This window comes from Miniopterus schreibersii, assembly GCF_964146895.1.
Source record: "Miniopterus schreibersii genome assembly, chromosome: 14".
Classification (NCBI taxonomy): Eukaryota; Metazoa; Chordata; class Mammalia; order Chiroptera; family Miniopteridae; genus Miniopterus; species Miniopterus schreibersii.
Window position 1 is genome coordinate 8,542,435 of NC_138114.1, and position 71,491 is coordinate 8,613,925.

Sequence of the window (71,491 nt, forward strand, 5' to 3'; positions counted from 1 at the left end):
GTTGGAATAGAACGTGTATCCTGTTTATTATAGTAGATCAATTATATTAGTTGTATAATTCCAATCATCTAAATTCTTACACATTTGTTGTCATTTTTCTGGCAATTTTCTGAAAGATGTGCAAAAACACACATGATTAATGCATCTTAATGGGTGTTTTAACTTTTGCAATATGAACATTGGCCCCAATAATTATATATGTGTGTGTGTGTGTGTGTGTGTGTGTATACACACACACACACACACAATTGTGTATGGATGGATAAAAGGATAGAAAGATGAACAGGCATTTAATAAAGCAAGTAGAGCAAAATATTCATTGTAGGCTCTAGATGGTGTGTCTTCAGGTGTTCACTATAATTCTTTCAACTTTTCTGTTTGAATATTTTCACAGTAAAGTGTTCAAAAGAAAGAATATTTTAAAACCAACTTCATAGATGTGTGTTTTAAGAACACAAATCCAACTGAAGTCCTCAAAGCAAGTTAATTTTCTTCATCACCCACAGATATTTATGGAATGAAGGTGATGTAAGAAAATATAACTAACTGGTCTTGCACAGAAATGCTCAAATTTAAAATGTAGCTAAAGAGCCTGGCCGAGCGAGGCTCAGCGGTTGATCGTCGACCTGGGATCCAGGTGATCAGGGTTCGATTCCCGGTCAGGGCACATGCCTGGTTGTGGGCTTGATCAATGACTCTCTCATCATTGATGTTTCTGTCTATCTCTCTCCCTCTCCTTTCCTCTCTCTAAAATCAATAAAGATTTTTTTTTTTTTTTAAATAAATAAAATGTAGCTAGAGAGAGAGAGAAACAAGATGGCGGCGTAGGTAACCGCATACCCGCCGCCTCCCGCAACCACATCAGAATCACAACTAAAACACAGAACCACCATCACTCACAGCCTCCTGAAATCTGGCTGAACAAAAGCCCCACAACCAGGGACCTGAAGGAGCATCTAGAGCGGGAGGAGGGGCGGAGACGAGGGCGGGTCGGGGCTGGATCCTGGGGACTCGCTGCGGGCCCACACCCGGTGCTGCAGGTTAAACCCAGGAAGGAATCTCAGTGGCAGAGGTTTCCCAGAGGAGTGAGGGGTCCCAGCCCCACAGCAGGTCCCCAGCCCAGAGCTCCAGGGCCAGGAAGAGATGTCCCTACAACTTCAGGCTATAAAACCAGCGAGGACTGTCCCTGAGGGTCACAGAGGCTGCGAGAGCCCCAGGCTTTCCTCTTAAAGGGCCCGGCACGGACTCACTCGGACGCTCCCTCTGAGCCCAGCGCCGGGCAGCAGCCGGAAAGGACCCGGGACACTCGGGGGGGAACTAACCTGCCTGAGATCCGGGCGAGAGGTGGAGGGGCGGCTTCCTCCCAGGCAGAAGGGCTGGCGGAGGCCATGGCTCCTGTGGCGAGTCCTCCCTGCACAGCCGGCAGGCAGGCGCCATGTTTGAGTCGCCAGCACCTGACTCGCACCTTTGGCCCCGCCCCGTGATTCCCGGAGGCCCCGCCCCCACCACCACCTGCAGCTCATCCGGGCCATTTCCAGGGGCTTTTCGGTGCAAGTGGCCTCTTGAGCCTCATGCTTAGGACTTTCCTAAAATCTCTCAAACAAGCAGCAGCTGCCTCATACAGCTTAATAAGTAGCCCCAAGCCTGGCACTAGTGGCAGCCTGCATTGGCTCATAGCTTGGCCTCTCCTGGGCACCTCCAAGCCCCGCACAAGTAGCAGCCAACTACGGTTTGTTGAGTAGCTCATGCTGGGTGGCCCTGGGCAAGGCACTGGCAGAGGCTGACTTTGCATCTCCCGGGAGGCCCCAGAGACAGTGCTCTTGGTGGTCAGACTCAACCACGCTGGATTACAACCATACCACATCCACGAGGGACACTCAAGGGGCGCACTTGGTGAACACCAAAGCTCCACTGAAGTAAATCCTACTCCATAGGGGTGTCTCCAGCACAGCTGCTCTTTGGCTGTAGTTGCAGCTGGTCCTCACAGCTGATTGGCCTGGGGGTCAATTCCTCCCAGTGATGCCAACAGCAACCAAGGCTCAACTACAACAAGACAGTGCACACAGCCCACACAGGGGAGCACCTGGAAGGCCCAGCTCAGGTGACTGGGGAGGCTGAGCCACTGGACCCTACAGGACACCTACTACACAAAGCCACTCTACCAATTCCAGGAGACATAGCAGCTCTACCTAATACATAGAAACAAACACCTGGAAGCAGCCAAAATGAGAAGGCAAAGAAACATGTTACAAAGGAAAGAACAGAAGAAATCTCTAGAAGAGGAAATAAATGAAATAGATCCAAGCAAGCTAACAGATACAGAGTTCAGAATTTTGTTTATAAGCATACTATTAGGGAAATAACTGAGAAAAGTACCAATTTGAAATGAAGGCTACACGAACTGAAATGAAGAATAATTTACAAGGAATCAACAGTAGAGGACACTGAGAATCAAATCAGCAATTTGGAACGTGAGGAAACAAAAAACACCCAACCAGAAGAGCAAAAAGAAAAAAGAATCCACAAATATGAAGATAGTATAAGGAGCCTCTGGGACAACTTCAAGAGGCCCAACATTCGTATTGTTGGAGTGCCAGAAGGGGAGGAAAGAGACCAAGAAACTGAAAACCTATTTGAAAAAGTAATGACAGAAAACTTCCCCTACCTGGGGAAAGAAATAGACTTACATGTCCAAGAAGCACACAGGGTCCCAAACAAGAAAAACCCAAAAAGGCCCACAGCAAGACACATCATAATTAAAATGCCAAAGGTTAAATACAAAGAGAGAATCTTAAAAGCAGCAAGAGAAAAGCAGTTAGTTACCTACAAGGGAGCACCCATACAACTGTCAGCTGATTTCTCAATAGAAACCTTGCAGACCAGAAGGGAGTGGCAAGAAATATTCAAAGTGATGAAAAACATGGAACTATAACCAAGATTGCTCTACCCAGCAAAGCTATCATTTAGAACTGAAGGTCAGATAAAGAGCTTCCCAGATAAGAAAATGTTAAAGGAGTTCATCACCACCAGACCAGCACTACAGGAAATATTGAAGGGTCTTCTTTAACAAGAAGCTAATGAACAAAAGAATCTGATGAACTAAATAGACCCAGAGACATTGATACATTCAACAGACGATTTCAGAGGAAAGAGGGAAGGGGGGTGGAGGGTGGAAAGAGATTAACCAAAGAAGTTATATGCATATATACATAACCCATGGACACAGTCAATAATGGGATGAAGGCCTGGGGATGGGGTGGGAGTGAAGTGGAGGGGGTCAATTGGGGGGGGAGGGGAATAGGACACCTGTAATACTTTCAACAATAAAGATAAATAAATTTTTAAAAAATAAAATAAAATGTAGCTAGAGCCCAGATGGTGTGGCTCAGTGGTTAAGCATGGTCCCAAGCACTGAGAGGTTGCTGGTTTGATTCCCAGGCTCGGGTTGTTGGCTTGATCCCCAGAGGGGGGCGTGCAGGAGGCAGCTGATCGATGTTGATGTTTCTGTCTCTCTCTCTCTCTCTCTCAAAAATAAATAAATAAATAAAAATAAAAATATTTTTTAATCTAGTTAGAATAACAGCAATTAACTTATTAAATGTTTGCCCTATGCCAGAACACGTATTATCTCATTTTATCTTCACAACAGCCTTATGAGGTAATAGCTAATATCACCATTTAGCTAAATGCTGAGGTTTGCAAAAGTGAAGGGCTTTTCCCCAGGCCATACATTCTATCCACAGCAGTGTATCCAAGCTATAGAGCTAACACCCGTGCCAATACAGCACGGGTATTAACTACAGTGTCTGCTGAGCACTTGAAATGGAGTAAGCCTGAACTGAGATGTGTGCTCTGAGTTTAAAAGGCACACCAGATTTCTAAGACTTGGGACAGGAAAAAGAAAGCAAAATATTTCTGAACATTTTTTATATTATGTGTTTTAATATATTGGGTTAAATAAAATATATTTTTTAAATTAATTTTACCTACAACTGGAAATTTTTAAGTTATATAGGAGCACAGTGTGCCAGCCTGAACTTCAAGGAAGGTGGAAGGTGTTATATGAGGGGCTGTGCAGACACCTGAGCAGGTGATGTGCTTAGACAAGTGGGCAGGTGACATGGAAAGACTTGGGAGCTGTGTTTTAGCTCCAGGAGGGGCTCTCCTGTGAAGATCAAATGAGCAGCATACTCAAGGTGCCTCCCTCACTGCAAAGGATTGTCCAAGATTGGGGCGGCAGGTTACTGAATGCCTGGCACACACAAACCGCTCCACCCTGGCTGGGTTCACAGAGGCTTGCGGTTGTTCCCTGACATGGACTTTCCCTCCCTGCTCATCACAGCCTCCACCGCACTGCAGTGTGAAAAGAGGTCAGAGCAGAATCCTAGAGTGCGGAAGCTGAGGCCAGTGCCGGAGGGAAAGACAGGCGAAGGGAAGTAAGCCTTAGGTGTGCTGGTGCCCGATTATGGATTTCTTTGGAGTCTGCATTAAAGGGAAAGGGAAACCACTGAAGGTGCAACCAGAGGAAGCAAATTAACATCAGGTTAGCACAAGGGACTCGTTATGGAATTTAACTGAAAAAGACTGAAACGTTTGTTAGATTTCCCGGAGTGCACACTAAATGCGACACTTTAGCAGGAGGGGATGCCGCTGCAGGCAGCCCTAAAGGGGGTCGGATGAGACATCTAAATCCTTCTGCTGGATGCTGAATTTCACTCTGTACCCATTTCTAACGTCCTTCCATTTCCAAAATTCCCTGACCCTGCCATGCTGAAATGTCGTGACATGTTCATCTTTCCACATGTTTCTGAAGAAGACTAAGTCCTGGATATTTATTGATTAGATGCAAGCCACAGAATATGCACGCAATGTGAGCATGCACAGTTCCTATTTCAGTTTCAATTATCTTAGCTACATCCTGTCAGATGTAAAATAATATTACTTACATTCTGTTTGCCAAAGTAAATGAAATTGTCCAAAATATTGCAGTGGTCATGGCTGTCAAGCTAAACTAGATTGCTTCTAATGAAATAAACCGGCTGAGGGTGGAATGATGGGCCATCTCCTCTAATTCAGTCTTTGAATCATCCTCATGAAGTTGCCAAAGTAGTTTTGTCGTCTTGTAAGATTGTCATCTTTACCACAGTTCACTCACAACCACATTGGTGGTGGGGTATGAAGAGCTTTGCTGGGTGTCTTTCATACATGACCTTGAAGCCAGGCCCTCCTGTAAGCTGCACTGGAAGGGAGGCCCTTGCACCCTGCTCCCTCAGGTGCAGCCAGGCTGAGCATGGAGCTTCAAGGTCATGCTCACTGGAGCGTCAAGGTCATGCTTACCCTGGTTGTCTTTCTGCAGTGGCCCCAGCTCAGCAGTGAGTACTGTAAGTCAGACGTGCCAGATCTGGGCTCACAGTATAACTCACGGAGAAGCCCCACAGATTAGCATAAGGCACCTGTTCTTCACGACACTTTCCTGCCATCTACTGGAAAGTTGTTGTAATCAATAGATCTACCAGGACTATGTATTTGAATAGCATTTCCTCGGAGTTTTGCAGTGACCGTTTGCTCAATTTAAGCAGGGACCCTGGGTTCAGGAACTATAGAAGGGAAAGCAACTAACTCACAGGAGGACCAGAAGATGCCATGCAAATGGCAAAAAGATTTCTCTACCACGGCTTCCTAGAAGTAGGGGAAAGGGAGGCAGAAGGGAGAGGGAAGAAGGAAGGAAGGAGGGATGGAAGAGAGCTCATCGCCGTTCTTACCCAGGGTCTGGGCTAGCTTTGGTTCAAAGTGGTCATTTAAGATGAAATCTCCTGGGTGTAAACCAGGTGCTTTCCTTAAGCTACACTTTGATTCACCCAAGCACACTTGCCAGTATCCTTCTTGTTACAACTCGTCTCTGCCCTGCACTGAATTAGATTAGACTGGTGCTTTGCCCTCCACTGGAGGTGTTCTGCAAACAGAAAGCCTTCTAGGTAAGTGGGAGTCCCCTAATCTTGCCTCCACGGGACCCTGGAGAGACAGAGGGGAGCAGAGGCCATGGCATGACAGCCCTTCTAAGCTGCAGTTGGTCCGCACAGCACGGGGGTTCTATTAATTCTGAAAGGACTCCGAGCTGACAGCAAGAAGAACCTGAGTGAAGTGAAGTTTTTCCACAGACTGCGATCTTGGGCCAGCACCTGGTCTCCTCCCTTAGCTGCTCTGTCCCTTCGATGAGAACAACAGTGCAAGACGTTGCTACATCATAGAGGTTATGTGACAGTAGAATAAACACCCTTCCCACAACATGTGCAATCCTGTGACCAAAAGGCTGCAGTGAGAACAGGGCGTGAAAGGAAAAGGGCTGGCTCTACACATGTAAAGTGTAACAGAAAAACTACCAGACACAAGATCATCAATAACATGGCTCCAGCCGTTCAGGACCTGGCAATGAATCCCCACGTGTCCAAATAAAACAGGAGAAGGGTCAGAGACTGCGACCAAAGGATATTTGCAAAGACATAAGGTCAACCTTCTCTAATTTAAAACCAAAACCTTTCCTATTTACTCTAGGGAAGCAGGGAAGGAGGAAACAGGGGTGCCCTGTTTCACCCTGCCTGCTGCTGGACATTGCCAGCCCTCTCAGGCAGGTTGAAATCCAGGTCAAGAGCTCCCACAGCCAAACAGGCATGGGCACAGCGAAGGCTCAGGAAACCCAGTGTGTACATCAGCTGAACTCAGGGAAACTGGAGTACAGAGAGCCCCATCTCAGGCCTGCAGTGACGGGAAGGCACAAAATGCAAACATCAGACTCGGATCTGGTGGTAAAATTATCCAAGGCAGACCCAGCAGATCCCAGTCTTGTGACAGCTGCACAGGGGCAGCCAGGCACCAAGGATGCCTGTGTGGGGAGCACTGCATGGAGAGCGCTGAGTGTTATGACTCCCCAACGCTGTGTCTGCTATGAACTGAGAAGGCACTTGATCTAAGTTAATCTTTTTTTCTTTTTCTTTTTTTAATATATCTTTATTGACTTCAGGGAGAGGGGAGGAGAGGGAGAGAGAGAGATAGAAACATCAATGATGAGTCACTGATCGAGCCCGCAACCCGGGCATGCGCCCTGACCGGGAATCAAACCCCGATCGCCTGGATCTCAGGTCGACGCTCAACCGCTGAGCCACGCCCGGCCGGGCAATCTAAGTTAATCTTTATAAACTTAAAACCAGTGTCCAGTTCCCACATCCCATGACTAAACCTCCATGTTGAAGCTTCTATCTGGGAACGTGGGGTTTCTCTAGGCCTGGTGTGCTGTGAAGGGCACTTGGCATGATCCCAGCACACAGGACATAGGCCAATGTTCAAATCCACTCTGATCCAAATGAGGAAGATGGGCGCCCCCCACTCACCTGCCAGCACTCCCAGAACTATCTCAGGAGCATCGAGAGCGAGACCCTCAGCCTCTCCTCCTTCCTTTCTCGGTGCTCTCCATCTACCACTCTTCACCCCCAGCAGCCTGCCATCGGGCCGGAAGGACACAGCTCCTCCTGGCCTCCAAGCAGACATGAGTCTGCCCTCAGGGAGTGCATACTGTGCCCTGTGCTGTTCACCAAGCCATGGGCACAAAATCCTTCTTACCCTAACACCTCACCATAACCTGAGCTCACAATTTAACTTTTCATGGAAATTTCCTGAAGACCTAGGAATAAGCTAAGGGAAACATAACAGAATAACTTAGGAGTGGGCCACACACCTGTCCTAGAGGCCCCTGACCAATTGCTCCCCTCATTTCAAACAGCTTCCTTGTGGCCAGAGTGGTCACCACAACCACTAGCAAGGCCATGCTTTAGACCCCATCTGATACTCTTATGAGATATTTCTCAATTTGTTCAGAACTCAGACACTTGGGGATATATTTAGTCAATCTGCTCAGAGATCCCAAACCTCCCAAGTCCCAGGTCCTGACCTAGAATCCACCACTTCCCAGATGATTGACAGTAAAGGCCCATTTCCTTCCAGGGAAAACCCCTTCACTACAGGTGTGGTCAGGCCTTGGGCCTTGGCCTGACAATCCCCCAGGAGGTGCAGAGGATGGAGTGCAAATATGGACCATGACACCAGCAGCCCCCTCTACTCCAACAGGCTCCTTCTGGCCCCAGGGCCTTTCCCCTTCCCACACAGGTAGACAGACTCACCCAGTGCTTTGGGGGAAAGGAGTCACTGTGCAATCAGAAAATAAAGAAGATACATCCTTGCTTTTTTTATTTCAAAAAGTACCATCCAGTGTGAGATCAAAGGGTTTTTTTTAATTTTATTTTTTTAATCCTCACCTGAGGATATTTTTCCATTGCTTTTCAGAGAGAGTGGAAGGGAGAGAGAGATAGAAAGGAACACCGATGTGAGAGAGACACAATTGGTTGCCTCTCGACCAGGGCCAGGGATCAAGCCTGCAACCAAGGTACGTGCCCTTGGCTGAAATCAAACCTGGGACCCTTCAGTCCGCTGGCCAATGCTCTAGCCACTGAGCCAAACCGGCTAGGGCAAGACCAAAGATTTAAAAGGTAATAAAGTAGAAAAGTACAAGATTTGTTATCCACCCTCACTGCCACCCTCAGCTGCAGTGCATACATATATGTGAAAGGGAAGCTAAGGATGTATCTTCTTTGTATATAAAAAACATACATAATCTAGTTTGTATGTCTCTGTGTGTCAGTGTGTGTCTGTGAGTGTGAGTGTGTATGCACCCTCCAAGCTGGGCAGGGGAAGGAATTGTTGAGAGAGGAAGCATGAGCCTTAGGCCCAGTCCAACTCCACACTCTTGCCCCTTCCCTCCCTGGGCTGAGTGCAAGGGGGAGGGGTCAGTGAGTGATGGACAACAGTGGACTCTACCTTGAAGTCTGAGAGTCTGACCTAGAACTGGAACCAGACAATATCCTAGAAGACCTAGCAGCGAGACTCCTAGAGAGGCTTGTGTGGTTGGGCCTCAGGGGAGTAGTATGTATAGGTGTGTTTAAGCACCAGAGGACCCATAGCAAGCCCCATCTGTCCCCTACCTGAGAAACATGGGAGAATATCCCTAAGTTCCCAAGGACCCAGGTGGGATTTGGAAGTTAGTAACCCAAGTGGATCTACTCAGAGTCTTGAAACTGGCATGCAAGCAACTACATCAAAGGAACCTGCTTGGACAGCCTCCAGTGTGGCCAGGTGCAGATGTTGCTACTATCTCAGCATCTCTCTGTTCCAGGGAGCCAAGGAACCATGGACACCATTCCCGGAGCCCTGCCAGCCTTTCAGATGGCTCCAGAAGACATGAACCACACACTGGAGACAAGTGGGGGTCAGGAGAGACCCAGGAGAGAGGATGTCCCTAGGAGAGGCCACTGTCCCCATGGTACCAGGTGGGTGGCTGTGTCAAGCCCCGTGCTCTCTAGCTAGAATCAAGCCAAGGATAAAATAAGAAGGAGCCAGTGAGTTCTAAACCTAAAATGGCTGAGCAATCACTAAGTCATCAGAATTAACCAGGAAGTGGGTTGGTTTATGTCTATCAGTCACAAAAGAGAAAGAAACTAGACTAGAATTATGGAAAATACTGGGTTACATTTCTTTCATACCCATGTCTAACTGGGAGCTTTGAACCACTGCAAAGATATTTCTACAATCTGTGAACCAGTTTATACAGCACCCAAAGTCCCTACCAAGGGGCTGCACCAAGCAGAATCCACCTCCCCTGCCCCTTCCCGCAGGCCCATCCCCACTCAAGGTTAGGTTGTGACACCAGATGTCCAAAGTAAAGGGAGAAAACAAGTTCCATCAGATTGTGTACCCTGAGAGAAAAAAGAGAGAGAGAAAGAAAGAGAAACCTACTAAGAAGGGCTCCTGGTGACTAACTGGGCACAGATAAAAAAGCAAAGCCTAGCAGCCATTTCTGTACAGATGCCTCTCATGCAAACTGCACTTCACTAAGAATACACTGAAAGAAATAAACAGTGAGTTGGATAAAAGCAGAGAATCAAATCGGCAATTTGGGAGACAAAGTAGAAAAAACACCCAATCAGAGCGGCAAAAAGAATTTTAAAAAATGAGGATACTCTCCTGGAATGCAAGGATGGTTCAACATATGGAAACCAGTAAATGTGATACACCTCATCCACAAAATGAAGGATAAAACTATTGTTATACCTAGTTTTTGTGAGATTAATTCACACAGAGACTGAATTGAGCATTTGGAATTTATTCAGCCAGTGGCTGTGAGCAGGCTCATACCCTAAACAGACTTGCAGCCCCAAACAGTCTTCACAGGGAGAATATAAAGGCAAAAACCACATTCTATTTGGGTAGGGAGGGCAGGTGAGGGACTAGAAAAGCGATAGAAGCTAAGATAAGCATTAATTAACTTTCTTGGTTAACTATTCCCTGGAATTTACTCTCTGGAATTTTTACAGGCAGAAACCTTTTACAAAGTTTACAAAGAGCCAGGAGAAGGGGAAGAGGTCATTGTTTACCAAATTTTGTTGCTCTTGCTTATCTTCAAAGTAGCGGTTGTAAAGGCTGAAATAGGAGTCCTATACTTCACTATATCGTCATATAAATAGATACAGAATAAAGCATTTAAAAATTGGAGAGAGCCTGGCCGGGCGTGGCTCAGCGGTTGAGCGTTGACCTAGGATCCAGGCGATCAGGGTTCGATTCCCGGTCAGGGCACATGCCTGGGTTGTGGGCTCAATCAATGACTCTCTCATCATTGATGTTTCTATCTCTCTCTCTCCCTCTCCTTTCCTCTCTCTGAAATCAATAAAGATTTTTTTTTTTTTTTAAATTGGAGAGAAAAAAATGAGGATATTTTAAGCGACCTTTGGAACAACATAAAGCATAACAACATCCACATCATATGGGTACCAGAAGGGGAAGAAATAGTGCAAGGGATCAAGAGCCTATTTGAAAAAATAATGACTGAAAATTTCCCTAACCTGGTGAAGGAAAAAGACACACAAGTCCAGGAAGCACAGAGTCCCAAACAAGATGAACCCAAAAAGGCCCACACAAAGATACATCATAATTTAAATGGCAAAGGTTAAAGACAAAGAGAGAATCTTAAAAGCAGCAAGAGAAAGACAGTTACCTACAAGGGAACTCCCGTAAGACTGTCAGCTGACCCCCAGCTGGTTTGGCTCAGTGGTTAGAGAGTCGGCCTGCAGACTAAAGTGTCTTGGGTTCGATTCCAGTCAAGGGCACGTACCACAGTTGTAGGCTCAATCCCTGTCCCTGGCCGGGGTGCATGCAGGAGGCAACCAATCAATGTGTCTTTCTCACATCAATATTTCTCTCTTTCTCTCTGTCTCTCTCTCTCTGTCTCTCTCCCCCTTTCATTCTCTCTGGAAAGCAATGGAAAAAATATCCTCGGGTGAGGGTTTAAAAAAAAAAAAAAAGACTATCAGCTGATTCATCAACAGAAACATTTCAGGACAGAAGAGATTGGCATGAAATATTTAAAGTGATGGGTGACGTCAGAGCAATGGCAGTGTGAGAGATCCTCATGGTTTCTCCTCCTGAATTTTCAACAATTTGAACAGCTATAACTCAACAAAGGATTCCCTGCTCAACACACAAATATGCCTGAGAGAGCCATGCATTGAAACGTCTAAAGATGGGCAAATGGGGGGTGACGAGGGAGAAAAGCTGAAACAAGCCAGGGATGCAGCCCTATACCCAAGAGCTTGTGGCAGAGCTCAGCCTGGAGAGGGAAGAAATCAGGTTGTGGCTGGTATTCCCTTCAGTCAGGAGGAACAAAGAGATTTGGTGGAACATTTCTGCAGAAGTGGGCCGTATGATCTGCAGCTGAGCCCAGAGACCTGAGCGAGAACACGACGCAGAGGCTCAGCGGCAGTTATCAGGCAGTCCACATTTGAAACAAGGAAAAAAGCCACAGAGCAGGGCCACCCTGTAGCCTCCCAGAGCTCACCTCTGTTTGCCCATGGTGTCAGATTGCAGAGCAATTATCTGCAAACCTGAGAACTGGTACTACAGAATCACTTTTTCCCTGAGCAGAGGGCGCACTCTGACTGGCCCTTCAGTCAGGATGCAGGAGGGTGTCAGCAGAAATCCAAAGTCGCCATTGCCAGAGGGCAAAACAACAAAAACCCAGCCAGGTTCCTCCGGCCCACCCCACACTCCTTTGCTACACTGATGGTAGCACTGGGCTGTGGTGGACAGCATGGAGATTTCACACATTTGGAGCCCCATTGCCCACACATTTTCCTACAGGGTTGGTCCCCTGGGGTGACCAGAGCACAGGAGAGGAAACCACCTACGCAGGAAGTACAACCATGCAAAGATCTGAAAAGCCAGAAAAGTGTAAAAGAGCAAAAAAACTTGTGATTCAGTGTCACCTCCTGTAGAATAGAAAGACCTCTTCGTATTAATCTGCTAGAGAAATGCCTCCCATACATAGATCCCTAGACAGAGCAGGAATTCATCAAATACCATGAATAACCAAGGCAGCAAGGCAGCTCAAAAAGGAAATGAGAAATCTTGGAAAATACTGTTTTCTCTCCATAATTCATTGGGTATGTGTAGAACAATATTTTCTGGGTTCACTTGCATACCTGCTTTGCTCTGAGGGAGCAGGATAAGGGTCTCCTGGTCTGTACTCTAGCCCTCCCAAGAAGCCTTCATCTTGCCTCTGCCTTGTCACCCAACCCTATTCTGAGCTCCCTACCAGGTAAGAAGCCCATCCAGAGTCCCGCAGCTAGTCAGTGGTGGAGCCAGCATGTAAATCCAAGGCAAGTGCAATGCCTGCTCCTTACCTTTATCCAGTGTGTAAAAGGAACAGAAGCAAAGAGCTCTCTACCAGATTGAACTATCCTCCTCGCAGCCCCTCAAAATTCTTCTTTGGTGTTTCAAATTATCTTTTCCCACGGTCTCTGCTTGAAATATTTGCCCCTTGCTTCAGAGTCCTAATTACAGAGCACAGTCTGCTCACGCAGCTACGTATGGGAGGCATTTCTCTAGCAGATTAATAACAAGAGGTCTTTCTATTATGCTCCAGGAGGTGGCACTGAATCACAAGTTTTTTTGCTCTCTTACACTTTTCTGGCTTTTCAGATCTTTGCATGGTTGGATTTTCTGGGGTTCGCCACTTGGGGTGCTCTATTCAAGAAAAAGACACGGTTGTCACCTAGTAGTTTTATTTACTTAGAACAAGCAAAAGAGAGAGGATTCATATCCAAAGCTCTGAAGGAAGGCTTAGCCTTTAAAATTTAGCAAGAATAGCATGGACTAAGAACTGCCCAGACATTGAAACCTTTGTCCTACCGAACATGTTCCCGTGAGATTTTTCACTCCTCATCTGTGAGAGAATGGGGGCAAGGGTCATACTTTCGTAACTGCTTCCTGCTGAACATGGACGGAGTGAGTACATCTTTGAGTTGAAGGAGTGAAATTCTCTGGCTCCCTGACTTATGAAAGTCTTGAGGTCCCCTAGGTTCTGGGATTCCTGAGAACAGGAGTGCATAAAGACAGCACCACTCTAACAGGGGACATGTGCCATAAGAGGGGAGGCAGAAGCAGGGGGAAAGCCAAGGACACCGAGACCCTGCCACTCATAAACTCACATTCTGGTGGGGATCTAATGAGCAAGGTGGGCCAGAGTGACAGCCTCCCTAAGGACAAAGATGCCAGCAAGGGATGTCATAATGGAATCATCTTCCATATGACCCAGGACACCAAGCCATGATTTTTATTCAGGAATCACTTATTGAGCTGCTAGGTCTATCAGGACTTTGAAGGACAGGTAGGAACGAGGCAGAAAGTGACTGTGCAGAAAGGGGGAGCCCAGTGGACGAAGCACAGTAATCCCAGAGGGGGAAGGAATACCAGACATGACAGTTCTGCACAATATCCAGCCAGTGCCCCATGGTTTCTCAAGCACAGCGATGCTTGCCATGTGGCATAGTAAAGAGTTGCACCTTGGCCTGGGGAGGGAGAACAGCTTGGGAGAAAGTCCAGACAATGCCCTCTGCATCTGTTCTCTTGGACCCACCACACACACACCGCCCATCCCCATGATAGCAGGAGGCTAGGGAATACAAACGTGTGTGTGTGTGTGTGTGTGTGTGTGTGTGTGTGTGTGTGTGTGTGTGTGTACAGGAGGAGGGTAAGACCAAACATGTGAGGCCACCCTGTTCAGGCCCCAGCACAAGGCCCTCTATGATCAGACATCCTGTTAGACACCATCCCCTAGGTAGCTAGCTACACAGCTGTAGCTCTGAGAATAAAGCCTTCCTGAAAATCAGGATGCAGGGAGAAACCACCAGTCACACTCTACCTCTTTGTCCCACAGACCCACTGCCCAGTAGGCTCTGGGATGAGCCTTGAGATGAACAGATCACCTGAGGTCTATATAACCCACAGTTTCCGTCTTTCACAGACTGGCTCCTCAACCCTTTGTCCCCAATGTGGAAACATTAGGTGTTGAAGACTGAAAGTGAATAAAAGAAATAGCTGTGGGCACAAGTTGTATTCAAACAGGAGGGGAAAGTAAGGAGTCAGTGATGCCATGAGGGGCTGCTCACAGGAGGTACTGCCCAGCCTCACCTCTTCTCTCAGGCCCCAGACGCCCAAACTAGCAGAGTCACCTCCTACTGCAGTTACAGGACCCAGCTCCTCTCAGCCCTCGGGCTTCTGAACTCCCAGAGAAGATGGGCTGAGAAGGTATCCCAAGGCTTTCCCCGTCCCAGGCAGGTGGGGCTGTGAGAGGCAAAGGACAGGCCCAGCATGCCTGGTTTAACAGCCTGGCTCATATGCCACAGTTCAGACCCAATCTGCTATAAAGAAGGTTCTGGGTGGTGTGGCCTCCCTGTCTTCCTCCAGCTTACACCTCAGCAGTGCTGCATTCTGTTCCTAAACCTCTGTGGCTACCTCTGCCTGTGACAAAGCACTGGGCTGCTCCACCTTGCTGCTTCCACAGCAGGGTAAGGGCACAGGTCAGCCCAGTCCACTGCCAATTAGCAGACTCCCAAAGCCATAGGGGCCTGTGCCAAGACTGAGTGGGGGCCACTCCCCAAAGAGAAAACAGCTTAGAAGCACCTCCTCCTTCCTGCGGATGCAGAGAGCAAGTTCTCTCACCTCGACCTGCAGCACCCCCAGCCACTCCACAGCTTTGAATTGAAGAGAGGGAGCTAATGGGCTGCTGCTTAGGAAAGAAGCCGAAGTCTCAGGAGTCTTCTAGACTTGATTGGGATCTGACATAGGGAATGCATGACTGTGTACCTGCCCAGAGTTTGTGACCTCAAAACTATCCTGCAGACAAATGGACAGGGAACCAGTAAATTACTTCTTAAGACGACGCTAAAATCTTACTAAAATAATTCATTTCCCTGTGTCATTTCCACCTTCCTCCTGCACCATGTCACTAGGAAGCCCAACCTTTTGGCTTCTATTCTCAAAATACATACATGTGGTTGACTCAACCCGCTTCATTTTGCAAGTCCAGAACATTTACCTATAAGACAAACAAGGTCACACAAAGAATAAAATCCAGCTTTGCAGGACAGACACTCAGACAACCAGACCAGAGATTGTCACCTGAGAATGTCTTGGACTGCTCTGCAGGCAGTCCTCCACTCCCCCAGAGTTAGACCTCCGTTAGGCTCTGAATCTGGCCAGAGACAGTTCCTGCCCAACCAACCAGAAAACAAGCACACACCAGAACTGAAACCACCTTTCCAGCAACCCTATACCCAAAGGGGATATGCTAATTAAAGCGACCACTGGGGCTGACCTACCCGCCTCCCTTCAAAGCGCTGAATGAAAAGGTTCAGGTGGCCACTGCGCCTCGCTGTGGAGGCAGGGAGGCAGGCCAGGAAGCGTTTTGGTGTCAGCACCAAGCAGGAATCTCCCATAGAACAGATCCTCTGCCCAGTGGAGACGCAGGCAGGTAAGCCCCAGAGGAGCTGCACCTGCACCAAGCACCCACACCAGGCCAAGAGGGAGTCTTTTTTTTTTTTTTAATATATCTTTATTGATTTCAGAGAGAGGAAGGGAGAGGGAGAGAGAGATAGAAACATCAATGATGAGAGAGTCGTCATTGATTGGCTGCCTTGAGAGGGAGTCCCTTTAAGAGAGGCCCATCTGGAGGCACCAAATTTGTCACAGAACTCAAGAAGTGCTGTGTTCAAGATGGAGCAGTGGTTATCACAGGTAGTTTTATTTACTTATAGCAAGTAAAGGAGTCAAGGGACTCATATCCAAAGCTCTAGCTCCCAAAGGGAGGCTTAGCCTTTAACATTTGGCAAAAATTACGTAGTAAAAACTGCCCAGACCTTGAGACCCTTGTCCTATCTAACAAACACATAACCCCTACACATAACCTCTAAGCACCCAAGGCTTTACCAACCAACTGCTCCCCAAGACTTTGTTTCCTTCCACGGTGCTCTGCAAGAACCTTGTACGTCCCAGTTCCTGGCTCGGCAGCCGGCTTCACCAGGTGGTCCCTTCTGCCTGGCTCTAGTCCGAGGACAAGTCCCCATCTCAGGCAGAGCGCTGGGCGCCCGCGGGAACTACATTTCCCACAGTGCTCCGGGAAAGTTGGGCGTGGAGGCCCTGGGCCAGGAGAGCGGGTTTGCGCGGAGCCTCCTGGGAGCTGTAGTCTGGTTTGCTCGCTGGCGCGCTGCTGCGGGCCAGCGCCGGCCTTTGTCTGTCTGTGGGCTTGCGCCGCTGTGGTGAGTGAGGCTGCTGGCAGGTCTGGGCGTGCAGGTGAGCCAGGGCCACGCAGCAGGCGGCCCCCAGGGCCCTCTGCTGCCCCCACAGCCCTGGGCAGGGCTGGCCTGTCGGCTGCAAGGGAGGCCAGCCGCAAGGGGAGAAGTCTGCGGCTGCAGAGCAGCGTCCAGCGGACCGAGGTGGGGGTTGGGGGAGGGTTGAAGTCCAGCGCGCGAGGCGTGCCGGGGGGGCTGAGGAGGGAGGGGGAGTCCGCCCGGAGGAGCAGGGGTCCCTCTGTGCACGCTGGGCAGGGCAGGACGCGTGGAGGGCCCCGCGCCCTGCAGCCGCCGGAGGGGGCGGTAATAGACAGGTGTACCCTGGCCTGCGGCGAGGGCTTCAGAAGATGCACGGGAGACTTGCAGCCTCTCTGGGGACGGTAAATGGGAGAAAGGACAAAGTGGCTTCAGTTGCGTGGAGAAAATAATCATCGCCACCCAAAGTCTCCTAATGCTGAAACTATTCCCCAGGAGGTTCTGGAGAGAGCAGTCACCCCTACTTCTTGTCTTCTTTTGAGGGCTCTCAACTTCAGGCCGTAAATCTACAGCTATTGCCAGAGACCTTTCACATTCGGTTCTTTTATTCTCCCAGCAGCTACCTGATATGAAATTGTTATTAACCTATTTAGTAAGTGAGGAAATGGAGTGAGGACTGTTTGGTTACTTGGCCAAGGTCACATGGGGGAATGGGGAGCCAAGGCAGCAAGTCTCTCACAGCCTAATTCTGAGCTTTTCCAAAGGATAAGTAGCCTTTCTGCTAGGAAAGCAATATTTGCTATGGTAATGCCCCTTTCTCCAAATTCTTCAGGAAATTAATTCCTCAGAGATGTGATCTAAGGAGAAAAATAAGGTTCCCTTTATTAATCAAGGAAGTTCCTGAGATGCAGCTGAGTGTACTACTTGTTGAAGCGCTCACAGTATGTGGAGAGGTGGAGCTGTAAGGTCTACCCACTTGTTCTAACCAAACTCTATTTGTTCAACTCCCCAGGCACAGAGTCCAACCTCAGGCAGCAGGTGCCAGGTACTTTCCCCTGACTCTTGGTGAATGTGCAGTTGTTGAGCAGTAACACCTTGAAATTCTAAATTAATGTCCTGTAGTATCCTGACACACTGATAGGGGATTCCTTTGTAGCTTGTACTCCCAATTGGAGGTGAGTCCTCCAAATAAGAGTTTAAAATGCCTCTTCAGTCACTACAACATGTAGCAGAATGTGCAGTTGACAAGACCAGGTGCTTCAGTTAACAAAGCAGAGAACTATAGCATCACACAGCCATTTCATTAAATCAGGTGGCCAGCATTTTGATGAGACATATTAGAGGAAAACAAAGATTATACACTGAACGACTGTATAAAGTGTAAGAATTCAGTAATCAGGAAGTAAGAATAGAATATTCCAAAGGAAAAAAAACAGAAAAAAATATGAGGCAAGAGAATTCCTAGGATCTAGATGAGTAGTAAAGTCTGACCAAGCCCTGTTCCATTCCGTTCCATGTTACAAAAATTCCACCAGCTCTTTAGTAATGAGGAACTAGAGAACTGTCCAGTGTAAAGGCATAGGCTTGGCTTTGGGTCCAGAAAATTTTGGATTTAAATCTTTCTTCCACTTTGACTCCTTACCAGCTCTGAGAATTTGGGCAAGTTACTCACCCTAAATGGAATACCTTGGGCTGTTTTGGAATCCAAAGTAGGCCTTCCTTTTCTAAGTACTGACAAGTATTTGCACTTCCCTCAGAACTGGTATTCTCATATCCTGAAGAGTAGGAGAGGGGAAAGTCTGGATCTGGAGACTCCTAAGAACTGTTTAAAGGTAACATATGAAATCTCATTCTGTCCTTATAACTTAGGGGGAATTGGAGAGAAGAGCTATAGCCATTTCCATAGTACTGCCCATCATAAAGGCTAAATATTCAGTTTTTTAGAATCTGAATTCCTTTGGAGGCTACCCAAATAGCAGATGGTTAGATAGGGGAAGGAATTAGAATATTCTAATCACATGCCACGGCTAAGGAACAAACAGGAGTGCCCATTATCTTAGAACTGGCAGGAAGAGAGATATGTGTTTATGTGTTCTCTCCTTTTCCACTTCCTGCTTCCCCCTGGGCTCATTTGTGTGTGGTCGTGGTATCATTTTGCTGTTACATTATAGGTGACTAACTTTACATCAGGCCATCCAGAGTTCCTCCATTTACTCGTACCCCAAACTGGAGGTCCTGTTGACTTTAATCTTTCACTCATCAATTCTCCTACCCTCTCCTGTTTTTGTTGTTGTACTTTGTTTTTGTTTGTTTGGTGTTTTCCTCCTCAGGTGCTCAAGAACACCCTATGGAAGCATCACATGAAGAGGTGGTGATTAAGGTCATACAGCAGGAGTGGACATGTTTGGATTTCCAACAGCTACCCTGCTGGACTGTCATGGAAGATATGCCCAGAATGTAGCATTTTTCAGTGAGTGAGTCAGTTGATCGCTGGGATGCCCTCAGCTCACCATATGAAGTGTCCCTGTTCTCAGCACTGGTTGGCAGGCTGAGGAAACAGAGGAGACATTCCTTTGGTGGAGTTCACCGTTCCTGGGGGTTACCAGAAAAGACTGCAAGTTGAAGTTAGAAATAACAGTAGAAACAGCAGAAAAACAATCCTGATATGGAGATAAACTTGAGGTAATCTCTCAGAGAATCAATGAGCATCTTTATATCTCAGTGCAGTCACTGAATAAAGAAGGGTAAGGCAGAGGAACAATGAGAAAATCTCCTTCGGATGACTCCAAAAAAACTGTTAATATGGGGTAATGATAAATTGGGCCCATATTTAAAGGGCAGTAGAAAGCTCAGATACAAGGCAATATTGGAAAATACTGTAAATAGGAAATGTTTGAGAATAACTTCCAAACCAAAACTGATTTCAATTCCACCACAACTTAGTAGACTGAAGTAGCATGAATTTTAAAGGGAAAAATTCCCTGTATCAGATTCTGTAGTTGTTCTGGCTTGAGCTGTAATATCAGACAGGTTATTTAACTTCCTTGAATTGCAGCATCTTCATCTGTAAAATAGGACAATAGGCTCTACCCTGCAGGGATTAGAGATAATAGGTGTAAAGTACCAAGGATTCTACATGTTTTCTGACATCATGGAGTTTACTCCACTGTCAGGAAAGCAGACTAGTGCAGAAATGGATTCTCATGAAGCTAATGAAATCTAAGTTTCAGGATTCCTCTCTTGCATTGGTCTCTTCAAGGCCCTGTTCCTACTTATACATTTTCCTAATGAAGTACTTCCAAAATTTTAAAGCTTTAGGCCCTGCATCCTCACCTCTTTGAAGTCAGATAAAATTTGGGTATGGGGCTCTATGTGATCTTGTATAGTTTTTTTAATTTTTCTGAGTCTGGAGGTGTTTATGTCTACCTCACAAGATTATTTGGAAAGCTACATTAAACAAAATATAGAGGCAGTACACTGCTGTGGAGCATGCCTGTTTGAATCCCAGCTCTACGCTTACCTGCCTGCATGACCTTGGACAATCTCCCTATGCTCTCATTTCCTTATCTGTAGCAATCTCATAGGATTATTTTCAGGATTAAATTATCCATGCAAAGTTCACTGTATAATGTGTGGCACATAATCACTCAACAAAGCATTCTTTTTTCCCTATTCTTCTCACTCAGCATATTGGTACATCTTACATGACTTCCCTCTCATTTTACCAGATGTGATGACAGAAGCCCACCACAAATATGATCATGCTGAGGCCACAGGATCCTCAAGCTGGGACTTCCAGAATTCTTTCAGAAGAGAGAAGCTGGAACAAAAATCCCCAGATTTTAAGACACTACAGGAAGATTCACCTGGAGTGAGACAGAGGGTCTATGAGTGCCAGGAATGTGGAAAATCCTTCAGGCAAAAGGGTAGTCTAACGTTGCATGAGAGAATCCACACTGGTCAAAAGCCATTTGAGTGTACCCACTGTGGAAAAAGCTTCAGGGCTAAAGGCAATCTTGTTACACATCAGCGAATACACACAGGAGAGAAGCCTTATCAGTGCAAGGAGTGTGGGAAAAGCTTCAGTCAACGAGGTAGTTTGGCTGTTCATGAAAGACTCCACACTGGACAGAAACCCTACGAGTGTGCAATTTGTCAGAGAAGTTTCAGGAATCAGAGTAACCTTGCTGTTCATAGAAGAGTTCACAGTGGTGAGAAGCCCTATAGATGTGATCAGTGTGGAAAAGCCTTCAGTCAGAAAGGAAGCTTAATTGTTCACATCAGAGTCCACACAGGCCTGAAACCATATGCCTGCGTACAATGCAGGAAGAGTTTCCATACCAGGGGAAATTGTATCCTGCATGGCAAAATCCACACAGGAGAGACGCCATATCTATGTAGCCAATGTGGGAAAAGCTTCACTCAGAGAGGGAGTCTGGCTGTGCACCAGCGAAGCTGCTCACAAAGGCTCACCCTCTGACCACATTCTTCAAAGGGAATTCTCTTTATGAATTAATAGTATAAAATCTTCTGAGATCAAGCCACCTATCCAGTTCTGTGCAGTGAATGGATACTCATTCAGAAAGACCATCACTGGGTAGGACAAAATGACTTTTCTCCTTTCTTCCAAATGAGTCTGAAAAATAAATGTCCTGTTTATTATCATTATCGTGTTCGTTTCATAATTTCTGTCAGTTTATTTTGACCTAATTTCCTACGATACTTCCATTAATTTAGTGCACACTCAGAGACTGTTCTGTGTGTAACAGTTACAGATTTCAAAATTTTAGTTGACACCATCAGCCTTTAAAAAAAAAATACACAGTTTATCAATCCCAAGTTTCTTTTCTTCTCTACATATTCAAATTAATCTTGATTTGCATTTAAGACTACTGGGCAGAAATAATGAGGCAAATCTAACTACTTTAATAATACTCTTATTGAACATTGTTTTAGCTGGGTGATACCCCTCTCCCCCAAAATAACCTATTCTAACAAATCACCCATATCCACAGCAGAGGTCCTAACCTTTCCTTACAAAAGGAGGTTCCTTTTTAAGCTTGCAAAGATTTGAAGTCTGTATACTGATTCACTTCAATACTCCAGTGCTGAGATAGACATAATTTGCCTATAGCCAAACAGCAGGAAACCTTGCAACTTTTTTGAGAATCCTAAGCCTATTATCTGCCCTCTACTAAACTGACTCTTCCCAGGAGACACAATGCCAATCACTCCCTTTCTGACAATCATAGCAGTATCTCAAGGTTGAAATTACCTAGAAAGGGCATAACTGTCCTTATTACTGAGTCTAGATTTATAGTCAATAATGAAGGTCCAGTCCTCCACTACTATCCTCTTCCTGCTTCACACACACACACACAGAAACAAAGAAATTTGAAAGGATAATCCAATCTAGTATGTTTTTACCTCTAGAGAATGAACATTGAAGGATATTAGAGAGAAAGGATTAGCTTTGCGGGGGAATTTCCTTTTTTATTAACTTTAGCCATCTATATAAATTTTCATGGTGAACATTTATGTAATGATGCCCAGCTGGCATGGCTCAGCGGTTGAACATCGACCTATGATCCAGGAGATCTTGGTTCAATCCCCAGCAGGGGGTGTGCAGGAGGCAGCTGATCAATGACTCTCACCATTGATGTTTTTATCTCTCTCCTCCTCTCCCTCTCTATCTGAAATCAATAAAAATATTTAAAAAAAAAAAAAAAGATAATGATGAGGACTTCTGGTCAAGATAGCAGAATAGGGAAACACGGCTCACCTCTTCCCACAACCACATCAAAATTACAACTAATAGCCCTAGCCAGTTTGACTCAGTGGTTAGAGCGTCAGCCTTCTGACTGAAGGATCCTGGGTTCAATTCTGGCAAAGGGCATGTACCTCTGTTGCAGGCTTCATCCCCAGCCTCGGTCAGCACACATGCAGGAGGCAACTAATTGATGTGTCTCACATGGATGTCTTCCTCCCTCCCTCTTCCACTCTCTCTGAAAAGCAGTGGAAAAAATATCCTCAGGTGAGGATTAAAAAAAAAAAAAAATTACAACTAATTTATAAAATAACCACTCTAGAGAACCACCTGAAGATTAGCTGAACAGAATTCCTATAACTAGGAATATAAAGAAAAAGAAACTTCAAGACTGGTAGGAGGGGTGAAGACGTGAAAGGGGCTGGTCCCAAACCCACCTGTAGCGGTTAAGGACTGGGAGGGATATCTCAGCTGCGGAGGTACCCCCTGAGGAGCAAGGGGTTTCAACCCCACAATGGGCCTCCCAGTCCAGAGTACTAGGTCCAGGAAGAGGAGTCCCCACGATTTCTGGCTGTGAAAAATCAGCAGCGATTCTGTTTAGGTAAGACAGAGGCCTGCTGTAGATTCAGGTTTTCTCTTAAAATGCCCGAGCAAATACTAGCCCTAAGTTCCAGCAAAGTACCAGGGACATACACGGAGGAACTGAATCATCTGACTTCAGGGTGAAGGCTAGTGGGGCAGTTCTCTCGAGGACAGAAGTGCTGTCTGGCACCACTGTCCATTGTTGAGCCTGCCCCACACACAGCCTGAGAGGTGCAGGAGGAAGTGCAGGAAGGCACCATTACTCCTTTTTTTGAGAACACTCCACATCCATCTGCAGGTGAAGGCAGGCATCAAATCTGTGTCTCCATCAACCTAGCTAACACTGCCAATCCACCCTGGTGATTTCCCTGAGACACTGCCCCACCCAAATCACATACAAGCCTGAACCAATTTCAGCAGCTTTTCCACACAAGCAGCCAGCCTCAGCCCAAGCTGCAGACATTCCTAAAAATCTCCCCAAAATCCTCAAAGCCCAAACAAGCAGCAGCTGGCTTCAGCATGCCCAGTGCCTCTTGCTTTGCAGCTCCAATCCCGCCACAGGTGGCATCAGATCATAGCACAGCCTCTCCCAGGTACTTTCAAACCCAGCACAGGCAGCTACCAACCACAAATCACTTTACAGCTCTTACCAGGTGGTCCCCTGCCAGGTAAAGAAACAGCTGGCCTTAACCTGCACCAGAGCCCCTCCCAAAAGCCCCCAGCATAACCCAAAGCAGACTGGCCAGGAGCAGAGTAGAGCTGTCTAGTCAGAGAGGGGCCTGGCCCCAGACCCACCTGGCCCCAGGAATGCCTCACCGCCCTGATGTTTTTACAGTTACGCTGTTACCACAACTGAACTGTTTTGCACTAAATAAAGTTTCTTCTTCACATACCCCAAGTTGAGGATTCCTGGTGTTGAATTGGCACCAACTACCATCAGTTGACAATACGAATGGGGGGGAAATAAAACAGGGACTTCTGGTTTCAGAAAATGGAATAGCCCCATTTCTCCCAAGTCCTCCCTCCTATAAAATCCTGAAAAGAGTTCCGACTGCTGAGTGGCAGACGACTGATTCCCTCATCTCAAAGTCTTGGCTCCAAATTTTCCTTTTTAAAATTGCACTACTATCCCTCAATCCCCGGCTCAGCTCTACTTTCTCCATAGCACATATTACCTTATAACACACTATACCATTTATTTATCAAAATTATGTATTGTTTCCCCCACCAGTATTTAACATCCAAAGTGATTTCTTTAAGCGTCTTGAACAGTTCCTAGAACACAGTAAGGCCTCAAATGTTTGCTAAACTAATGAACTTCAAGAGGAAGATGGAGATGCCGAATGGCATATATTCGGTTCAGAATATTTTTACAGGTAAAAGACGAAATTACAGGTGATATTTACGTTCTTTCCCCCCAGTAGCACATTAACAAAATGAAAAACACTTTAATGGGCATCCCTAAAATAATTCTTACCCGTTTGTAATTTTAAAAATAATAACAACGTGAATGAACTCTCAAAGAAGAGTTAAAAGCAATCAGCTGGAAGCTGCAACCCGACCTCCGCACAGCGCCGCTAGAAGTCCCGGGAGGGGCACCGGAAGTGTGAGCGGAAGTGGCCGTGACCCGCCCGGGGCTTTCTGGGACTTGTAGTTTAGCGCCCTCCGCCAGCCGAGACGCGGGTCACAGTCGGAACCCTGCGCTTGCGGGCAGTGGATTCACGTGGGAGGTGAGCTGCCTCTGGCTGCTGGCGCCTCCCACGGGGAGGCATCGGGCAGTGGGGATGTGGGAGCACGCGGGGAGGCGCCGGGCCTCGGGGACCCGAAAGTCTGGCTGGGCGGCTGTGGGCGGGCGCGCGACCTGGGACGTGCAGTCTGAGGCTGCACGAGCTTCCCGGCGCTGCGACCGCCGCTGTGGCCCCGAGCCGCCCCGAGCCTGAGCCCCGGCCTCAGCGGGTCTGGGGGCGTCGTAGTTGCCTTTTCCGCGCAGGTGACTGGCCTTGTGTCAAGGAGCTTCAGGGTGGACGTTAGGCAGCCGAGAGGGGCTCCTGTGAGGGACCCAGGGTTCTGTCCTCTCTAAAAGGTTGCATCTGAGCCCCTGCACCCCAGGCATGAGTCAGGTCGAGGAAGGCGTCGCAGGCAACCAAAATCCATCCCGAGAGGCGACACATCCAACCCGAGAGCTCCTACTGCTCCAGTTACAACTTGAGGGCCGAAAACGGACACGTCTTGGCGCTGCGCGGTGCCGCGGAATGTGCCCTGAGGGGAGGGGGCTCTGCCTGTCTGACCCAAGCCCCTGGGGAGAGGGGAGGGAGGTGTGGGGAGCGGGAGGGCAGCGCAGGAGAGGGTCTCCCACAGTGCAGGAGCTGAGGGACTTTTCCCCACTGTCTTGTGCACTGACTAGTCCTGCAAGGCGGACTTGATTTTCATGGCTTTTTCTTTCTTGCTAGCTCTAGCTTTCCAGAACTCTGTCCGGACGGGAGGGAACGACCAAGGTCCAGGTGAGTTGGGTTTCTTCTCTGAAAATGCTGTCTCCTGAGAATGTAAGTAGCCTTTCTTTCTTGGGACAGAGGAAGGACATCAGCAGTAAGTGGCTATCCGAGGTCAGGTCCTGTCTGTTTGGTGTCGTTTTTCACTTTGTTGTCAGACTTCAGTGTGAGGCATATAGTATTTTATAAATATGGGTGTAGTAACATTAATATGCTAAGGCCATATAGCTATCAGATGACGTTGCCAGGGTCTGCACAGGTCTCTGCTGCCTTTAAATTATACATCAGTTTTCATTAAACTACCCTGCTTCCTGAACTTGGCCCACTCCCCAGAGCACTGGGCTCTGCGCTTTTATTGAAGCACAGCATCTTGGCTGGTCCTGTCTGTCAAAACCTGCCTTTTCCTGCTAGACATTTCGCTCTCACTGAAAGTCGTTCAGAGCTGTTACATGTTCAATCTGGTGATAAGTGGTCTCAGGAAAACCAACTCACTCCCAGAAATACTCGTCAACCAAGCTGTATATTAGAATTATTTTTAAGAATTAAGGTTCCTAGGCCCCGCCACCACCAAACCTACTAAAAAAAAGAATTTCACTCTTTTTTTTTTTTTAATCTCATCGATCTTTGTACATCCACAGATTTGTTGCATTTATTCCAGCTCCCTCAGAATTAGAGCTCTCCTCTGGAAAAGTGACGGCACCAAGGCAGAGAGGGGGCTGGCTGACCCCTTCCATTGAAAACATTCTCTGATCCTAAGTCCCAATCTTGAGGTCAGATATTTCTCTACTTGCTTGATGTGAGCATTTGTGAGGTGGGTAAAATGTTCACCTTTTATGCTCTGATTGCTTTGTTCTCTTTACATAGACAAATGATTTCTCATTTGTCTCTATAAAACCATTTCTGGAAAGTTACCCCAAGATCGCCACTTAGAATCAGAGAATGTTTTCAATGGAAGGGGTCAGCCAGCCCCCTCTCTGCCTTGGTGCCATCACTTTTACAGAGGAGAGCTCTAATTCTGAGGGAGCTGGAAAGAAGCACCATGTCCTTTGTTGCAGAGCCAGAAGTAAACCTCATGTTTTCTAACACCAGGTTGTTTCTTCTCTGTAACTAAACAGGACATCACACCAGAAATCATTTTAACAAAATATCAGGCTGGATTTTAAGGAAAAAAATAATTGGTTCTTAACCAAAACCATCTTTTTGTTTGACGAATGTAGTCCTCACATACACAGGAAGAGACTGAACTCCTATAAAAATTGCTTTGTTTAGAGAACAGTAAACTGCCTCAAGGTACTGACAGTGCCATCGCTGTGCCTTGACAAGTAATTGAGGACTTCAAGGGAGGTTAGCATGAGCAGTAACACCCTGTGCTCTCTGTATTTTCCTTCCTTTTCTACCTGTTTCCAAGTGGAGGTTATTTTTTCACTGCCAATGAAGTTGTAGATTGCTAATATAAAATTTTGAGATTCTGGTATATATTAATAACTGTTTGAAAGAAAGAACTTCATCACACCAATACTTGATGAGTGTTTTTATTTACCAGACATTATCCTTGAGTCTGCTGAAAGGCAGCAGTTTCAGTTTAACCATCCCTTCCTCTGTACCTTGGGTAAGTCACTTCACCATTATGAACCTTCGTTTTCTCATCTGAAAATGAGAGTGCTGAGTTTGATGATCTCGAGGTTTTCTTTTACTTGGAGCATTTGATTATCCTTTTAAATTGAATGTGAATTTGTAACTACCATTTAAATTCTGAATCAGTTGTGCTAGTTGCTGAGAATCTTATAGCCAATTTGGGAGACAGATTTAATAGCTATAGTAGAGGTATGTGAAAGATTCTGTGAGCTGTTGGAGGAGGAGGAGGCATCTATCTAACTCATCCTCATGCTTCAGGAAATAGGTTGTTGATTGCCCTGAAACTGAAAGGAGTTCCAAAATGGATGAGAGAAGTGTAAGTCAGGGCAGAAGCAATGTGGGAAGGGCTATTCTAGAGTATGATGCCGTGATGACTACAGGTAATCCAGTGTGACTACCGCTCCTGTCCACCTCCTGCCTTGTGCATTTCTCTCCTGCCCCCTGCAAAGTAAATTGTCAGACCCAGCAAGAAAGGGCTTTGGAAAGGAAGTTGAAAGCCACATGATGTATGTAGTTTGGAGGAGTTTGACATTTGTTGGTAGGAGGTGGGTGGTGGGAGGAACAGGAAACTACTGGTACCAGGACTTGACCTTCCACCTTGGCCCTCAGGATACTGAGTCCACTTTCCCAGAGTAAGCATGAGTCCTGCCTTGGGGTGACTCATACACTCCACTGATACCAGGGGAGACTCTTCATTACTCAGGGTCTTTTAGTCCCAACTTTGTCTTGCTTTAACAGGACCACTATTTTCTTTCTCTTTTTCCTTTCCCCTGTCACACTGATTCCTTTCATTTGGTCCACTGTCATACCATTTCTCATCTTCAAATTTTCAAGCTACTACAAAGTTTATAGTCCATCAGCATAACCTTTTCATTCTCAGCACAGAATTCTCCCCACTACTTCATCTGGGATTTTTTAAAATTACTAAACCTATTGAAAAATGGCAAAATTTGTATTTGAAGACTTGGTAAGGAGTTATTGTGGTTTAGGTAAGAAATGAAGGCCTTACCTAGGACCGTGGCAATAGGAATAAAGAAGAGATAACACATCGGACAGAGATTTAGGAGACAGCATTGAAAAGATCTGAAGTTATCTGAATATTGTTGAGGTAGGAAAGGTGTCTTAGACAATCCAGACAACAGGATAGAAGATGGATAAAATATAAAAGGGAGAAAGATAATTGATGGACGAATCTCAGAGGGGAAGAAAGGATTTGATCTGAAATGCATGGGAAGAGGTTAGCCTTGGACAGAAAGACACCTTTTTTCTCTGAGGTCAAGAAGATGTCTGGTTGAGAGGAGTGGCTAATACTGCTTGATATTTGCCTGGCCCTGTTGTACTAAAGGGTACATTCATGTCACTCTTGGACAACAACCTCCACTTCCACTTCTTTGTCCCACCTTTGCGCAGGGGCTTGCAGGCTTCTCTAGCCCAATCTCATCCCTCTTTCTTAGCCCCAATGGAGACCTGTGACCTTGGAGAGAAACTGCCACTTGCCTCATTAGCACCTTCTCCACTGGTGACTAATAGAGTATAGTGAAGTCATTTTGGGGGTGGGTGGGTGGGGAAGGCTGGTCGTCCTCAGTTTCCTGAGGAAGGAGTAGGTGGTGCCCCTTCAGCCTCGCGGCTAAGATGTGAGCCCTTCTGAAGGCCCCGGGCGCTTCCCTAGCGCAGAGTTGCGTTGCTCCTGTGGCCTTCACTGGGCTCTCGGTCGTTTCGTGTATATTCCGTCCTCTGCTTTTCAGCATGTGGCCCGTAGACGGGTGGCAGCCGGCAAACAGCTTGTTGCCAGTATACAAAGACTTAAGTGTTGCCGGTGGAAACCGGATTCTTTCACAGAGTCGCAGGAGATGCATTTCGGGGACTTGAGCATAGTGGTAACATTTATTGGAGCAAAACAAAGGGCCGCCCCCAGCTGCCCGATGTCTTATTCACAACCGGGTCCACCTGCTGCAGAAGCAGCCCTGGGCCACCATGAGGATCAAGACGCAGAGCTGCGCCGCCTGCACCCCGGGCTCCACCGCGCGGCGGCTTCGCTCCTGGCGGCACCTGCCTGCGTCTCGTACCCAAATGCACACCCGCAGCGAGGCCGGCCCTGGCCACAGCCCAGCGCTGCTCTTCAGCTCGCAGGGCTGCTAAAAGCGGAGAGAACGTTCCAGCACAAACGAACAAAGCTCTGGCCTTTAAGCTTCCCCTGTATTTCCTCGGGTTTGGGAGAGAATAGGTGAGCTTTCAAACTAACCAATCATCTTCCTAGTTCTTTAGGGGCTTGTAGTGGGCCCGCCCCCTAACCAGTTCCTTTCCTGGATCTTCCGGGGTTCCATGCCCTTATCCTATCTGGTCTTTTTCCTGGACTAGTCACCTCCCCTTTATGTTTGCCATATTGGCTTTTACTGCACATGCCTCAGAGAAGGCTCTCCCCCTGCGCCATCTTGGCTTCGACTGCGCATGCCTCACTAGAAGGCGCTCCCCCTGCGCCATCTTGGCTTCCACTGCGCATGCCTCAGTAGAAGGCGCTCCCCTGCGCCATCTTGGCTTCCACTGCGCATGCCTCAGTAGAAGGCACTCCCCTGCGCCATCTTGGCTTCCACTACGCATGCCTCACTAGAAGGTGCTCCCCCTGCGCCATCTTGGCTTCCACTGCGCATGCCTCACTAGAAGGTGCTCCCCCTGCGCCATCTTGGCTTCTGGGCAGGCCCAGTTTCTCCCTGCCCCTGGTAGTGTGGGGAGTGACTGGCTGCTCCCTGGGGGGTTGGCAAGCCGGGCCTTCCTCCTGCTCAGGGTGAGAAAGGGATGCCGATCCCCTGGGTGGGGCAACGCAGCTTTCCCCTTGAGTGTCTGGAGCTGTTGCTTCCTAGTCCGTCAGACTCGGCCAGTTTAGCGCCCTTCTCTTGTCAATAACTAGCTGCCTACGCTAGCGTAAGATTGTTGGAAGCTTGTATCTGTTAAATCTAGTAATTTTAAAAATTGGTGTTGGTATTTCATGTCTTTTTATTGTATTTTACGAAACTATTGGTCTGTGACACATTAGAAATTTTTTAAAAGAAAGTGGTCCTGCACCAGAGGCGGCTTGAAAAGGGTCGGTCCGTGGGAGGCCCCTGCGGAGCCCGGCTCCCCGCAGAGGTGACCGTGCGTTAGCGCCTCGGAGGCGCGGGGCCCTGGCCAGGCCGAAGGACCGGCCGAGGGCGAACCAGGCCGCCTCTCTGTTCTTAGGGGACTTCTGTTCTGATGGGAAGAGAGAGGCATTAAATAAGAAAGCAAATGAGTAAGAAACAGGTAAGACAGTAGTGCGCAGGGATTAAAACTGGGAGAAGTGATAGTTTGGGGCGTGTCTCGTATATTTGCCATAGACATCTTTGCCGCAAGCGTTTTCACACACAAGGTATTAGCCGTAAAGTGATTTTGCCATTAAAAAAAGAAATAGCCCTGATTTTGCTCAATGGTTAGATCATCCGCCAGCACACTAAAGGGTCCGTGGTTCATTCCCCCAAGGACACGGACCTCGGTTGCCGGTGGATCCCTGCTGGTCCAGATGAGAGCCGGAGGCAACCAATCCGTGTGTCCCTCACACCCATGTTTCTCTCTCTCTCTCCCTCCGCCCGTCTCTCTCTCCCTTTCTCCCTTACACTCTCTCTGAAAGCAGTGGAAAAAATATCCTCTGGTGAGGGTTTTTAAAATAATAAACAAATAAATAATAAAAAGATATAGCCTGGCCAGCGTGGCTCAATGGCTGAGCATTGACCTGTGATCTAGGAGATCAAGGTTCAATTCCCAGTCAGGGCACTTGCCGGTGTTGCCGCTGGATCCCCAGCAGGGGGCGGGCAGGAGGCAGCCGATCAACCACTGTCTCTCATCATTGATGTTTCTCTCTCTCTCCCTCTCCCTTCCTCTCTCTCTGAAATCAATAAAAACACTATTCTAAAGAAAGACAATCACAAAAAGTAAAAAAGGGACATTAAAAAAGGCATAAAATTTATATTATGAAATACAAAATATTCCGATACATTTTAAAGTATGTGTAGATTCATGGGAATACTGCTCAAATAACTGATTTTATTTTGTGGATTGTACCTTAGCACTTGTCTTTATTTTGTGAGAAACGTTTAACTCTGCACCCTCTACAAGAGACCCCTTGGCCTCTTCTCTTCCCCTTGTACTGTGTTTAAAAAAGAAATCATGGCCCTGGCCAGATAGCTCAGTTGGTTAGAACATCTCCCAATATGGTTGTGGGTTCAATCCCAGGTCAGGGCATATCTAGAAATCAACCAATGAATGCATAAATAAGTGGAACAACAAATCCCCCTCCTCCCTCCCTCCCTCCTTCCCTCCCTCTCTCTCAAAATCAGTTTTAAAAAAATAAGAAATAAACTCTTAGGGCCAATCATTGTCATCTGAAAGAAATGCTCCCTACTTTAAGTGCACCACCACATCTACTCATCACTATAGACCATTATGAGGACTAGCTAAGATGTATATATAATATAAAAATGGGAGTAACTGAGAATTTTGTCAGTGGAGAAGCAAAACCAATTAAGTCTCCCGAAGGTTGTTGCTTTGTCATGGAGAAATGAAACCAAACAAACCAAAAAAATCAACCAACCAGTTATTTTTTTTATGGCAGAATTGCCTTACAGCCAATGAGTTATGCTCGGATAATGTTTGCAATAAAAACGCTTGTGGCATCGATGCTACAGCAAAAGTACCTAGAACAGGTTTTTTGGGTGCCACTGTGGATGAGATGGTCAAGGAAATGCTTCTCAGAGGAGATGGCAGTTCATCTGAGACCTGAATAAGGAACCAGGCATGTGAAAGGTGTGAAAAAAGAACATTCTGGGGAAAGGACAATTTGCAAATTCCTTAAGTTGGGATATTTGATGTGGTCAGGGATCTGCCCCATAAGGGAGGAGTGACTCCAAGCTGGAGAATTGACAGGACCTCAGTCTGTAAAGCCTTGCAGGCCAGGATGAAGAGTTGATTTTACTCAATGTCCATTGAAAAGCCATTGGAGGTTGTCATGCCTAACGTGGTGTGTGTGTGTATGTGTGTGTGTGTGTTTAAAATATGTTTTTATTGATTTCAGAGAGAGGAAGGAGAGATAGAAACATCGATGAGAAACTGATCAGCTGCCTCCTGTATGCCCCCTACTGGGGATCCAGCCAGCAACTCTGAGCATAGTGCCCTGACCGTGAATAGAACGGGGGACCTCCTAGTGCACCAGACCACACCCAACCAACTGAGCTACACTGGCAGGCTCGTGTGTGTTTTTAAAGATCACCCTGCCCGCCCAGCCGGGCGTGGCTCAGCGGTTGAGCATCGACCTAAGATCCAGGAGACTGAATAGTGAAATGGCCCTGATATGGTTATTGAGTGTGAAATGAGACAGATCATTGGGACTACAGAGGTTAAAAAATGTAGGTTAAGAAGGTTAGGATGTTGGGTAAATTGTTCTCGTGTTTGTTGAAGTTGTCTGGATAATACTAGTAGAAATAGGGGTAGAAAGCACAACTCAGCAAGGACCATGAGATGACAATGACATGGAAAGATTAAGTAGCTGAATAGCTTGAGCTTAAGTGAGTTGTGGGCAGGAGAGGCAGGATTTGGAAGGAATTAGCAAAGTAGATGAGAAAGGAGTGAGTTTCCAATAAAACTTGATTTGGATCCCTCAGATCCCTGCACTGCAACTTCTTCTATACCCTTTTCACCTTTCCAGGTGCTCCCAACCTCACCTTCCTTCCAGGGCATTTGTGCAGATGGTTGTCAGTTAAGGAGAAATGTGCTTAATGTTTTAGGAACCAGGGACATTTGAGGATTTCTCTGTGGACTTGACTGTGGAGGAGTGGGGTCCCCTGGACCCTGCTCAGAGGAAGCTGCACTGACCTGTGATGCTGAACTACAGCCACTTGGTCTCAGTGGGTAAGAACATGACTTTGTTTCTTCAATTTTAAATAGTGATGGAGTCCCAGGAGTTGTGGTTCTGGAATCAGTTTCCAAATTTTATCTGGAACAAAAGGATGTTTCTGATTATTCTAAGGAGCTAAAGACCTTTACTTGGTAAGAATTGGGAAATGGTAGCTTTACTGAGTTGCTTGAGAAACCATACTTGGTCCATCCCTGATAAGCCAGAATTTGGAACTGATTTGCTTTCTGCACAGTTATACAACCCCTGTGTGTTTCCCAGATATGATATTTCAGTTGCAGCAAGTTGAAGATAATTATATAATGAAGAACAAACTCCAAAGGAATCAGTGAGGCATGGCAAATTACAAATCTAGGCTAATCCATGAAAAAGGAGTCCCTTCTTAAATGTTTCAGGAGTTCTCTTTGAAGTTCTCTGGTCTGTGGAGAAAGCTGAAGCTTCAAGGATAAATTCAACAAACTGATCTACCTGTATCTACTCACTTACTCTCCCTTCTACCTTTTCAGAAAGTTGCGGTCTTTCTCATTCACGCTGACCTTCTTATGGGTACTCATCTCCCACGTTTTCCCCACATTGGTATTGTACCATCTTTGCTTGGACTTTATTTTCATTAAAAATCCTCCTGTCCTGCAATATTTAGTTTCCTTCTTTTCTTACACATTCAGAGATTCATCCATCTCCCCTTCTGAATATAAGACAATATTGTGGTGAGACAAAATCCCATGTCCTTGAGATAGATAGGAGTATAATTGATACAGTTTTGCTCAAAAACCTTTTGACTGCTTGAAGCAAAGAGCCTTAAACATTTTTTTAAATTTATCTTTATTGTTGCAAGTATTACAAATGTCCCCTTTTTTACCCCATTGATACCCTCCACCCTGTACCCCTCCCCCCAGGCCTTCACCACACTATTGTCTGTATCCACGGGTTATGCATATATACATATAAGCTCTTAGGTTAATCTCTCCCCACCCACTCCCCCATCCCCACCTTCCCTCTGAGATCCTTCAGCCTGTTCCATGCTTCTGTGTCTCTGGATCTGTTTTGTTCATCAGTTTATTTTGTTCATTATATTCCACATATGAGTAAGATGATGTTATCCTTGTCTTTCTCTGACTGACATATTTCACTTAGCGTAATCCTTTCCAGGTCCCACCATGCTGTCTCAAAGGGTAAGCGATTCTTCGTTATAACAGCTGCATAGTATTCCATGGTATAAATGTCCGAGAAGATACTTGATATGATTTCAGTCTTCCTGAACTTGTAGAGACTTGTTTTTTGTGTCCTAACATGTGGTCTATCTTTGAGAATGTCCAGTGTACACTTAAGGAGAATGCATATTCTGCAGTACTGGGGGGAAATGTTCTGTAAATGTCAATGAAATCCATCTGATCTAGTGTGTCATTTAGAATCACTGTTTTCTTTTTGGTTTTGTGTCTGGAAGATCTATCCAATAAGATCAGTGGGGTGTTAAAGACCTCTACTATGACTGTATTGCTGTCAATATCTGCTTTAAAGTCCTCCAGAATTTTGTTTGTTTGTTTTTCAGCCTTTATGAGTCTTTTGTTCTGAGGTGGGTCTCTTGTAGACAGCATATATATTGGTCTTGTTTTCTTATCCATTCAGCTACCCTATGTCCTTTGATTGGAGCATTTAATCCATTTATATTTAAGGTTATTAATGATACGTATTTATCTATTGCCATTTTATTTCTTTATGCCTATGTTTCTCTTTCTATTTCAACTTCTAATTACAGCAGTCCCTTTAACATTTCTTGCAATGTTGGTTTGGTGGGGATAAGCTATTTTAGCCTTTTTTTTTCTGTCTGGAAAGCTCTTTATTTCACCATTTATTTTGAATGATAGCCTTGCTGGATAGAGTAGTCTTGGTTTCAGATCCTTGTTTTGCATTACCTGGAATACTTCATGCCATTCCCTTCTGGCCTGTAGAGTTTCTGATGAGAAATCAGCTGACAGCCTTATGGGAGCTCCTTTGTAGGTAACAGCTTGCTTTTCTCTTGCTGCCTTTAAGATTCTCTTCGTTCTGAATTTTTAGCATTTTACTTATGATGTGTCTGGGCATGGGCTTCTTTGGGTTCTTCTTGCTTGGGACTCTCTGTGCCTCCTGAACTTGTGTGACTTTTTCCTTCACCAGGTTAGGGAAGTTTTCTGCCATTATTTCTTCAGGCAGGTTCTCTAACCCTTGCTTACTTTCAGCCTCTTCTGGCATTCCTGTGATGCAAATATTGTTACATTTCATGCTGTCCCACAGCTCTCTTAGACTTTCCTCCTGTTTTTTGTTTTTACTTTTTGGATCTCTGAGTGATTTTTTTACCCTGTCTTCTAATTCACTAATCTGATACTCAGCTTCCTCTAATCTGCTATTTTTTCCTTCCAGTGTTAGTTCTATCATGTCATTCTTAATTTCATTCATAGTTTACTTTTTTTTCTCATGCTGTCGAGTATCCTTATGATCAGTATTCTGAACTCTATGTCTGATAGATTGCTTATCTCCATTTCACTTAGCTCTTCTTCTGGGGAATTCTTTTGTTCTTTCATATGGGGCTTGTTTTTTTGTCTCCCCATTTTGGCTGCCTGTTTGGCTACCTATGTATTAGGTAGATCTTCTAGGACTCTCAGTCTTTTGAACAGTCTCTGGTGCAGGCCAATGTCAAACACTGTTTGTGACTGCCCTTGAGTACCCTGTTTGAAGTGTTCTGCACTCCACAGCTTGTGGTTCCCTCTGCTGAGGCTGGGTGTGTTTGAACAGGACCAAAATATGCACCAGGGTCTGCTTTTCCAGTACCTGGGTCCAGAAGCAAATGAGGCAAAGACTCAAAGCACCCACAGGTTGATGGTTATCTGTTTCTTATTGAGCCTCAGGGTGTAGGAACTCCATGGGGGGGTGAGAGGTTTTCTAACAGGGTGGGGCAATGCCCCCCCCGCCGGCAAAAGCTGCTTGGAAGATAAATGTCTGCCTGAGAAAGATGTCCTTTGCAGTATGGGGGAATGACTCAGCACAGGGATCCAGATGGCCGCCCTCTGATCTGTATTCCCTCTGATCAGCACCCCTGGATTCTCCTCACACAGCTCTAGTCCATTCTGCCCTCCCTCCACCAGAGCCCAAGGTAAGTGGCTGCACATATGTGAAAAACTTTGTTCATTGGCCCTTTAAGAGGGTGCCTGCATTTCCAGCCATCTCTCCCTGGCAGACAAAACCCTGCTGCTTTTCACGGCCAGACGTTATGTGGACACCTTTCTCACTTCTGGTGCTCTGGGTTGGGGAGCCCAGTTTGGGGTTTAGACCCCAGAGTTTTCAGCTGAGCTATCCCTCTGAACCTTCAGCTGCTACCTATGGGAGCCCAGCCATCCCTCTCACACCTCCACTCTTCCTACAAGTCTCTGTGAGGTCTCCGCTTTACCTCCTTAGTAATGAGGGTGCTCTCCAGCTTGTCTTCAGTTACAGCTGATTATTCAGGATTTTTTCTTATATTTCTGTTGTATTCCAGTTTGATCCTATGAGAGTGTCAGTGTAGCTCCACTCAATCTGCCACCGTCTTGAAATCCCCCCAAGCCTTAAACATTTTTGATGAAATAATTCATTTTAGGTATCTACCCTAAGGAATTAATCAGTAACTCCGACTGAAATTTTTGAACACTCATTATAGGATTATTTAATATGTGAAAAAATTACTCACCAAATATATCAGATGGACTTGGTTATACAAATTATAGTGGATCATACAAGAGAAAAAGATGTGGCTATTAAAATATATACTGATAATTTTTTAATTTTTATTTTTATTGAATTTATTGGGGCAACATTGGTTAATAGAATTATATAGGTTTCAGGTGTACAGTTCTATAATATATCATCCATATAATGTATTGTGTGTTCACCGCCCCAAGTCAAGTGTCCTTCCATCACAATTTATTTCCCCTTTACCTTCTTCTACCTTCCCCCCCCCTCCTTTTCTTTCTGGCAGTCACCATACCATTCTCTGTCTATGAGTTTTTAGGTTGTGGTTTTTTTTGCTTACGCCCTTCACCTTTTTCACCCTGCCCTCCAATCCCCTCCCCTCCGACAGCTATCAGTCTGTTCTTTTTATCTATGACTCTGTTTCTGTTTTGTTTGTTAGTTTATTTTGTTCATTATATTGCACATATAAGTAAAATCATAGGGTATCTGTCTTTCACTGTCTGACTTATTTCACTCAGCAGGGAAGAAATATTTCTTACAGTCTTGTGAAAGAGGTATTAAGTAAACAGTATATTACTATAAATTGATAAATCTTGCAAAGGATTGACATTGCACTCTGAGAAAGGCATGGGGTGGGATGAGGGTGATGTGTTTAGTGTTGAGTTTCAGGGAAAGCCTGTGAAGTCACATTTAAACTGAGGTCCAAATCATTAATAGGCATTAAACAGGTTACTGTTTAGGGGAAGAATATTCCAGGCAGACAGATGTGCAAGGAAAGGCCTGAAACTTGGAGGAAGCAGTGAGGCTAGAATAGAGGGAGCACCTGGGAAAAACAGAATGGGAAGAGGTGGTGAGGAGGGCCTGGCTCATTTGTAGCATTGAAGCATTGGTAAAAAGTGTGGGTTCATGCTACATTCAGTGGGAAGCCAGTGGACCAACAGAGTGGTATGATGTGATTTACCCAGTACCACTAGAACTGCTCTGTAGAGAGTGGTTTACAGAGGGGCGAACATGAAGTAGGATGTGTGTCTCCAGTTTCAAGCTCTGCTCTTAGTTTTCCTTTTTAATTGATATAAAATTGAATAATATTTTATATGCAAGATTTTTTTTAAATCTCAAAAATTCAGAGAACACAAGTGTAATATGAAATGAAATCACCAATAATTGTTTATCCTGTTTTTTCTAGGTACTCCATATATATGTGGGTATATTACAAATATATTTGTTAAAATTTTATGAGATTATATTGTATATATTTTTCAACTAGCTATTTTGTGCAATATTGTAGAGATCTTTGTTATGTCACATTAACTCCCTGTAAAACAGGACCTTTCTTCTCAATGTCATCATTTTCTTCCAATATTACATACTCATTCTTAGTATTTTAAAAACTAATATTACAAGGTTTTATTGCTACTTATACAACCTACCATTAACACAGTCCTGCCCACTGATTTTCATACACCTATCACTCCTGCAGCCATTTCCAAGTATTGCGCAGCAAGAATGTTGGCAGTGTCCTTTGACCATTTAATAATTTTGACTGTTCCAAACTACACTGTTTTACTTTTATTATTTTTTCCTTTTCCTTTTTGCCATTACTTTTAAACTTTGTAAACAAAGTAATACATTCACCTAGGTAAAGCAAATTGTATGGGAAGGCTTATAATAAAAACCAGTCTCCCTGCTCTGCTGCTCCTCATGCCACATGGTGTGGCTTCTTAGAGCCACTCAGTTTTAATCCTTTAAGTTGTTTCTTGTTGTATTTGCCTTTTTATTTCCAAGTTATATGCTTATGCAGCTACTACTTTTTTAAAAAGGAAGCATTAAAAGGTGCACAAATGTCACTTGTCAGTTATACCTAAATAAAGCTTTTTAAAAAGTAGAACAAGGATATTAGAGAAAGGTGGGAAATAAATTATGCATGAGTAGCAAAGAAAAGTAAAATTTCCAAGTATACTAAATGTTTTTAAATTATTAAAGTTATACTGTAAAAATAAAAAATAAGATGCACAGTGAAAACTTGTCTTTCATGTCCCCAGCTCCACTCTACCCAAGTTCTTCTGGTCAATTGTTATCACAGACCATCTGCAATGAGTAAATCTTGTGTAAATATCACTTCACAGCTGTGCCTGGAAATCAGAAGAAGGAAACCCCCAAACTGAAATGCTGAGTGCATACATTTGTGATTTTGATAGGTAATTATCAAAATGTCCTTGTTGGCTGGTTGGGGGGTGATACCAATTTACACTCACAAGCTTGAAGACACACTCTTCAGGCTTTAGGGTCTTGCCAGTGTAACAGGTAGAAATTGGACCCTCAGTATAGTTTTAATTTGAATTTATTATGTTATGATATACTGCTATTTTTCAATTTAATATTTGATATTTTCTAATATCAAATATTAGACTTCCTTAAAAGGATGAAGATTTAGGGGTTTTTAGGGGTTTCTTTGTTTGTTTGTTTTTTTACTTAACCCTCACCAAAGATATGTTTATTGATTTTAGAGAGAGGGGAAGGGAGGGAGAAAGAGAAACATCAATCAGTTGCCTCCCCTGAGTGCCCTGATACCGCTACCTAGGTAGTGCCCTGACCAGGAATTGAATCTGCATCCTTTCAGTATATAGAATGACATTCCAACCAACTGAGCCACGCTGGCCAGGGCAAAGATTTAGCTTTTACATTACTTTCCCAACATGCTTATTTTCGCAAGAATTTATCAGTCGCATGAGTGATTAGTGCTTACATTGCTTTGACTTCATAATTCTTATTTCCTGCAGAGTCAAGTAGTATATACTATACTATGATTACAGTTCCTTTTTTTTCTTTCTTAAAGCTAATACTTGTTTTTTTTTAAATATATTTTACTGGGGGGGCTCCATTCTGTTTTATAAGGTTTGGGTTAATTTAGTTAATTATTATTATTTATGTATCAACAATTGACTTCAACTTAATTTTCTGTTTTATTGACTTCTTTGCTCATTGCTATTTCTTGTTTCATGAAGTAATTTTATTTATTTATTTTTTTTGGAGAGGGAGGAAGATGCATTGATCAGTTGCTTCCCAAATGGGCCAAACCAAAACCTAGGTATGTGCCCTTGACCGGGAATCAGACCCGCAGCCTTCTGGTGCACAAGATGATGCTCCAACCCACTGAGCCACACCAGCCAGGGCTCGTGAAATAATTTTTAAAACTTTTTTGCTATCGTATGTTTCTGAGTGATTATTTCAGTAGTAGTTTAAATCCTTTCTTGTCTGCAAAAGTGTCTATCTATTCCTCCCACTGAAATGGTTGATTAGAATAGAATACTAATTTCACAAACACTTTTCCTCCAAAATTAGAAGATATTTTTCAATTATCTTCAGGTGTCCACTATTGCTGATTAATAATTCAATGTCATTATAATTCTCATTTATGTGCATATAACCTAGCTTTTCTGTCTGGATGCTTTTAGCATTTTCTGGGATTTCTTTTTTCCTTGAAGTCCTGAGATATCATATACCATTTTTAGCATTCAGTGGGCCCTAAATCTTGAGTTCTAAGAAGCATTTTGTTTGTTTTTTGTTATTTCATGATTGTTTCTTTCCCTTCATTCTATCTACTATATTCATAGAACTCCTACAAGATGGGTGTTTACTTTAATCTTTCCATTTGTCCTTTTATTCTGCATTCTAGATGAACCCCTCAATTTTCCATCTTAGCCGTGTATTCGTTGTGCTATTTAGCCCATCTAGATTGCAGGCCTTAGACTCAGACTGCCTGACACTTGGCTACTTAACCATTACAACCTTGGTTTCCTTGTTTGTAGAATGGGCGTCCTATTAGTTTTCTCACATAAGATTGTGCAGCTAGTGCCTGAATGCTTCAAAGGGGTATAGTAGATCTTATATTTCAATCCTTTTATCAATTTAAAGGAATTCTGATTATTTTTCATAGCAATATGTTTATATCTTATTATGTTGTTTATCCATATGTGATACCCTCTCAGACTTCTCTGGGATTTTAATTATGTACCTTTTTTAAAAAATTTTATTTTATAATTATGTACCTTATAAATTCTGTTTCCTCCATCCACTATTTCTTGAGTTTGTGCAACTCTTTATGGAAATTAGTTTCTGCTTTTTTTGTCTGCTTACATTTTTTTATTGTCTCAGAAGTTCTAGACCCATGTATCTCACTTCCGACTGAACAGTAAGAAGATTCCACCAGCACCACAAATTAAACATTAGAGTTGTCATCTGTCCTCCTTCTCCACTCCAGCTTTTTCCTTTTGCATTCTCTGTCTCAGTACATAGTACCCCTAAACCTAGTCAGTCAAGCAAGGAACTTGGGGGTCATGCTTGGTGCCTCCTTTCCCTTCTAGTTGGTTATCACGTGACTTAGAATGTCTCTCTCCCACTCTCCATAACCATCATCCTTACAACTTTTCTTCTAATTTGCTACAGTAGATTTCACTCTACCTAAAGTCTTGCTCAAGTCAATTGTTTCATTCCCAATTGAAATCCTTAATAACTTTAAATCCCTAAGGGTTTTAGCCCTAAGTCCTTAGTAGTGCACACCAAGCTCTTTGTTCTGGCTCCTGCCTTCCTCTCCAAGGCGTACTTTTTACCACTGTTGCCTGCTTTATGTTCTTCACAAGAAGCTCTTTATAGTTTTCCTGAACATGTCATATTTTCTCTCCATCTCCCACTTTTTTGTTTTCCTTAAATTTGACCGAGGTTTGGGTTGAATGCCCTTACTCTGTGCTCCCATGCCTGGTTGTGCCTGCATCTACTGTTGCACTGATATGGTGTCACCATCGTTGATATATTTGTCTGTCTTCCCAGTAGGCTTTAGCTTGTTAAGTAAAAAGATTTTTCCTTCTTTCTTGTATCCCCAGCATCTCTTTAAGTGGGTTACCAATTAAATGCAAATTTACTTAAAATAAAATGAAGTAAAATGAAATGAAATGTAATTTGTGGCAAGGATTTGGGATTCTTAGACTTCTGCAGAGTTAGAGGAGGAATACTTTTATTGGCTGTGCTTAAAAGCACAGACAAGATTTCTGTCTTGCCCGGCCAGGCGTGGCTCAGCGGTTGAGCGTCGAACTAGGATCCAGGCGATCAGGGTTCGATTCCCGGTCAGGGCATATGCCAGGGTTGTGGTCTCGATCAATGACTCTCTCATCATTGATGTTTCTATCTCTCTCTCTCCCTCTCCTTTCCTCTCTCTGAAATCAATAAAGATATATTTAAAAAAAAAAAAAAAGATTTCCGTCTTGTGTACAAAGCCTTCTCTCTGACATTAACCCAAAGGACAAGATTGACCTTTTTCCTGGTTACTAAGTCTTCTGGTCTTAGGCACTCTAGCTCTGAAATCTTGAAATCTATCCTTTGTTTTTATCACTGAATTTTCTTTGTTCCCTAGGAGACTTGAATGAAAATTCTTTGGAGAATCTTCAAGAGAAAGAACTTAGGGATCTATTACATGAAGAGCTTTTCTGCTGGCTAACTTGGGAAGAGATGGCCAGTACCGTAACTGGGAGTCAGGATTACATTGCCAATCTTCAAGGAGAAGTGTACAGGGGCCCTCAACTAGATCTTTCCCCTGGTCAAAAGTGGGGAGAAGCACCTTCTCACATTTCCAGAAACAAGAGCAGTGGTGTGACCCTTCAAAGTGATGATTTCAAAAACATGGAAAGTGAAGAATATTTGTCTTTGAAAGTTCCGAGCCAAATTGCCACACAGGTCTCCTCAGGGATATTTTGTAAGAATGAGCCCCAGGATCCTCAGGAAAGCAAAAGCCTGTTTGTAACTGGAGAAAGCACTGAGAGAAAAGTGTTAGGAGGGAAAAGTCCTCCCATAGACCACTGTTCAGAGACCCTTCATATTAAACTTGTGTCTGATGTAATAGAACTGGTCTCACCATTGTTCAGTGGTGAAGCAATTTGCCAGAATAGCCAACTGAAAGAATCCTTGGATCCCTTTGACTGTAACCGTAACAACATTTATGGTTGGAAATCACGGGTGATCAGTCATCAGAGAGCTCATACAGAAGAGCATCCCTGTAACCATTATGATTGTGGCAAAATACCTAATACCAGCTCAAACAGTCATCCACGTGAGAAAATACACACTGCAGAGAAACAATACCGATGCAGTTGGTGTAGTAAGGACTTCAGTGAGAGCTCAGAGCTACTACTTCATCAGAGAGACCACAAAGAAGAAAAGCCCTACAAATGTGAGCAGTGTGGGAAGGGCTTCGCAAGGAGCTCGAGTCTCCTCATCCATCAAGCTATCCACACTGATGAGAAACCTTATAAGTGTGACAAGTGTGGGAAGGGCTTCACAAGGAGTTCAAGTCTGCTCATTCATCACGCAGTCCATACAGGAGAGAAACCTTATAAATGTGACAAGTGTGGGAAGGGCTTTAGTCAGAGCTCCAAACTGCACATCCACCAGAGAGTGCACACTGGCGAGAAGCCCTATGAGTGTGGAGAGTGTGGAATGAGCTTCAGTCAGCGCTCTAACCTGCACATCCACCAGCGAGTCCACACAGGAGAGAGGCCCTACAAGTGTGGAGAGTGTGGGAAGGGCTTCAGTCAGAGTTCGAACCTTCACATTCACAGGTGCATACACACGGGGGAGAAGCCTTACCAGTGCTATGAGTGTGGGAAAGGCTTCAGCCAGAGCTCAGATCTCCGCATTCATCACAGAGTTCACACTGGGGAGAAGCCCTATCACTGCGGCAAGTGTGGGAAGGGATTTAGCCAGAGCTCCAAACTCCTCATCCACCAGAGAGTACATACAGGAGAAAAGCCCTATGAATGCAGCAAGTGTGGGAAGGGCTTCAGCCAGAGCTCCAACCTCCACATCCACCAGCGGGTTCACAGGAAAGATCCCTGTTAACAAGCTCTTTAATTATATGCTCGTACTCTGTAAAAGCTTAAATATTTTTAACATCATTCTTACCTTTATATTCGGTGAAGAAAGATAATGAGTTATTAAAATATGTTCCTTCACTGAAAATCATTCATTTAAAGTGTTTAAGTGCCAAGAACTTTGTTATGCTATACAATGAATTACTTGTTCTAGTTCCTTAGATGGGTAGAGTGAAAATACCTGTACACTGTAGTTCAGCCAGTGTTACTAGAACTATATACCCTACCCAACATTTATAACTGCAAGGACATTACATTTATCCAAGCACAACATGTTTCCCTTTGTTCTCACAGTCTCTGAGAAATGGGAACACTGATTTCTCTTCAAATCATGTGCCTTGTATTTGTCATATTTCTTTCCAGCCTGAGTAGCCCTGAATAAACTATAATTGTATAATATATTGGTTTTAAGCCAAGGAGTGTTTGGCTTAATCATGGACATATAATGGGCATGGAAATTTGTTGTATTTATTGCAAAAATGTACAACAGTCTATGGCCACACAACAAGAAGGTGGAGAAGAGCTCCTTGTGTAGTACAACCCATACACCATTTTAGGGGATGTTGAAACCCCCCTTCCCACAAAGCAGCAGCTCAGGAGCATGAATACTGTAGTTCTTTTCCATCAATGTGGCTAGCCTATTGAGGTTCTTCCAGATCTCACCACCTCATATGACTCACCCAAATTAAAGCTAAGTAGGTTACATACCATCTTGAAACATTTCAAATGAAATTGAAACATATTTAAGTAAATTCAGTTCTTCTCTCAACACTTTCATTTCCTTCATTTTCTTGATCACCTATGTTGTATACTAAGCAAAACAAATGAGTCAGGAGAGAAAGTTTCTGATATTTGTCCCTTCCGGCTTACCTTGTTTTAACATTTGATTTACCTCAAAAAAAAAGTTGTTTTTTGCAGCTTCTCTAGCCTCTTTAGACCTCACTATAGACATATTTATAAAATTATTTTTATATTTGGCTAAAAGTACTTCATATAAAAATAGCTATATAAAAATGTTTAAACCATATTTGGAGAACACCTTTGGGAAGAAAAGGCCTAAAATATTCATTATATCATGTATAATTAACTTGGGATGTGGGTGGGGTTGGCTGTGGAGCTAGGACACCTGAAAAAGCTAGGCATTCATCCTCTAGGAGTTAATAGAGGAAGCTCATGCAACAGTTCAGAGTGGAGAAGGGATTGTAAATACGTAACTAAATCAGAAGTTACTACTACAACGAGCTCTTAAATCAGCCCTGAATTTCTAAATGGTGGTTAATGACTCCTCAAGCAGTGCTCCAGAGGCTGCCCAGTGTTCCATGCCTTTTTCTCCAATGACTAGTATCCATATGTGAAAAATGTCAGGGGTAATATGGGTGCTTTACTTATTAGCCTGAGAAGGTGAGATTGTAACTGTTATATCTAGTCAAAGGTAACCTGACACAGTTAACTGGACAGAGAACAGGGAAGTTATACATTAATTTAGGGGAAGCATACCTAATCTCTAATAAGGAATGAAGGAGGGTGACAGATTAAGACATTTACCTTACTTCAAGAGGTAGTCCAGAATACCTGACTTCAGCCTAGAGCAGTCCAGATGGAATGATTAAAGTTATGACTGAGCTTTTATACCCAAGGTCTCAAGTGGGTATAAAATAGCCTATTTTTCCAGATTTCCTTTTATACATACCTGAAGTTATCAATGTCTTTAACTATGTTTGGTTTTTACTGTTCTCTTTTAAGCATTACCTTCCTTAATACAACTGAAATGTGATCCATGCTTGGGGAACATTTCACTGATTATGGGAAGGAAGTCTGGGGAAACCAATTATATATTTTTTTTAATTTTTATTTTTTAAATATATCTATTGATTTCAGAGAGGGGAAGAGAGAGAGAAACATCGGTGATGAGAGAGTCATTGATCGGCTGCCTCCTGCATGCCCCTGACTGGGGATCGAGCCCGCAACCCAGGCATGTGCCCTGACCAGGAATCGAACCCCAATCACCTGGATCCTAGGTCAACGCTCAACCGCTGAGCCACGCCCAGCTGAGCAAAACCAGTATATTTTAAAAAGAGGGACTCATGCATGAAAATGCAGAAAACAACAGGATATGTCACATTTCGTCAGATCTTAAGATGCCATGGATTGTAAGAAAGGAAAAAAAAACACTTCTGGTGGATTTTTTATTAGAATTGCTGAAAATTCATTCCTTTTCAGAGTTCAAGGGTTGCCCTAGGCTTGATGCTTTACCAGTACTTGTTGATTTTCAATAGGACCTTTGGGTATCTTGTTATCAGAGAAATGAGTGGATAATCTTTCTCTGTTGCTAGTGGAGTGGGGTTCTTGGGCTGCCGCTGGAATAAGCATTTCCGGAGGCCCCCACGGGAGGATATGTGGTAGAAGCTTTATTTGCGTGGAGTTACATTCCTGGGGTTCCCAAATCCCATTTCCCTAATCCAGCCCTGGAAGAGGTGCAGCTGGGGATTCAGCAGAGCTAGAGGCAAAGCCAGAGTCCAAAGTTCCCATTCCATGGTGCAGCTGCGTCCGATTTAGCATTAAGCTAGTTGTAATCCATTAGTCCACTGCATGTGGGATCCACATGGGCCATGTGGGCAAGTGCACAAGCGTGAGAGTCCCGCAGTCAGGAATGTAAGAGCATGAACCAAGAGGCAAGAGAGCAAACTCCGTTGTTTAGGAGCTTAAGTATCACATATGCCCAGTATGCAGTGGCCACACCTACTCTGGCCTATGATTTGTTTCCAGGTGTGTCACCCAGACCTTATTGGGCATGCGCCTATTCTGTCCAGTCCCTTCCCCGAGGATATGCAGGGAACAGACCTGGAGAATGTTAAACCAGCTTCCTGGCAAAGCTGCACAAATGGCATGCCCATAACGTGGCCTTCCCTTTGCTCCTTTCCAGTCATTCCTAACTAGTTAATTACAACAGTATCAGTATATTCGATTGATAATTCACTAATTTAGCAAAGATCTAGATTACAGATTATTTGGTGAGTACTTGAAACAAGCTCTTACAATTCTTAGGTGACCAATGAGGCAGTAAAGTGTACTCAGTGTCTGGCAGCAGCCAAGATCCCTTGAAAGTCCCACAACATTACAGTCTCCTGGCACCCACACCCCACTCCATGTCCCAATCTGTTACCATAATATACTCAAAGATGAGAGAAGAGAATACCTTTAAAAATATATTTTATGAAAAAGAATAATTAGCCATCATGGATATTAAAAATGTCAAAATCTGGAAAAAAGTGTTCACAATATTAAGAAAGTAGCAGAACAGAGGGAAATTGGTAGTGACCAAAGACCTCAAGTGCAGTGCAAATAAAAGAGTAGGTGTGATCTTTAGTTTCAAGAGTGTGGGCTATAATTTCTAACAGCCAACTACTGAATGTACTGGAAGGAGAAAAAGAATAAATTTGGGGTAATACTCTTAGAATAGCAATACTCCAAACGTGAGAAAACTCTGAGTCCATAGATTGTATGTATTGCTGTATGACTAAGGAGGGTATATAGAACTCAGATGACTTGAACATACTGGGAATATAAACAGTCAAGTTAAGGCAAGGGTGCCTTATGATGTCTCATAAAATTTGATAATTTGATTATAAGGAACTCCTTTGTAATATTCTTGGTTATAATTCTTAATTATAATAAAAACTCTTACAATTAACCAATAACACTGGTTTACTTGTTTGCGGTAGGAGGTATATTTACAGAGTATGGAAGCTGAATTTCACCTGATGTTGATACCTTTTCATATCTAACCCACTGCCTATGGCTTTAATTATGATCAACAGAACCAATAAAATAATGGCTTTTAATGCCTTGTGGTTGTAAGCAACCAACTGCTTCATCCTTATAACAAATGTAGATTAAAATTGGAGGAAAAAATAGCTGACCAAGAAGGGTTCTGGGACCCAAGATATGACATGACATTGAGTTCCCTGGGTTTTCTTTTTGCCTCTTCTGTTCCAGACTGGGTGTCAGAGAAGCCAGCAATCAATGTGTCAATAAGCACAGACTTTTAAAAGCCTAAGAAAAGCATGTTCTTTCTAGCCAAAGGGGCATATTTGCAAGACAGAAAACACTTAGCCAGTAACCACGCAGTTGCAGCCAAACTCCACACACATAAAGAAAGGGTGATACACCCCCACCTGTATCAACAAAGACCTAACAGGAATCCTGCACTTCCCCCCTTGCCAGGCTGCAAGGCAGCACATCTCACCTCTCAGGCAAGGCCCTGCCCTTGAAGGCCCAGGGGGAACCTGAACGGCCAGCCCAGTCCACCAGAATGAGGCCCCCCTCCCGCTCCCCATCCCCAGACTAGCAACAGAAACTGAGTGGAGAATCCGAACTTCCACTCCACCTGGCAGAAATGAGGTGGCATCTCGCTTCCCTTGCCAGTATGGTGTCAGAGAAGACCTGTAAAGCAGGAGATTTAAGTAAAAGCCAGTCTCATGAAAATGTTCAAAATATCTAGAATCCAATTTTTTAAAAAACACTTGTCTTATCAAGAACCAGGAAAATACCTACTTGAAAGAGAAAATTAAAGACATTGAAAGGGAACAGGTCACCCCAGTCACCCCAAAAATGTGCCACTTTGGCATGTGGATTATTTTGAGCAGAAAGCAATCGAGACCTAGCAGACTCGGAAAAACTTTTACTTCCTCATCTGCCTAAAATAATTTATTTAGATAGGAGGCCTGGCCCAGAAAGAGCTATTACCAGAGATCACTTTTTTATCTGAAAGACTTACCCACATGGCAGGGCAAACAGCTCACCACCAAACATCTGCTCTTGTCTTCCTGTGAACTGCCCTCCTCCCCTCTGAAGCACCAGGTCCTTTCCATTCCCTAGATCAGGACAGCACACAAGCCTCGAATGCCTGACTCCCTCTGCACCTCACATTTTTATAGGGTTCCCATACATACAAAATTAAATTTGTCTTTCTCCTGTTACTGGTCTATGTCAATGTAATGATCAGACCAGACAAAGAACCTAGAAGGCAAGAGAACATTTTTCTGCCCCTGCAGTATCAACGCCAAGATGCTAGAATATCTGACAAGGATTCTAAAGCAGCCATCACAAAAATGCTTCAATAAGCAATTATGCACGTATCAAAAACTGAAAATGTATACCTCGGGGGGAAAAAACCCCAGAAGATTTAAAGAACCAAGCAGAAATTCTAGAACAGCCCTCCTAGCTCACAGCTCTGGCTCCACCACGGCTCCCAAGCAGCAGCTGGAGGAGAACCTGCTCCTTCAGGACCTCAGCGCAGCCTCTCCAAGTCCCCCGTCGCCTTCGGAGATGCCCCCATGGTGTCCGCACCCCATCTGGGTACACTGGCAAACAGCGCACTGGACCTACTCAGTCCGCTGCTGTGTACGGCGTGACGACCCTAGGAAGCACCTATGTGGTAGCCTTTACCTACAAAAATGTGAAATTTGTTCTCAAGCACAACGTATCACAGAAGCGGGAAGGTGCTGTTTCCAAAGAAGTGACTCAAAAACTTTTTTGTCTCATAGGAAAAGAAAAGAATCTTGTAAAAGAAGAAGTGGCTGACCATGAGGCCACACTGTCCACCCCTGAAACAACACCCTATTCCTGGGCTGGGTCACTGCTGCAGCGCCCTCTGTACTGAAGAGCTCCACCCACAGAGCCTCCAGGTCCTTAGTGCCTCCAGGTCCCAGCGCCCTCCTGTCCTGGCCTCAGGCAGGCCCAGCCAGCTCCACTGCCTGCCTCTGCACCCGCGGGAGGCCTGTGGCGCGTGGAAAAGTAGCAGGGTGGACACACAAAGTGCTTTTATAGCCCGGAGTTTGAGAGTTCAAAAACTCAACAAAATGTAGTTCAACATTTGTTTATTGGCTCTTTTTTGACAGACTGTTGAAATTAAATTAATTGAGAGGGAAACTAGAGAGTGCCAGGACATTTATTAAAAAGCAGAAAGTGTCTCGCAATGTGCTATAACCACAAGAGGAGAAAATAACTTGTTTTGTTGATCTGTCAGAGGTCACAGTAACCTGAACTGTTATTATTCATAATAGTAGCAAGAACTTAATAACTGACTCTGTGTGTTCCAAGCACTCTACAGCTTTTTGCAAACCATAAATATCAGAATGAGCCCTTTTCCATCCCTCTTCCCTTCCTCCCCCGCCCCCGCCCCGAGGAGTTGAGGGGATTGAACTTCTTGTTTACAAGTGTCTGAATCTGTGGTTTAAAATAACTTACATTAAAAACATGGTTTCTCCAATTTGGGGAAGAGAAACTTTTAGGAAAGTTCTTTTTTTTTTTTTTAACGAAAAAAGGCAGCCAACACCCGACCAGGCGTGGCTCAGCGGTTGAGCGTCCACCTAGGATCCAGGCAATAGGGGTTTGATTCCCGGTCAGGGCACATGCCGGGGTTGCGGGCTGCAGCCAATCAATGACTCTCTCATCATTGATGTTTCTATCTCTTTATCCCTCTGAAATCTCTCTATCCCTCTGAAATGAATAAAGATTTTTTTTTTTTTAAAAAAAAAAAAAAGGCAGCCAAGGTGATAACCTAAAAATAGTGCCCAGGCACATAGTTGTCCTGTGGGGTTAAAGCCACACTGTCCAGATGTACAGCTTTAGCCCCTGGTGGCCAGGAAGATCAATTCAACCTCCCATGTTGGTTTGAACTATTAACAGACTGAAATTATGTTTTCTTAGAGCAGACTCTCATACCACTGGAGGACTGTTCAGTAAGGAGAACCTCTTCCCTGAATGTTGGCATGTAAAAGACCAAAGTAACCTCTGTGACCTTAGTTCCAGAATTCTAGAACACTGCAAGGAATTACAGTGACGTTAGTGCTTGTCACATTTTTCCATTAGTATTTCATAAATGTGACGCTTTAGTCCAAAGGTTTCCATCAATTGTGAATAAAATATTGATCTCTTTAGCCCCCAGAGGTCCAGCTAAGAGCAGTCTGCTGCCTTTTTTAACCAGCGTGTGTAGATATTATTTGAAGGAGTTTGGGAAGCTCTTCTGTTTTTAATCCTCACGCAGGGATGTGTTTTCCATTGCTTTTCAGAGTGGGAGAGCGAAACCTCGATGTGGGACAGACACATCAACTGGTTGCCTCCCGCACATGCCCCAGCCGGGCCAGGGATGGAGCCTGCAACCGAGGTTCATGTCCTTTGCCGGAATCCAACCCGGGGCCCTCAGTCTGAGGGCTGATGCTCTAACCACTGAGCCAGACTGGCCAGGTTGGGAAGCTCTTCTTGAACCTGTATCACTTTTTTTTTTTGAACCTAATCACTTTAAAGGTTATGAAATCCCAGATGATAGTGGTTTCATAGTCCTATTATCTTTTGACCATGGTCAGTTTCTTTTTTTTAATATGTCTTTATTGATTTCAGAGAGAGGAAGGGAAAGGGAGAGAGAGAGAAACATCCATGATGAGAGAGTCATTGATTGGCTGCCTCCTGCACGCCCCCTACTGGGGATGGAGCCCGCAACCCAGGCACCTGCCTGACCGGGAATCGAACCGCGATCGCCTGGATCCTAAGTTGATGCTCAACCGCTGAGCCACGCCAGCCAGGCAGACCATGGTCAGTTTCTTAAAAGCAGTACCTCAGAGGAAATACCATATTTCTAATTCCTAATCTTAATTTTAATCTTTAGTTTCCACTTCTAAATTTAAGATGCATGTTGCAGATAATACTTGCTGTTTTACTTACAGCTTGATAGAAAGGTAGTCATCAGGAGTTTATCTTTTACGTCCACGCTGTTAGATGTTTTGGTAGGCCACATCCAAGAACTCGGAAGGAGAGAGGAGAGGAGACATCGCATAGTGACCCAGGTCATCATCTTCAACTGAGGGTTATATTTCATCACTGCTTCTAGAAGTTTGCAATTCTTTACTTTTCTGTGGGGCATCATTATCCAAGTGACATCACTGGATAAAATGGAGTCAATGAGGAAGAGAGAAACACATAAAAGATTTATTTTTATGTTTTGACTTTTTTTTCTGTTGATAAATAACCAATCAGTAGTTTCACTAGTGGTATGGAGTGTATGTACCAAACCCACTGGCTTACTTTACAAAATGACTATTTGACAATCAGCATTTTTTTTGTTGTTACCAGAGCCAGGCCAAGTGTATCTTTTTAAATTGCAGGTTGTTGTGGGTTTTTTATGTTTTTATTGACTTCAGAAAGAGGAAGGGGATCGAGAGAGAGGAAGGGGAGAGAGGGACTGGTGATCAAGCCCGAAACCCCGGCATGTGGCCTGCTTCATAGGTCAAAGCTCAACCGCGGAGCCAGCGGGCTAAGCTGCAGGTTAAAAAATCGCCACTAGATGGCAGAGCCTGTATAGACGGGGGAAGAATTGCCGCTGTTCTTAGTGTAATACAATGTAGCGGAAATGGGGTGGTGAAAGCAGGGCACCAATTCAAAATTCTTCAAAGAATTTCTCTTGAATTAATAAACTGAATAATTCATAAAAAAGCAAATAAATCTTGTGTACCATAGTTCTATGTGGCTTCAGATTAAGTACCTATGAACAGGTTTGCAAGACATTTATTATACTTTTTACAAAAGGGAGTTACCGTTGTAGTACTTTTGTGTAAAACTTGCCTTCCCCCTTGCCCCAACTTTTTTTTTTTTTTTTTTTTTTTTTGTGCAAATAAATAAAGCTTGGTTCTTAAGGGAGGGAAAAGCAAGTAAGCAAAATTTTATTTTGGTTTTGAAATTTTTTTACAACACTGTTTTTAATCCTGATAATGATCTCAGATTTCCTATACTGTTACATAAATCTCCGTGCCTAAGTTGATAAGGCATGCACTCACATTTCCAGTTTTCATTCAGGATACCGGTCCTCTACTCGGGAACTGCAGAACTCTCCCCCAGTACTCCCCATCATCTACAATGGCCATGTGCCACACAGAATCATGATGGGTTGAATATCGTTTAGTTAGTAAAAATTTGCTGTAGAATATTTTTTTTCTCAAAAGACCCATTATCCTGCCCTAGCCGGTTTGGCTCAGTGGTTAGAGCGTTGGCCCGTGGACTGAAGGGTCAGGGGTTCGATTCCGTTCAAGGGTAAGTACATGGGTTGCAGGCTCAATCCCCGGCCCTGGTCGGGGCTCATGTGGGAGGCAGCCAACCGATGTGTCTCTCACATCAATGTCTCTAAAAAGCAATGGAAAAAATATCCTCGGAGGAGGATTAAAAAAAAGACCCCATATCCAACACCAGTAAGATAAAGGGTTCTGCTGGAATCAGGATTCAAAGTGATTAAATTCCTTTTTTAAAAAAAATACATCTTTATTGATTTCAGAGAGAGGAAAGGAGAGGGAGAGGGAGATAGAAACATCAATGATGAGTCATTAATCGGCTGCCTCCTGAACGCCCCCGACTGGGGATCGAGCCTGCAACCCAGGCATGTGCCCTGACCGGGAATCGAACCCCGATCGCCTGGATCCTAGGTCCATGCTCAGCCACTGAGCCACGCTCGGCTGGGCAAATTCCATTTTTTTAATTCCCTTGTAATAAGTAGAGGCTTAATGTGTTGGAACATTTTATATTTCCCTATTATTTTTAGTTTCCTATTTACAACTTAATAAAAGTCTTGGAGAGAAAATCTTTTTAGCCAGTAAAAATGTACTGATTGTCCTATTTGGCGTGTTATTCTAACTTGGAAAGTATAATTTGAAACAAGTTCTGATGTTAACTGAAATATGGAAGATGGATTCACAACTAAAATTTTTGTGAAAGTTCTTGCTTATTAAGTATTATTAAACTGCTTTTTAAAATTAAAAACAAGCCCAGCTGGGCGTGGCTCAGCAGTTGAGCGTCGGCCTAGGATCCAGGAGATCGAGGCTCGATTCCCGGTCAGGGCACATGCCCGGGTTGCGCGGGCTCGATCAATGACTCTCTCATCATTGATGTTTCTATCTCTCTCTCTCCCTCTCCTTTCCTCTCTCTGAAATCAATAAAGATATATTAAAAACAAAACAAAACCCTCAAAATAAACCGTATACCTATATGTAAAATGTCAAAGTGTAAAACTTTTAAGAGAAAATACAGGTGAAAATCTTCAAGACCTACTGTTGTGCAAAGAATTCTAAGATATAACACCAAAGGCAAGATCCATAAAATAAAAAGTTGAAAAACATCATCCAAAATTAAAAACTTCTGCTCTAAAACTCAACTGGAATGAAATAAGCCAATTTTTAAAGTGTGCAAAACACTTAACCAGATACTTTACGAAGGGATATAGGATGACAAATAAGCTCATGAAAGATAATCATTAGCCATTAGTGAAATGTAAATTAAAGCCATGAAAAAACATTGCTGCCCTGGCCGGTGTGGTTCCGTTGGTTGGAGCATCACCACCCCGCACACCAAAAGGTAGAGGTTTAATTCTGTCAGGGCACACACCCAGGCTGCAGGTTCGATCCCCAGTCAGAGTGCATGCGTGAGGCAACTGATCGTTGTTTCACTCTCACATCAATGTTTCTCTCTCTCTCCCCCTCTCTTCCACTAATATCAAATATTTATAGCCCAGCCGGCGTGGCTCAGCGGTTGAGCGTTGACCTAGGATCCAGGCAATCGGTGTTCCCGGTCAGGGCACATGCCCGGGTTGCGGGCTGCAGCCTATCAATGACTCTCTCATCATTGATGTTTCTGTCTGTCTCCCTCTCCTTTCCTCTCTCTGAAATCAATAAAGATATATTTTTTAAAAAAAAGATTAGTGGTGAATACACCCTGGCCTGTGTGGCTGCATTGGCTGGGCGTCATCCTGTGCACCAAAGGTTGCTGGTCTGATTCCTGGTTAGGGAACATACCTAGGTTGCAGGTGTGATCCCTGGTTGGGGTGCGCATGCAGGGGGCAACCGATCAATGTTTCTCTCTCCCTCTCTCTTCCTCTCTCTCTCAAATCAATTTTTAAAAGAGTGGGTAAAATGGTCATAAAATAGAAAAGAGAAATTTCCAGGACTCCTTGACACGGAAATTCCTGAAATATGGTTAAAAAAAAAAAGTGAAGCCCTGACTCAGGCTACAAATGGATTTAGGAAAGTTGGAATGTTTAAATAAGCTTTATGTTAGGGCTAAATCAACTTTAATGGACTGTATCTCTCTTACCTGAATGTATAATGGAAACAGACGTGTGTCTCTTGGGGAACTGGGACATAAAGACCATCAGTTCTTTCTTTTGGCTGTTAGAGGAAAAGACTCTAGAAGGTCTGAACCCTCCTGGGTCCGTGGAATTGTTTAATAATGCCATAAATATGTAATGTTTGTCCCAACTCAAAGCTGACAAGATATTTGAAGAAGCCCTGGCCAGGGAACTCAGTTGGTTAGAGCATCCTCCCGATATGCCAAGGTTGCAGGTTTGACCCCCAGTCAGGGCACAGGCAAGAATCAACCGTAGACGAGAAGAGGAAGGGAGCGGGAGAGAGAGACAGGACATCAATGATGAGAGTCACTGACCGGCTGCCTCCTGCACGCCCCCCACTGGGGATGGAGCCTGCAGCCCGGGCATGTGCCCTGACCGGGAATCGAACCTCCATCTCCTGGGTCAGAGGTCGATGCTCAACCGCTGAGCCACTCTGGGCCAGGCTGATAACTTTTTGAAATTTGGCCAAATTAAAAATTAATGTCAGAGTCTGATAGGATTTTTTTATTTTTGAGTCCCCTCTGTAAGCTAAAATAAAACCATATGCCCAGAGATTATGCAGTTAAATTGGTAGTCAACCTATGATGCCACTTAAGTATCAACCCAAATTCTGAGAGCAGTTGTTATCTCACAAATTTTTGTGAAATCAGAAATGCAGCTCTAGAAGCAGTTCAAGTGCACCTGTCCTTATCGCCCCAAATCCTAAGGCTGAAGGGAAAAAAGGGATGACTGGGGATTTTTGAAAGTACGAACTGCTTCTCTGGCTCCAAGACTCCCTTACCAAGGACAAATACAGGCCATAAGTGTTTTCTCCACAATATCAGAAGGAAAAAACACTTAGCTTTCTGAGCAGATCAATTTAACTTATTCCAGCTGTTCCTCACTAAATTTGTGAGTTTTGCTTTATGGTGCCTGTTTCATGGGTAAAAAGATCTGTGTCTGTCTATGTTTTTAGTAATAGAAGGTATAAGGTATGGCAATACATTAAGGAATTATAAGAATGAAGTTTGTCCCAAAATAAGGCTGGTTATTTCTGAATAAGGAAGAAACAAACTAAGAGGAACTAAGAAAGTTTAAAAGGTCTGTGAAGAAAAATCTTAGATTTTATATATGGTTAAGCTGAATAAGATTAAAACCTAAGTAAATAAATTTAAATACCAAAAGCTAATGCAGGATGAGTTTGGTTCTTTTTCTGTTTTTTAAAACAAGGTTTTTTGTATTTATCCTACCCTAAATAAGATATCATAGGTTTTCCACCTAGAGAGCAGAGATCCTATTTTTTATTAAAGTCATCTTCTGGGCCCTGGCGGGTGTGACTCAGCTGGTACAGTGTCATTCCATGCACCGAAAGGTCTCTGATTTGGTTCCTGTCAGGGCACATGCCCAGGTTGTGGATTTGGTCCCCAGTTGGGGTGCGTATGGTCCCTGGTCGGGTGGGGGGGTGCGTACGCACCAGAGGCTACCCATCTATGTTTCTCTCTCATGGGTGCTTCTCTCTCTCTACCCCCCTCTCTCTTCCTCTCTCTCTAAAACCAATAAAAACATACTTTTAAAAAAATAATCTTTTAATCAGGTCCTTCATTACTTAAGAAAACAATTTTCTGAATCGTAAAAACTAAAGTTTTGCTAACCTGCATTTTATGTTACAGAAAATCAAAGTTGTCAATTACATTATAGCCAGACCTACAACCATGTCACTAAGTTTTGTCATCTACATATTGTTTTACTCTGATGCTTTTGCAAGAATGTTTCATCTTCAGAAAGATCCATGAAAAGGATTCTTACTCAAAAACAGAGTTTTCAGAGAATAAACTCTTAGCTCATACCTTTAAACTAGATGAAAATTTATAAAGCTCTAAGGAATAACTGGATTATGACCTGCTGGCAAAGGATCAAGATGGATGAGAATTAGTTATATGGGACTAAATGAACTGAGGAGGATTATAATTTTTATAACTTTTTGTTGGAAATATTGCTAACTTTTAACCTTTTTGTTTTCCAGATATAAGGAAACTTGTTTTCTTTTAAACTACCTATGACAGAGCAATTTGGTAAATTATACCTTTGTAAGCAATATTGAAATATGTATATTTTTCTTCCTACCTGATCCCTCTAAAAGTTTGGAGATTCTGAGTATTATTATTTTCATGGCAATATGGTTGTTTCCATAAATTCTATAGGAATATGTTCTTTTTATAACAGGACACAATTGGAAATCAGTTTATTACCAAGGCTTTGACTGAATGTCATGTTTGAGAGAGACATGCATAGACTTTGAATGTCACTAGAAAGATTTAAGGAATTAAGATGGACTTTGGAAACCGATAAAAGCTCCTCAGAGAAACAACCTGGTACCTTACTTACCTGGTTCACAGCAGTCTTTCCAGGTAAGGAATGAATGTTGCTTTCCTGAGAGATGGCAAAGGAAGAAGACACTTGGGGGATCTCAAGAACCTGAGAAACTCACCCAAATCAATACGTATTGTAGGCAAATGCTGATGGCAACTATATGGCTTGGCTTCTTAGCCATGTGTGGGTAAAATTCAATCTGAATATTCCTTATGAAATTCCAGCAAAGCAGATTAAAAAGAGCCTATTTGATGAATTACTATTCTTGTTGTACTTATGCAAGTAAGAGGCCAAATTTATTGAAACTGGACTTACACAATAAATTAGTCTTAATTTGGCTATCTTTTGATAAAATAAGGGTATTTTAGGGAGAGAAATTGTTTCAATAGAAACCATACTGTTCAATTGTGGATATCAGATTCTAGTCCAGTTGTCTTTAAAATCTTATTTTTCATCTGTGGGCTAGACTGGATCCTGAATATTTCTTTTTTTTAAATATATTTTTATTGATTTCAGAGAGAGGGAGAGGGAGAGAGAAACATCGATGTTGAGTCACTGATTGGCTGCCTCCTGCACACCCCCTGCTGGGGATCGAGTCTGCAGCCCAGGCATGTAACCTGACCAGGAATTGAACCTCAACCTCCTGGATCATAGGTCGATGCTTAACTGCTGAGCCACGCCGGTTGGGCAACCCTGAATACTTCTAAGTATTTAGCTACAGCCCTCTGAACTAGTGTTTCCTTTTTATCCCACTCTTCGCCTTGGAATTATTGAGAACTAAAATTGGTTTGCTTGTTTTTTTTCCTGAGCCTTGCACTTACAGACCCCAGCTAATGACATAATGTAAACTTTAGAAAAGTCATTACAACAGTTCATGCTTAGGTGGCACTGGTGACTGATGCTGTGTAAGCCACACCAAGAGTTCGTTGGTGTCAGGACATATTCATTAGGGACATCAGACCAATATGTGGATTGTCATTGCTTGCCGTCATTCCAGCAAAATTTCCTAAACTGGTCAAGGAAAAGGTCACGCAAGTTCAGGAGGCACAGAGAGTCCCAAGCAAGAAGAATCGAAAGAGGCCCACGCCCAGACACATAATAATTAAAATGCCAAAAATTCAAAACAAAGAGAATCTTAAAGGCAGCAAGTGAAAAGCAAGCTGTTACCTACAAAGGAGCTCCCATAAGGCTGTCAGCTGATTTCTCATCATAAACTCTACTGCACTCTAAGTACTAATACCTGTACTCTAAGTACTAATCAGAGCAAACTACAGATAGCCTGTGAGTCTTTAAGAATGTCAGCAACTTTCAACCTCTTTCTTCTCATGGCACACGTAAACTAATTGCTAAAATTCTGCAGTGCACCCAAAACTACACTTTTTTACTGATATGACATAAAAAATAGGTATAATTTTGATTCACTCCCATGACGTCAGACAGCTATTGTGTTGGCTGTCATCAGTTTTTTATTTGACAATCTAATGGGAAAGAAAGAGGTCAGTGCACCTGACTAAATAGTTAGGTACTGCATGTTCTGAAAACCCTTGGGGCACACCTGTTAAAAACCTCTGCTCTAGATGAAAGGATGTAACAATATTTGCATCAGAGGAATGCCAGAAGAGGCTGAAAGTAAGCAAGAATTAGAGAACCTGCTTGAAGAAATAATGGCAGAAAACTTCCCTAACCTGGTCAAGGAAAAAGTCACAGAAGTTCAGGAGGCACAGAGAGTCCCAAGCAAGAACAATCCAAAGAGGCCCATGCCCAAACACATCATAATTAAAATACCAAAAATTCAAAACAAAGAGAATCTTAAAAGTAGCAAAATGTTACCTACAAAGGAGCTCCCATAAGGCTGTCAGCTGATTTATCATCATAAACTCTACTGGCTAGAAGGGAATGGCATAAAGTATTCAAGGTAATGCAAAACAAGGATCTGAACCCGAGACTACTCTATCCAGCAAGGCTATCACTCAAAATAGTGAAAGAAAGAGATTCCCAGACAAAAAAAGCCTAAAAGAGTTTATCGCCACCGAACTAGCATTGCAGGAAATGTTAAAGGGACTGCTATAATAAGAAGTTGAAATAGCCCAGCCGGCCCTGGCTCAGCGGTTGAGCATCGACCTAGAATCCAGGCAATCGGGGTTTGATTCCCAGTCAGCGCACATGCCCAGGTTGTGGGCTCGATCCCCAGCTGGGGGTGTGCAGGAGGCAGCCGATCAATGATTCTCTCATCATTGATGTCTCTCTCTCTCTCTCCCTCTCCTTTCCTCTCTCTGAAATCAATAAAGATATATTTAAAAAAAAAAAAAAAAAGTTGAAATAGAAAGAGAAACATAGGAATAAAGAATCAAAATGGCAATAAATAAGGACCTATCAATAATAATCTTAAGGACTTGAAGGGAGAGATCAACAGCAATACAGTCATACTAGGGGACTTTAACACCCCACTGACTTTAATGGATAGGTCTTCCAGACAAAAAGTCAACACAGAAACAGTGACTAAATGGCGAACTAGATCAGATGGATTTAACTGATATTTACAGAACATTTCACCCAAAGCTGCAGAATATACATTCCTCTCAAGTGCACGTGGGTCATGCTCAAAGATAGACCACATGTTAGGACACAAAACCTGTCTCTACAAGTTCAAGAAGATTGAAATCGTATCAAGCATCTCACATCACAAGGTCATGAAATTAGAAATCAACTACAGTAAAAAACACTCAAAAACATTCCGACACATGGGGGCTAAATAATATGTTACTAAACAATGAATAGGTTACCAATAAGAAAAAAATCAAAAACTTCCTGGAAACAAATGAAAATGAACACACAACCACCCAAAATCTATGGGACAAAGCGAAAGCCGTCCTAAAAGGGAAGTTCATAGCACTGCAGGCCTACCTCAAAGAGCAAGAAAAGTCTTTAGTAAACTAACCCTCCAACTTAAAGAATTAGAAAGCTCTCCAGTGAAGCCAACCGGACCAGGGCTTTTGTTTACTGGCAGTTTTTTTTTATTACTGCTTCAATTTCATCAGTTATTATTAGCCTATTCAGGTTTTCTGATTCAGTTTTAGATGATCTCACTCATATGTTTAATCTAATAAACAAAACAGACTGAGGAACAAAAAAGATCCAGAGACATAGAGACATGGAACAGACTGATGAATCTCAGTGGGAAGGGGGGGAGTGGGTCGGGAGAAATTAATGGGAAAACTCATCTGCATATGTGCATAACCCATGGACACAGACAATAGCGTGGTGAAGGCCTGGGGGACGGGGGACAGACGTGGGGTGGAGGGGATCAATGAGGGAAAGAGGAGGATATCTGTAATACTTTCAACAATAAAGATAAATTTAAAAAAAGAGAAAAAGTTAAATCAGGGGCTTGCTACATGCTGCCTGACACGCAACTCAGCTGTCCAGAGATGCAAGCCAACCACAAACAGCCTCCAGGCCGTAAAATATACCTTGTGTAGGTTAAAGTTAATCCCACTTTTCTCCACTCTCCACTTCCCCATATCAGCAATTTTCCATGTAAGCTACAGATATAAGCTCGACCTCCGGCGATGGTGGGGTCTGTCCTCCTTGTCCTGCCTATGGAGGGGTTTCCGTGCTTATCGTCCCTGCCCAGGGAAGCTGCTTTCTACGTTAACTTTGGCTCATGTCTCGAGTTCTTTCCTGCAGGGAAGCCAAGAGCCCTCTTGGCTCCGGCCCGAGTCCCCAGCGGGGACTCGCGCCTCGGGCTCCGGCCCTCGGAGCACCTAGAGGACGCTGGAAGGACGTTGCACTTGGGAGCCGAGGCGCGGCAACTTGTTTACGCCTGAAACTGCTGGCACCGCGCCCTGGGCGGGGCTTCCGGGGCGGGCGGGAGGCCGGCGGCCCACGTGGCGCTGCCGAAGCGCCGCCGCTCCCGGGACGGCCCCTGCTCGGCTCCGCGCCCCATCACCCGGCGCTGCCGAGCCCGCGGCCCATCCCGCTCCTCACTGCGGCGCGACCCCTGCTCCGTTTCCCCCCGAAAGCCCACCCTTCCCAGGAGGTCGCGACACAGTCCCACTTCCACGACGGAACCGGAAGGACGCAAGCACAGCGGCGGGGCGGGGCCTCCACGGCGGGGGAGGGGCGGCGTCCGGGAACCCGACCTCGAGGCCGCCATTATGTCGCGCCCGAAGCGGAGCCGGGGATTGGTCAGCCGGGCGGAGGGCGGGGCCTGCGGGGGGCGGGGCGCGCAGAGGAGCGGCGGCCGCCGAGAGCCGCAGCCCCGGTAGCGGGCGTCCCGGAGCTCCGCCGAGTCCCTGCAGGTCCTCGCTGGGAGAGCGCCTCGCACGGGGAGCCCGAAGGACGCCTGGGCCGAAGGCCGGAGTGAGAGAAGGCGAGCTCCGTTTCCCGCCGAGGGGGAAAGAGGGAGCGGGCGACGGGTAATGGCGCCAGCGGCTTGAAGTGGACAGAGCTCTGCGCCCCGCTCTGGGGTCCTGCTCCGCCGCGGGAAGTCGTCCCACCTCGCCGGCGGCCCTCCCGGGGCAGGGCTTTGGCCTCACCTGGGTCTTGGGGACAAAGTGCTGGGGCAGAGGCTGTCACTACTGAGACCTTCGCTGCTGGGAAACTCGCCCCAGTTCGGTATCATTTGAGTTTCTGCCACCTCCAGGCAGGCCACCTGTGGTTTTGCTCTAACCGAGACAGACTGAACTGGCAGCCCTTGGTGAGGAACGTGTATGCAGTGGGGATTAGCAGTGTCAGGACCGAGAGTTTCATGTTTCAGTAGTAAAAGCTGATAAACAGTCTCCTCCTTTCCGCCTTGATTATGATCAGGTGCAGCACCGAGAAGAAAAGCGACCCTGCGAGCCGCAGTGGGCATCTGGCTCCGGTGACCTGATGAGCATAAGCAATGTCATACAATATTGACAGATGAGGTCCCTCTCTGACTAGATGAAAGACGAAAAGAATAATCACGTCTGAACAGATAAAAACACTCTGTGCAGCCACAAAAACATAACCAAATGCCCCTTCACTAGCTAACCTGACTACTCCAATGACTACTCTAGGCCTGCTTTCTAAATAAAAGTTATTAAGCTAATTACTGAATTGTCCCTGCTCCCTTACAGCACCAGAGCAGATCCCTGTTTCCTTGGACCCTTCCCAAAATCACCTAACAAGCCCAAATGCTGTTAAGCCCTCTAACACCCCTTTCCAATTATAGCAACTGTTGAGCCTTCATTGTTTGACCATAACTATGTCTGTGGTAGTCTTTGGTAGACATCACCAGTATGGATGAATTTATATATTTGAATTAACCATACACAAAATCTTAGAGCCTATAACCACTAAGAAATAAACCAAGCGATGTAAATAGTAAAATAGGGCAAGACCCTGTCTGGTGTGGCTCAGTTGGTTGAGCATCCTCCCACTCACCAAAAGGTTTCTGGTTGGATTCCTGGGAGATACCCAGGTTGTGGGTTCGATCCCTGGTCGGGGTGCATGTGGGAGGCAACTGATCGATGTTTCTCACATCGATGTTTCTGTCTCCCTTTTCCTTCCTCTCAAAAAATCAAAACTGTTTTTAATTTTTTTAAGTCTTGTATGCTAGATGCAATGTTGGGTTGTGGGTTGGATTTTAAACAGTAGGATATTAATGGTAAAATTAAAGTTTGTAATTTAAGAGTATTGTACCAATGTGAATTTCTTAGTTTTAACAAGTGTGCCATGGTTATATCAGACATTAAATATAGAAGAAATGGTGAAGGGTATACAGGAGCTCCCCGTACTATTTTTGCAACTTTTCTGTAGATTTAAAATTATTCCAAAACAATTTTACTTTAAAAAACTTATGCACAATTTATCCTTCAGGGAGAAGGGTAATTTTTCTTGTAACTGGGGTGGTGGTGATGGTTATTGCATCTTGAGTGACCCAGGTATGAGTGACAGAAATGTAGTCATAACAAAAGCTTTTCTGCCTCAATTCCAGTTTTTGGCTTTTCCCTACCTGACTATTCAAGGATCTTCTCTGGGTTCCCCACACACTCCTTCAACCCCTCTGGACACGTGGCCATCAGTCACTGAAAGTGACCACACTTGGTCTTGGTCCTGCCCCACTATTTTGTTGTCACAGAGGTGAAAATTCCAGAACCCCTGACTGCTTTCAGAGCGGGAATAAGCTGTAAACCTGTATGAACCACAGAGGAACAGGAGAAGTTGTCAAGGCAGCAATGTCAAATCAAAGGAGAAGGAAGGAAATTGCAAACACATTAACACATCTGAGCTTTGCTTGGTGTGGCATTGTCCCCCAAACCCCAGCCTTAACCCCAGGCACAGCAATTAGTCAACTCTGTAATGGAAAGCCTCGGGCTATGATAAACCAAGACCTAGAAAATAGGATACCCAAGCCTGGACACCAGACAGTCACCAGGGGTCTAGATATAACAGATGGCCCAGCTTTTTGCAGTAACCATGGACAGAAATTTTTATTCAGGGAATTCTCCCACAGTAAAGGAATGAGAGATGTAAATACTAACAGCGGAAGAGAGGGTGAAGAGGGTTTGTTTGACTTACAACAATTGGGACTCCGAGAAAAGAAGTTTGTCTCCCAGAATCTGGTGGCTTTCATTATGTGGGAGTGGAGGCTAGTAGCCACATTTTAAAAGTAAAAAGAAAGTAACATTAATTTTAATATTTGAGTCAATATATCCAAAATATTTTATATGTAATCAATACATAAAATTATTAATGAGACTTTTTTTTCCTATATTAAATCTTTGACGCCTGGTGTGTGTTTTCTACTCACAGCACATCTCAATACAGATGCTAAATTTTTATTGGGAATACTTAATGTATAATTAGAGTTCATAAAATTTACAGTTGAAAAAATAGATTCACATATCCACATTGTTCCAAACACACTTAAAAGTTTTCCAATAACTGAACTGAATGTCAGTTTTTAAATTTAAATTAAGGCGCCCTAGCTGGTTTGGTTTAGTGGTTAAGAGCATCGGGCCTGCAGACTGAAGGGTCCCAGGTTTAATTCCAGTACCTCAGTTTCAGGTTCAATCCCAGGGAACGTTCACGAGGCAGCCAATAGATGTGTCTCTCTCACATCAATGTTTCTCTCTCTGTCTCTTCCCCTCCCACTCTCTAAAAAAAATCAATGGAAAAAACATCCTCAGGTGAGAATTAACCTCTCCCCCCCAAAATTTTTTAAATTAAGGCAAGGATGTGGAGAATTGGAACTTGTTTGTGTTGTTGATAGGAATGTAAAATGGTGCGGCTGCTATGGAAAAAAGTATAGCTATTCTTCAAAAAACTAAAAAATTACCATATGATCCAACAATTCTATTTCTGGGTATGCACTCAAAATAATTGAAGGCAAGGTCTCAAAGAGATTATCTGTAAACCAGTGTTCATTGCAATATTATTTACAATAGTCAAAAGGTGGAAGCACCTGGCTGGGCGTGGCTCAGCATTTGAGCTTGGACCTAGGATCCAGGCAATCGGGGTTCGATTCCCAGTCAGGGCACATGCCCGGGTTGTGGGCTTGATCCCCAGTCGGGGGCGCGCAGGAGGCAGCCGATCAATGACTCTCTCATCATTGATGTTTCTATCTCTCTCTCCCTCTCCTTTCCTCTCTCTGAAATCAATAAAGATATATTTTTTAAAAAAGTATTACCTTTAAAAATAAAATTTCTAAAAAAAAAAAAAAGGTGGAAGTAACCCGGGTGTTCATTGACAGATGAATGGATAAACAAAATGTGGTAAAGCCCTGGCCAATGTGGCTCAGTTGGTTGGGCGTCCTCCCGCGCACCAAAAGGTTGCTGGTTCAATTCCTGGTCAGGGCACATGCCTGAGGTGCAGCTAGATCCACAGTAGGGGGCATACAGGAGGCAGCTGATGGATGTTTCACCTTCTCATGGATGTTTTTCTCTCTCTAAAAATCTATTTTAAAAAATAAAGTCTGTAAAAAAAAAAAAAAAGGTAAATTTTATGTTGTGTATTTTACCACAAATCAAATAAAAAGTGAGGCCCTGGCCAGTGCGTTCAGTGGTTAGAGCATCAGCCCGAGCATCGAAGCGTCCCCGGTTCAATTCCCTGTCAAGGGCATGTATGTACCTGGGTTGCAGGTTCGATCCCTGGCCATGGTCGGGGTGTGTGCAGGAGGCAAGTAATTGATGTGTCTCTCTCACATTGAGGTTTCTCTCTCTCCCCGCTCCCCCACCTCCCTGCCTTCTACTCTCTAAAAATCAATGGATAAAATATCCTCGGGTGAGGATTAACAACAGAAAAATTAATTAATTAAATTAAAAGTGAAGTCTTTAGTCACAGTAGCCACATTTCAAGTGCTCTCAACAGCCCTGTGTGGCTAAGTCACCTCCATCCAGATCCATGGAGCAGCTTCAGACTAGGAAAAAAAGTAACTACAATCCTACTGTCTTCAACTGCCACCCTGAAAGGGCTGCCCCCTGACTGCTCGGAGCCGCTGCCTTCCTCCTTTCTGCCTGTCGGGCCAGAACCCGTTACCTAAGTCTTGCTTGCGGTCAGTACTCATCAGGTTACTTCAGAGTCAGCTTCAGTTCCCTTTAGAGAGTTTCATTTGTACGCGGAAGGAAGTGCAGCTTTCTAACATGTGCGCCTTCCGTTTTCACTGTGTGGGCGTAATATTTCTCAGGAGGGTGGCGCAGGAGACTCCCTTTCATTCCATTTGTCCCATCGTGAAATTTTATCCCAAATGGATTATTTCACACTAAAATCACTGTGATCCAACATCTAACATGTAAAAGCAGCTTTAGCAAAGTGTTATAGAGCCTTTATAGAGATATATAGGCAAATGTGCTCACTGCAGCATTATTTACAACAGCCAAGACTGGAAACAACCTAAGTGTCCGCTGGCAGGTGAATGGTATACACAGCGGAATACGGCTCGGTCATTAAGATGAAGGATTGCGTTTGAGACAACATGGAAGGATCTTAAGGTATTATGCTAAGTGAAATTAGATAGGAAAGAACAAAAACTATGATTTCATTTTTACATGCCACTGCATGGGGCCTACAGAACAAAAAGGAACGAACAAAAAATTAAAAACTCATGAACACAGACAACAGGATGATTACCAGACGGAAAGGGGGGGGGACTGAGTAAAGGGGGTCAAATACATGGTAATGCAAAGAAACTAGACTTTTGATGGTGAGCACACAATAGGATATACAGATATTAAACTATAATGCTGTGCACCTGAAATTTATGTAATGTTAATTTACCTCAATACATTTTTTAAATAGTTTAATGTGTTTTAAAGAATTTTTTAATTGATTTTTAGAGAGAGAGGAAGGGAGAGGGAGAGAGAGAAACATCAATGTGAGAGCAAAACATCCAATGGCTGCCTCCTGCAGGCCCCCTACCAGGGATGAAGCCTGAAACCCAGGCATGTACCCTGACCAGGAGCCGCACTAGCATAATTGTTATACATTTGGCATGCATAGCACACGGGGGGTTGTCTCCAAAAACGCTGGTTTGGCCAGTGTAGCTCAGTTGGTTGGGCATCCTCCAGTGCATCAAAAGGTCATCTGTTTGATTCCCAGTCAGGGCACACACCCTGGTTTCGGGCACATACTCAGTAGGGGATGTGCAGGAGGCAGCTGATCAGTGTTTCTCTCTCTCTCTCCCCCTCCTTTCTTCTCTACCTAAAATCAGTAAAAACTTTTTTTTTAAAGGCCAACCAGATAGGCCTCATGCCTCCTGCAAAGCACAAATAATAGCTGCACCCTGGAAGCACAGATCTGTTTTGAAGTTCTGAGCAGTTTCTAGCACCACTGTGAGGAAAATTTGCAAATGAGAAGTTTAGTGGACTTCTGACAACGTCTAATTTCACAGAGTGCCAGGGTACCAGGCCTATCATCATGAGGTTTCTGCCCCCCTCCGTAGATGGCGCAGGCTTGGTAGCCAGTTGCTTCCTGGGGCTTCACCACCAAGAGATTTGTGGGTGGTCCGCTGTGTAGGAGGTTTAGAGACCTCCTTACTTACCCCCTTCTCTTGGGGCTGGAGGAAGGGGCCCCGCTGGCATTAGCATTGGCAGCCGCTCAATATTTTAAATTAACGAAATATAAAATCCCTAGCATGGTGGTAAGCTTTTTAAACACAATTTAATTTTCTTTATCATACATATATATATATATCCCTCCCTTTTAATTCCCCTCACCCTTTCCCATCACCACCCCCCCACACACACACACACATTGGCACTACGGAGATTGAGTCCAAGGAAACAGCCTTTCCAACTTCTTGGAACTTTCCTTCTGTGATGTCCCCAGTTTGAGTGTGACGGAGGAACCCAGGGGGGCGCTGGCTTCGGCAGCGGGCAGAGCGTGCCCACCCAGCTGGACCACTTCCCTTCGGCCGCCAGTGTCCGCCGCCTTCTCCTCGCCACCGTCTCGCCCGGGGCTCGGGACGCCTCCCGGGAAGGTCCCCTCGTGGAGCAGGCCCTGCGCGTCCGCGGCGCGGGCGAGGGCGCGGGGGGCGCCCGCCTCCTGGCCGTGGGGCGGTCCCCTCTCCCGCGCCCCGGGCATCGCGCCTGCCACAGCCAGGTAGGTCCCGAGCCCGGAGAGTACGACCCTCAAGTTCACTGCTGTTGAGGGGTCGTCCAAGGCTTTGTAACTTCAACGCACCGCCAGCTTCGGAGCTGGGGCGCGGGGCGGGCTTTGTTTTGACTGAGAGCCTCCGCCAGCCTTCCAAGGGCGCTTAAACCTGGGGGGGCGGGGGGCGCCTCCCGCCCCGCCCCCACCTCCTCCCTGCCCCTCCCCTCCCGCCCCGCCCCCACCTCCTCCCTGCCCCTCCCCTCCCCCCTCCCCCCTCCCCTCCCCCTCCCCTCCCCCTCCCCCCTCCCCCCTCCCCTCCCCCCCCCCCCCCCCCCGAGCCCGCGGGAGCGCTTCTGTGACGCGCCTGAACTGGCCCACGCGCCGCACGAGCAGCCAGCCCGGCGCCCTAGAGGACGCCCCGGGCCCCGCGAGGGCTCAGCGCCCCGGCCCCTCCGCCGCACCCGCTCGGTCTCGGCCTCGGCGCTGATGGCACAGGTGGCTCCGAGTTCACGCTTACCTCCTACATGGATGTAGGGGGAAAACTTGTTCTTGGCGTCGGTTTGAGCCACTGGCTAGGGGGCGTACATTAGTTTGATTTCAGGTTCTTGGGGTTCTATGACGGGAACTGTTGTGGGGAGCCCCGTAGGTCTAAACTCAGGGTCCGTTCCAAAGAACTGACACGTAGCTTTATTCAAATGCCTAAGAGCTTCGGCAGCAGAAACACGTACACGGGCAAGGCCGCTGCTCCCAGGGGCGGGCTGCGGAGATGCACACCCCTCCCAGGGCAGGGTCTCTCTCGGGGTAAGAGGAAAAGCGCGGTGGGCAGCCCGCCGGGAAGAACAGGGCATTCCTAAGTTCACAACGCCGGGCAGCTATCGCACCGCGCGTTCGTTAGCCTCCTTCCTGCGGGCACGGCCTTTAACTCTGGGTGGCATTCTGGCTTTCCGGTAGTCGGCCAAGCCCGAGGCTTCGGAGAGTGAGGAGCCCGGCGTTTCCCGGAGGCCTGGCGCCGGTGCCGCTGCGCGGGCGGGAGCTGCCCTCGGGCGCTGCCTGTTTGCCTGTCCCGGCGCTGGAGCGCCCGGGCTTCCTCTGTCCCCCCTCGGCCTCTGCTGTGTGGGCGTTGGCTCCACCTGCAGAGCCTCGCGGTGTCTGACGGGCTGCGGAGGTGGCTGCTGCTGTTTCTCTTGTTTGCGCACGTTATCAGTGGATCTCTTCTTCCCTCCCAAAGGGAAACATGCCAGAGGGGGCGGGGCCCTTGTTGGGGGCAGATTGACACTGTGCGGGTCCCCTCTTCCACCTTGGCTTTGCCGTGGGGACCACTATGCCTGCTGGAAGTGCATTTTCTTTAAATCCTCACCCTAGGCTATTTTTTCAGAGAGTGGACTGGAGAGAGAGAGAAACATTGATGTGAGAGAGGCACATGGATTGGTTGCCTCCCGCATTCACCCCCGGGCGGGGATTGAACCTGCAGCCGAGGTGTGTGCCCTTCGCTGGAACTGAACCCGGAACCTGCAGTCTGAGGGCCGCTGCTCCAACCACTGAGCCAGCCGGCTGGGCGGGAGGTGCATTCTTGGGGTCAGGAGCTCCTCCACCCTGGAACCAGCCGTGTACCTGTTGTGGGGGGTTCTGCTGGCTGCCTTGCTGCTGAAAGGACTGCACAGTGTTCAGCAGCACAGCAGCAGGTACACAGCCCTCCTGAGCCCCAGCGGGTCCCCGGGTCCGTCTGCGGATGGGGGGGAGCCTGGAGGCCCACTGGGGGTGCACCCTTCTCCCTGGCTGGGCGCGCCTCAGGGTGGGCTCCCGGCCCCCCCCCTCCTGTGGCTCTTTATCTTCCACACCATGAGGCACTGGCTCAATAAGTATTTAGCTGATTACTAGAAATGCTTTCTCTGTAGGTGTTCATGTGTGTTTTAAATGAAATTATCCAGCTTTATTTAACGAGGGTTAAATGTCAAGGGCAGGGACCAAGTTTGGCTTAGTTACTGCTATGTCCGGAGCAGTCTGCCGGTCCCCTGCCTGATGGGAGGACTCAGGCAGTGTTGCAGGAATAGGTAAATGAAAGCCAACTACTTTTTCAAGGAAGCTGCCTTGAAATGAATAAATAGTTGCATTTCATTTTTAGGAAGGACTCCTAAATATTTTAAATGTTATAAAATAGAGCAAAAGTGGGGGGTTTTACATCCTCTCAGAGTTTATAAACGTAAAGGCACATTTATTTTTTTATTTTTATTTTTTACATTTTATTTTATTATTTTGAGATAAAGGCACATTTAAAAAGGACAGATGCCCAAGTGCATTCAGCACCAGAAAGAGCTATGCTCACAGGAGCTCAACCATGGAAGTGGCCCTTTGTCAGGTGTGGTCAGGATGACCAAAAACCCACTTTGTGACCCCAAGTTAGCCAATATTCCTATAGGAAATGAGGCACTTGTAGTTCACATTTTCGGGAAATGCCTAATTGCTTTTTACTGCATTTACAGATTTCAGTAGATGTAGTTATATATTCAATATTCATGGCTGCATTGTTGATTGAGTCAGGTGACCCTTTCACTTAAAGGCAAAAGGTCCCTGCCCCACAAGGCTCAACGGTTGAGCATTGACCTAGGATCCAGGAGATCTCAGTTTGATTCCAGTCAGGGCACATTCCTGGGTTGCAGGCTCCATCCCCAGGGTGGGGCGTGCCAGGAGGCAGCCAATCTATGACTCTCTCATCATTGATGTCTCTCTCCCTCTCCCTTTCTCTCTCTGAAATCAATAAAGATATATTTTTTTTAAAAAGGAAGGCTTGACTAGTAGTAACTTGTCTGATGTCAATTAGCAGATGTCAGACTGGCGGACAGAAGAGAATCATTGGGAGTGAGACAGGCTAACAAGCCAGGACAAGCGGAATGGGGAAACTGAGCCAGATAGTTAAACAGCAGTTTGCAGCCACCTAGACAGTCCCATCTCCCCTAAAACAAGGAGACTTAAGAGTAAATGACTTGCACTTCTCCTAACCAGAGGGTAAATAACTTAAATCACCCTACACAGGGAGACAGACAACAGAAATCCAATTATGCCATTTGCCAACCACACCCAAGGATTGATGAAGTTAAGGGAATAAATCTCATTTTGGCACACCAGCATAAAACTGATATTCTATTAATCTTCTCCTAAGGCCTCCCCTAAACGCCCAGCCTTTAAAACTCTCAAAAGGAAGATCCCAGCGCAAGCTCTCCCTCCCAGGAGCACACTGTACCTTTCCCCTTTCCCTCCCCCTCCCCTTCATAGGATTGCATCTTCTAAACTCTAAGACACCCCTTGAGGCTTGCACCCTGAACCTGCCCCCAAAGCCTCCTTTTCTTTGACTCCCTAGTGAGCCAAAGCGGCCCAGCCTAGGCTCATTTCCCTAATAATCCCCCTCCTGTTATCCTAGGCCCCTCCTTGTTTCACTAACCTCAGCTTTAATAAACGTCCTCTAAAATTCACCTGGATTCAAGTTGTAAAGTTTTTCCTATGCAAAGTCAAGAACCCACACACTACTCACTGGCCCTGGGCAGACCCACTAAGGGCCAGGTTCCCTTTCCAGTAACAGGAGGACCCCTTATTTCACTATTGAGGACGCTCAGACCATGGAAGTTAGATGACTTTTCCAAAGTTACCCAAATAGTAAATGGCTGCACAGAAACCTATAGTACATGGGTCCCATTCTAACTATCTTCCTAATAAG

The 71,491-nt window shown here is 45.0% G+C and overlaps 2 protein-coding genes across 10 annotated transcripts; both read left to right on the forward strand.

Annotated features, from left to right (window-relative positions):
- The first annotated feature begins 16,596 nt into the window (after window positions 1-16,596).
- On the forward strand, window positions 16,597-21,368 carry ZNF32 (zinc finger protein 32). 9 transcript variants are annotated; one of them, XM_081157698.1, is made up of 5 exons: window positions 16,597-16,694; window positions 17,716-17,748; window positions 18,461-18,535; window positions 19,034-19,173; window positions 20,432-21,368. In XM_081157698.1, exons 4-5 carry the CDS (start codon window positions 19,104-19,106, stop codon window positions 21,181-21,183), a joined length of 822 nt encoding a protein of 273 aa, XP_081013824.1. In that variant the 5' UTR covers window positions 16,597-16,694; window positions 17,716-17,748; window positions 18,461-18,535; window positions 19,034-19,103; the 3' UTR covers window positions 21,184-21,368. The 9 variants fall into 9 exon arrangements, with proteins under 9 accessions (XP_081013824.1, XP_081013825.1, XP_081013822.1 ...); XM_081157695.1 differs by having other exon boundaries at window positions 16,615-16,728; XM_081157696.1 differs by lacking the exon at window positions 17,716-17,748 and having other exon boundaries at window positions 16,611-16,871.
- A 3,358-nt stretch (window positions 21,369-24,726) lies between these two features.
- ZNF239 (zinc finger protein 239) lies at window positions 24,727-44,111 on the forward strand. Its single transcript, XM_081157431.1, has 3 exons — window positions 24,727-24,782; window positions 25,503-25,553; window positions 42,200-44,111. The coding sequence occupies exon 3, from the start codon at window positions 42,295-42,297 to the stop codon at window positions 43,678-43,680; it is 1,386 nt and encodes a 461-aa protein (XP_081013557.1). The 5' UTR covers window positions 24,727-24,782; window positions 25,503-25,553; window positions 42,200-42,294; the 3' UTR covers window positions 43,681-44,111.
- The last annotated feature ends 27,380 nt before the right edge of the window (window positions 44,112-71,491 follow it).

Excerpts from the sequence above, each read along its gene's own strand:
- ZNF32 (XM_081157698.1), top strand. The coding sequence starts at position 19,104 with ATGTTTGGATTTCCAACAGCTACCCTGCTGGACTGTCATGGAAGATAT. Across the intron at positions 19,174-20,431 it reads CCAGAATGTAGCATTTTTCA|ATGTGATGACAGAAGCCCAC; the intron begins GTGAGTGAGTCA and ends TCATTTTACCAG.
- ZNF239 (XM_081157431.1), top strand. The coding sequence starts at position 42,295 with ATGGCCAGTACCGTAACTGGGAGTCAGGATTACATTGCCAATCTTCAA.